Source organism: Adiantum capillus-veneris, chromosome 21, assembly GCF_014529385.1.
Source record: "Adiantum capillus-veneris isolate H3 chromosome 21, ASM1452938v2, whole genome shotgun sequence".
Lineage (NCBI taxonomy): Eukaryota > Viridiplantae > Streptophyta > Polypodiopsida > Polypodiales > Pteridaceae > Adiantum > Adiantum capillus-veneris.
In genome coordinates, this window is record NC_140951.1 from 34,405,784 (window position 1) to 34,477,872 (window position 72,089).

General features: G+C 43.2%; 1 protein-coding gene across 1 annotated transcript; it reads left to right on the top strand.

Annotated features, from left to right (window-relative positions):
* Positions 1 to 24,008: 24,008 nt before the first annotated feature.
* LOC147430762 (inositol oxygenase 1-like) lies at positions 24,009 to 52,942 on the top strand. Its single transcript, XM_086493328.1, has 10 exons — positions 24,009 to 24,620; positions 24,965 to 25,049; positions 43,963 to 44,167; positions 45,142 to 45,201; positions 45,654 to 45,706; positions 45,781 to 45,903; positions 51,994 to 52,063; positions 52,164 to 52,242; positions 52,399 to 52,480; positions 52,636 to 52,942. Exons 1-10 carry the CDS (start codon positions 24,460 to 24,462, stop codon positions 52,660 to 52,662), a joined length of 945 nt encoding a protein of 314 aa, XP_086349454.1. The 5' UTR covers positions 24,009 to 24,459; the 3' UTR covers positions 52,663 to 52,942.
* Positions 52,943 to 72,089: the final 19,147 nt, after the last annotated feature.

Consider the following 72,089-nt stretch of genomic DNA (forward strand, 5'->3'; position numbering starts at 1 on the left):
TCTTCCTCTCTCTCCCCACTAAAACTCTGTAGAACCAATGGAACATCTCGTGTAGGTCATTGCTCTTTTTCAATCCACCTCCATGCCGTGTGTTTTTGAAATACATTGCTTTTGCTTGATACTGTGAGCGCTCCATTCTTTGGCTACTCCAGATGACCAATGAACCGTAGGTATCAAGAAAAAATGCACTATGTGCAAAAAGACTATGTTGAAAGAACATTAAACTTCAGTTCAAACACATATGTTTTTTTTACTACAGAAACAACGTGTTCAACCCACCATGTAATGTGTTATGTGTGTCTCCCCCCAAGCATCAACTATTTGCACTATGAAACTATTGACTACAAACTTTAAGGTGGATATCTCATCATAGGTTAGCTTTGCTTTTTCAAGCAGACAAAGAATATCATCTACGGACTGCCACACACAAGCACGCTTAATTCCTAGGACTGCTTCTTTACCTCTATAGGTGGTAATATCACACACCTTTTTCCACAACTGAAACTCATTGGGACTTTGGGAGTCATAATAGTCTGAAAGCAAATGCTTAGCTTTACTACCACCCATACATATTTTATTAGGATGATCCTGTGTACTTCTAGATGCCTTCTTGTCCTTTGATAGCTCAAGTACATCCCCATGTAGACCAACACTTGATAGAATAGATTTGAGTTCTCTTATACACTCTTCTCTTCTTTCTGCAGGCTCCATATTCCAAGCATAATAAATTTGGAGCATAAGAAGATTGTCAAGAATTCATAGACGGACATGAAGGGTGCACACATATACATTATCAATGTAATCAATAGAATAGGATCGCAATTTGTATCGTCAATGTATCGATTAGGGGGTACACTCTTGTTACATACATTGAGGTCATGCTACATACACTTCCTCATGCAAATCACCATTCTAAAATGCAATATAATGTCAACTTGATGTACATCCCAACCATTTTGGAATAGGTGCTTTACCCATTGTTTTTGTAGTGGGTACACCTTTTGTAGAGTTGACTCCAACTTTGCAACCCTTACCCTTACTGCCCTTTGACTTGTTGGTCTTTGCACCCTTGCCCTCAGTTCTCAATGAGACTTTACTGTGGTAGCAATAAATGCATGGAAAGAGGGTTATTGCACCTTGCTTGCACCCTAACATACACTTGAGAGTTTTCAAGTCTCCTGCCAAATGCCACTCAACTTGGAACATACCTAGACCAGAAACCTACAATCGTTGTCCTTCTTATTGTTGCCAAATGACATCAACAATTGGGGTGTGATTAAAATACCATTTCAGGGACTCATGTGTCTCATGTGGGAGATGAAAATCTCCAATCACCAAATACTCTTCTCTGACTGAACACCTAAACAAGTGTTTCCCTTCTTGTTGGCATTTAGCTCAACATCGACCACCAAGGCCTTGTTCATCAGTGTAACGCGTACCCTTTTGATCCATTGACCTTTGACAACCTGGCACTCATCAAGCTTCATTACAAATATAACTTTGCCGTCACACTCTTCCAATGTCAATTTATAAAATATAATCATTGACTATTGGAGCTTCAACAAGTCAACATACACATTGTTGAACTCGTTGTAGCAAAAGGATTTGTTGGCTTCTAATGGCATGGCATATTCCACATATTGAAATCCACCCAACAAGCTTGAAACATCATTATTGGTGCACTTTTTTGCAATGCTAACATTGTAAGGTGTTGGAAGCAACCTAAACAGACCTTTTGCTCTCTGACCTAGTGTGGTCATTCTGTACAAAGCTTTGTAGGCCTTGAAACTTATTTCTATACTGTCACACACCTCCATTATCTCCTGAGGCAACACAATGCTCTTTAGTTCATTGAAATACTTATGGCGCAAAACATTATCAATGCCATCATTGGATGGATCATCCAATAGCTCCACCAACTCCTTTGGCTTGATGATATGCTACAGCAGAATACGTCCAATCGTTTGAGCATCAAAATCAATTCCCATCATCATCCAAGCCAACTCCATCACCACTCAAAAAGAGTAGACAATCCACCCTACCACTAGAGAGTAGTCGGTTGAAGTCAAAACAACAGCATGAGACCAAGATTTTTTGGAGAGCCTTTGGAGGATGATCTTATTTAATAATCAAGCAATTAAGAATATATTTTGCACTATGTTATCGATGCATATAAAATGTTTGCACATGTCTCCACCTCGAGGAGAAGGTCAAGGAGGAGAGTTTCACGAAATTAAGCCTTGCTTCTAAGTAGCTACAACAAAGCACGGGTCACATACTAGTGTTTTGTATGCATGCACAAAGCACATTTGAGATTTAGTATCATTACGTTAGAGAGCTTATTGAGGATATTGAAGACAATTGTGCACATATCTTCACCAAAGCTCATGGGAAGGACCAGCTACTTTGACATCTTCATCAGCTTAGAGTTGGACCTCGGCCAATCTAGCTCATCTTCAAGTGAACATTGAGGGGGTATTAGTACATAATCAATGTTACCTTATCATATATTTCACTCTATTGTAGGTTGCACATTTGTGAGGTCCAAGGAGAATCCATTAGTTTACACATCTTTGGTGGGATCATAGCTTAAACTTCACAGTAGTTGTTATGATCATGATGCTTGTGAGCTAATTCAAGTGCCCAAATTTGAAGGTACGGGGAGAAAAATACCCTAGAATATTCATTCTGATGCCATATCATGTATATTCTTTTTATTAGCAAGCAACCAATTAGTGTTGGCTGATCGCCAATCAATGATCTTCAAGGGTTGTTGGCCGTGGGTGGTGCTTAGTTATTGCCACCCAAATGGCTCATGCTGTACACATTAACCTACCACCCTCGCTCAATTTCTCACACACTCTCTCTCCCTCCCTCCCCCCTCCCCACCCCAAAAGAAAAGAACTTTTTGTATCACTAAAGGAAATAATGGTGTGTGCGTGGGTTGGTGCAAGTGAGATCATCTTTCTTTGTCTCTTTATTTATTACTTTATCTTTGCAAGGATGAATATGTGTATGTGTATTTTTGGGTTAGAGAGAGAGAGAGAGAGAGCACCACATAGAGCTAAGTTTTTTTTTTTTTTTTTGGGGGGGGGGGGGGGGGGGGGGGTTGGGGGGACCTACAAATGGAGCCCTTATGCGCAAAAAGTTGAAATTTGCCCTTAGGGTCTTTGATCCCTAAATAATGTTAATGTGAGCATCTCACATCCAACAAAAATTGATATTGTCAAGCATATTTATATATTATCAATGCTTATTATGATGCAAATACCAAAACTGCTACCAATATTATTGCTACCTCAGTGAGTGCATGGGAGTTGTGCGATTTGCCAAAAAAAATGCTCCCTAGACAGTGCCAATTTTAGCATCTTACATTTATCTTGCGGAGAATCTTTGAATATTATCTTGCTTATAATGACCTAAATGTCAACACAGCTACCAATTTTGACTAAAGCTCATATTGAATTCGGCAAGGAGTATTATTTAAGGGTTCACCTCAACCTAGTAGTGAGGAGTCACAAAGGCCTCTTGAAGCTAAGAGGGGACGAGAGTTATGGGGAGCAGGAATAAATGAGTGTTTATAATCATATTTTGTTTTTGTTATGTTTAAATATAAATTTGTGTTGTCGATTATACACATAATCACAAATGCTTTATATGCTACAAAGGGCCCCACTTAAACAACAAAGTGAAACGTGCACATTGGCGTTTTGAAACAAAATAAAACGAAAAACAATAAAATAAAAGGATCCATTGGTGAACTAAAATAAAAGAATATTTTAATGCTTTCATAAGAAAAAGTAAGTTTAATAAGCGTACAAAACAATCTATATCTATATTAAAATGACAGGACTTTGATCCACCTGGTTGCAAATGCTTGCAGCCACGGGATCTAAAGTCATGTACTCTTTCTTGAGTGTACCCACGTGGCCCATGCCACTTAGGCATGAATAGCCAGGTCACCACGGATAGCCAGTTCTTGAATTGCGGGCATGTTTGGAGCTTCTTCCTCCTCTCAATTAAGCTCAAGCGCTTCCTTGAATTGCGGGGCACCTTGGGTGCCTTGAGGTGCGAGGCTTCAACTACAACGGCTTTCCCCTCTCAGTTAAGTTCAAGTGCTTGCGGGGCTTAGCATTGCCTTCATGAGCTACGAGCTTCAACTGCCATATGCAAACTTGGGGTTGTACTTGCTATGCGGGCGCCTTGCGCAGTACAGCCTAGAAGGAGAAGGAGGGCCATGACTTCATCATTGCTAGCTGCACTGCGAGGGCTGAGCCGCGACTTCTTCCAGCTCCTCTCGGTTAAGGTCAAGCGCTCCCTTGAACACTCGGGCACCTCGGGTGCGTTGCGGGCTTGGCATTGCCTTCATGAGTTGGAGGCTTCAATTGCACTGGGCCATACTTGCCATAAGGGTGCCTTGCACATTACAGCCAAGGAGGAGGAGGAGGGCCATGACGTCATCACCTCTAGCTGTATAATGCAGTAGAGGATGAGCGAGGAGTGTAGGCTCGAACAATTAGGCGTTAATGAAGAGCCCTTTGCAGGTTGTTTACTTTGACAAACTTTCATGATGGGTGCTCGAGTGTGGGGAGGGCCTGAGAGCCTCAGCCCACACGAGGAGTTTCAACATGTATGATGCCGCTTCTGACGATGCATCCGTGTATGGACGGACAGTAATACTATTATGCTGCTACATGGACGTCCTTGCTTAGCATAACAATGGAGGAGGCTTTTGATTGACCCGAACCAATGCAGAAACGTAGCAATGAGGGGCTGAGCCAAAGAGAAACTGGTGTCGACTATGAATTATGGTCAATCGGCCTTTACTATTGTACTTGGGGTGCCTGTCGAAGCTGTGGGTGATCGATAGGCTTTTGAACGAGGCATTAAAGATCAGGCCAGGTGGTTTCTTGCACACCTGCCATCAACAACAACCAGTAAGGGCCCTCCTGTGTTTCCTTTCTTCTCTAGAGCATGCCTGTAGAGGCTGCTTCTGGGGGTTCTCTTGCTCTTCTCTCTTCATGATCAGGTCTTTGGGGTGGTCCTAATATAGACGTTTGAGCTTCTTCTTCTTCTCTCTCTCTCTCTCTTCTCTCTCTCTCTCTCTCTCTCTCTCTCTCTCTCTCTCTCTCTCTCTCTCTCTCTCTCTCTCTCTCTCTCTCTCTCTCTCTCCCCTCCTCCCTCCCTCCCTTCCTTCTTGCTTCAAAGTAGGTTTCATATTAGGAAAATTTTTTACGCTTGATAACAAGCCCAAGACAACAAGTTGTTTGGGAGATCCACCTTCATATTCTGCTTGGCCAATTTCTCAACAAGTGGAGCACCCTCTTCCCTGTTAACTCCCTCTTGACCCTCTTCAACACTTCCAAACTATCCATAATGGGCAAGAGAAAATGAGGAGCAAGCTTCAGGCATATTAATTGTGTAGTAGCCCGCCTCTCAACATCATCTTCCGCTATATTTGTGGGTGGACTGTGATCCATCTCTAACAAGGTCAAAAAGCCCTTCTCTATCGGAGCTGACTCAATGGGGCCAATGGTTGTCTATCGACCTTGGAGGGGTCAATGATTAGCTTGCATATGATTTGTAACCAGCTTGCTACGCATTCAATGTTGGGGCTACCAAGCTTGATGATCATAGCTTTTGAGATCGAGTAGAAGCTGTCAAAGATGGGTCAAAGTTGTCTCCAAATGAGACACCAATGAGTAGGAATTCCACCTGGCCTGCTACAACCATCTTATATCTTATATCTATATTAAAAAGATAGGGTCAACCTCCACGTGGCTTCGAATACTTGCAGCAGGCGGAGATGGCCCTTTGCATTGCCAACCTACGTGGTGCATATATGGCAGCACTCGCCAGCGTGGATACTCACCTTGGTCTAATTTAACACCCGGCCTCCACCTCGGGATCCCTTGCCTTCATTTTCGTCTAAGCCCTCATTTGCTTGTTGTTTTGCCTATGCTCTCTTACCTGCGTACTGATCCGCTTTCTCCAAGCCTCAAGCTCAACCACCTTAGCATGTGTATGCTCTCAACCTCCCTCATGAGTCACGTGTCGACGATCGAGCCTCCCCTTGACAGCCGGCCACGCTCCACGTCAAATCTCCTCTATTGCAAGTGCCTGCCGCCATCTACATCATGTAAGTCCTGCAAGCATTATCATGAGCGGAGGGGGCATCATCTACATCATGGTTGGCGCATGATCACGTTCAATCATGGCAAAGAGCTGTGTACATTCCCAAGCAGCCCTGATCACCGCATCTCAAAATCCTAAACCATGCTTAATGCCAGAGCTAGCGAGATAGCAAGAAGCCGCCGAAGACAACCGGCCGTACTAGTAAAATGATTTAATGAAAGAGACCTTTACGAAGTCTTTAAATGAAAGGATTCTTTTACAAATCAAAATATTTAGAAAAATCACTAGTCCATACTTCACATCTTTTTTATGAACATGCCAAAAAATTAGCCCAATCAACATAGAGAGTAGAAAATAATTAAACACTATAATGAAGCGTGCCAATATGAGATTTTAAAATGTAAGGATTCAAATGTGCATGTGTTCTGAGTAGCTTGGTTTGATCCAATGCACCAAGATTGCACACTTCCCCCTATGGCCTTATGTATTCCAAAAATGTGACTAACATAATCAAAATCGTAATAGTTGCCTCGTAAACAATAGGTGCATCCTTTCAAATCAAACGCTTCTTTGTTGAGGTTTCAATCATCAAGATTGTGTCAATCTTGAATTGAAATATAAAATTTTGACGTTTGGAGCCAATCAAAGATTCCTTTAATTTCCAAATTTAATATAGTTGTGTGGTCAATATCAAAAGCATTGACTTAGTGAATATAACAAGATATAACTTCTATACCATATATTATGGAGTTTAAAATTTTCAAGAAAAGAGAGGCCTCCATGTGTCACTTGCTGGTTCATTGAAAGAAAATCTTGCAAAACATATAATTTAAGCTGAAAAATAAAGGTTAATAATGCAAACCATACTAGATATAATGGAGCTTAAAATTTTCAAAGAAGGAAAGGACCTTCGTGTGTTACTCGTTGGTTCACTCAAAGAAAACCTTACAAAACAGTAAAGATTTTTAATACAAACTATATTATATAGTACGGAGCTTAAAACTTTTAAGGAAGGAGAGGACCTCCGTGTGTTACTCGTTGGTTCACTTTAAAGAAAACATTACAAAACATCTATACTAATCTATAATGCAGCTTAAAAAAATTTAGGAAGGAATTTATGGCTATGAGTTTTAGGAAGGAATTTATGCTTAACCATTGTGAGTTAAAATAAAAACAAAAAAAAGTAGTAGAAGGCATCCATGTGTCACTCATTGCTTCACTTCACTAGAAAGAAATCTTACAAAATGTCTCATTCTTATGGAATTGGAATCAATGAACCTTTTCAACTTTACTTTTTTTCAACCTTATGAAGAAAAAAAGGTTTGACTCTACTTTTTCAGACTTTACTTTTGTTTTGAAAGCCAATTGAAGGATGGCTCAATTTTGCATAAAAGTTTAGAATTTAAGAAATTGTTCGAGCAAAATTTTGTTAGTTTATTTCAAGACAAACTAAGAATCTAGCTAGGATTTTGTAATTAATACAATAAATCCAAATTTTAATTGAATATAGATCTCTAATAGCTTCAAAATGGAAGGTGTGTGTGTGTGTGTGTGATAGATAGAGAGAGAGAGAGAGGTCTCAAAAAGAGTGTCAAATCTTTTTTTCTTGATTGAAATAATTTTAAAGTAAATCTATCTATTCTATTTCTTTATGGAATTCTCAAGCTCTTAGCCATGCCATGCGTCACAAAGAATAGAGCACCTCTCAAATGTGTGCACGCACGCAACCGATTTATAGTAGCAGGAGCTTGGAGAAGCTGTCACAATTCCGTGGCCGAGAGAGAGAGAGAGAGAGAGAGAGAGAGAGAGAGTTACTCGATGTCAGTTGCAAACATGGCAACACCTGCCAATCAAAGCATATGTGTGTGTGCACGCGCATTGGGAGGGAGGGAGAGAACATAGAGAGAAAGAGACACAAATGGCATTAAGTTGGATTGTAAAGAGCAACAGCTTGGGTAGGAACCATTCAAACACTAGGTGCTCTCTCTCGTGAGCCTGTGCTCACGTGGGCGATCCATCCTGTGTGAGTCGAGCAACAATCCTAGGGGTGGGCAATGGGCATTCACTGGTGCCAAGAGTGGTAGGGATGGTCATCATACTATGGGCTACCTTATTTGCTGGCTTGGCAGCGTGCAGTAGGCTGAGTGGCATGTCATCACGTTGGCTCCCTTTGTTTACCCATGAGATGCAGCTCTTCATTCAGCTAGCTTGAATATATAGCCAAAGTGCATCTCCAATTGAGTAGAGAGAGAGAGAGAGAGAGAGAGAGAGAGAGTTTTATTGATGTGTGTGTGAGTGTGAGGTCGTGCGTGTGTGAGATGAGAGAGAGGGAAATAGAGAGAGAATTTCATTGACGTTTGTGTGGGTGTGAGGGGTCGTGTGTGTATGTGTCACGAGAGAGAGAGAGAGAGAGAGAGAGAGAGAGAGAGGAAGCTAGGTGCATCCATGCTTTGCTCCTCTGTCAATTGTAGAGATGGAGAGGCATGACCTATTATGCAAGAGAGGTTGATTGTGTGTGTGCATTGTCTACCCTTTTTTTCTCAAAAAAATCTTGGCAAGATTCTGAGCTTCCTCCATTGTTCAAGAATCTTAGGCCTTTTGTCTCCTCTTTCTTCTTTTAATCATAGTTCAACATCCTAACTTCTGCACAAGTAGATGCACAGTTCTATTGCGTGGCCAAGCCACAAAAAGAGGGAGAGACAAAGAGAGAAGAGATTTCTTCTCTTTTGTAAAACAATCCAAGAGACCCTATAGGTCTATCTGTTAAAGTTTAGGCATCTCAAGTGAACTACCCAATGTGATCCCATTATTTAGTTTGGCTTTCAGGTATTTATTTTACTTATTTGTCAAAGTCTTGGGTAGGGCAATTTACTAGGATTGCTATATAAGCAACCCCTTGCCTCCATTGTATACACATTCAGTTATTCATTGCCAATTTCTCTCTCTCTCTCTCTCTCTCTCTCTCTCTCTCTCTCTCTCTCTCTCTCTCCTTGGTCTCTACGCTTCCGCATCGTTGACTTTGACATGGTATCAAAGATTAGTCGTCGTTGAAGACCATGGTGAAGGAACTGTCCCAGAGGAGCAAAGAAGAAGAGGAGGCGCCCACTCCTCCCCAACCGGCATTCTAAAACGCATACCCCCGGCACCGGAGAGCACCCGCTGCCTCCCTCTTTTGAGCCCTCCTCTCATGCGGCAACATTTTAAAATGTTGCCTTGCTCGCCACCTATGGAGAACGGCACTTCCATCCCCTAATGTCGGTTAGTGAGTGTGTCGTGCTTGCATTTTAAAATGCTAGCACGTGTGCTATATGCAGACAGTGACATCCTTTCTTCGCTAGTGAGACAACTCCTCCCTTGCCTCATGGCGTTTTGAAACATTGTCTGCCGGCTAGCTACTCCTAACACCTACAACGTGCACTCTTCCCTTTCCTCCCCTGCGTTTTGAAATGCCACTTGATAGTGAACCCCCTCCTCCACTACTGACAATGAGTTGGTCTTCCCTTGTTGTGACTTAGCATTTTTAAAACTCTACGAAGACACTTTGGTGGGCACCTTTGGGAAGTAGAGAGGGAGCCAATCGAGAGAATCTTGGTGGATTTCAAGGAGGGATTTTTTGCACTTTTTGTAGATGTTATTGGAGATCTTTTGACGAGCTGCTTGGGAGGAGAGGAGTTGAGGAGGCGAATGTTCGAAGAAGGCGCCGATGTTTTGCCAAACAAGGATTGGAGTTTGTTTTTGGCTTGGTTCGTGCGGCCACCTTTGGAGTGCGAGAAGGCCTCGCAGATTTCCAGATCTTGCAACTTCATCATGCCCCCCCTCCCCCCTTGCTCGAGGCTCGACGACATTGTTGGGATTCAGGCCAACTGGACGGACATCCCACTTACTACTAACCCATCTACTAACTTAACCATTATACACCTATTCTTTAATACAATAGAATAAGGAGCTGCCAACATGATAACGTTGTTGTGCGTTCCACCCTAAGCAGGTCTCTCTCTCTGCTCTTGCACTTGCACTCGCACACGCTTCCCGCGGCACCTTCAACTGGTATCAGGGCAGGGTTTGTGCTTGCCATTTTTCACGTCCACGCGCGCACTTTCAAAAGTGCAAACAGGTTTCCGATTTCGGCATCGGCGAATTCAACGTTCTGAGAGCGTTTCCAGCAGGTGTCCTGTGGTTTTATCCCCCTTTCGAAGTTGTTCGTGCAGTCGAAAGCTTCATTCGAGCTACGCTTCAGGAGTTGTATTTTTCAACTCCACTTTTGCTACAGCTACAGGTATAGGTACAGGACACAGGTGCAGGCTGTTCAGAGACTATTTTGGGATTGTATATAGCCGTTTTATGGCTATTATGTGTTATTGAGATGGTGTTTATGGATTGATTAGGAGCACTTATCGGCATCGACATTGTCTCTCGTTTTTCAGACATCCATCTCCTCACATGTTCTTGCATACATACAGGACATCCAGGTTTCTTACAAGTTGCAGTGTTTTGCATCAGCACAGATTTCAGTGGGAGTACTTGATGCGCATACGCATTGTTTTGGCACTTTTGATAGTGTTTGAGCTCTTTTGAGAGCGGTTTTACTCCCCGCAGGGATTTGTTTACTGCTTGCACATTTCATTTGGCGTCTGTTTGAGCACGTATACTGCACCTTGCAGTATTGTTGACAGTGGATGTACGTTGAGTTGCGGAAACTGCCATATGTACCTTTTGTGGAGCCGATTTGGCTTGTTTCTGGCAGTCTCGACCGTTTCTGAGACTGGGCTGGTTTCTTGTCTGCATAACCTTTTGTGAGGGCAGATGGCGTGAGGTTTTCTTGAGTTGGGGGATTCTCGAATGTTGAGATCCTTACGGTGATACAGGTTGCTGGAGTACCCCTTTCCTCTCCATAGGACATGTATAGAGAGGGCTAGGTGCATTTGATGCCGTGTTGGCAGTCTTGGGTCAGCTTTTTGACTTTTTATGCACAATTAGTGGTTGATGTGCATGTCTTATGCTCTGAGAGCATTACTTTTGATGTGCTACTGATCTCTTGTGACAGTTTTGGACTGAGATTCAGTCAATTTTTCTGGGGAAACTCTGTCGAATTTTTCTCAGAATTACCAGTGTTTATCGCCATATTATCTTTAACTTGCAGCCATGTCATCTAGTGGTGAAAAGTATATTTACAATATTCGAAAATTTGATAGGACAAATTTTGCTATCTGGAAAGAGCAGATTCAAGATGTTCTTATACAAAAAGGCCAGCTGGATCCTATCATTGAGTGCCCAGAGGGCGAGTATACAGATGTTGAGTGGGAGAAACTTGATGCTAAGGCCAAATCTACCCTTCGTTTGCATTTGGCTGAATCTGTGTACTTTACTGTAGTTGGAGAAAGGACTGCTAGAGATGTATGGGATAAGTTGTGTTCTAGTTATGAGAACAAAAGTGCTACTAATAAGGTTTTCTTTATGAAAAAGCTGTTTGACCTTTGTATGAAGGAAGAGGGCACTATTTCTACTCACATTAATGAGTTTAATATCATTTTCACTCAATTGACCACTCAAAGTTTGGTCTTCGATGAGGAAATCAAATGTATTTTCTTGCTATGCAGTTTATCCTCGTCTTGGGATACGTTGTGTACTACGATTAACAACTCAGCACCTAGTACCGGTCTAGTGTACAATGACGTCCTTGGGAGTCTGTTTACCAAGGAGATTGGCAAGAAATCTCTCGAAGGCAAGAAGGATGGTGATGCGTATGTTTCTAGTGATAGACAAAGGGTTCGCACTCAAAGTCGTGCCAAAAGCAAGGAACGTGGGGGCTCACGCAGTAAGTCTCGGGGTTCTATGCGTAATGGCGAGTGCTATTACTGCCATAAAAAAGAGCATGTGAAGAAGGATTGCAGGAAATGGCAGCAAAGCAAGAAGGATAAACAATCCGGTGAAACTTCTAAGTCTGATGATTCAAACATGGCAAAGCAAAGTTAGAGGAGATCAATGTGTTAGAGTCCTCAAATGCTCCTATTGTAGAGACTCTTCCAACAATTGTTATGCCACTTACCTCTGACGTATTGGTCTTCACAGCAGATCTACCTGTCGAGGCTCTTGTTACAGAAGATGCACAGTATGCACAGAATTGGATAGTAGATTCTGGTGCAAGTTTTCATGTGACACCCCATAGATAGTGGTTCTCTACTTATTCTCACTCTTGTGGCAAAGTGAGACTTGGTGATGCTTATGAACTAGACATTGAGGGTATCGAAAACGTCAAATTGCATCTAAGGAATGGCACGCACTTTACTTTATGTAATGTCAGACATGTGCCCAAGTTAACTAAAAGCTTGATTTTTGTTGGTCAGCTTGATGATTTGGGCTACAACACCACATTTGGCAATGGTTCATGGATAGTAGGCAAAGGTAATCTTGTTGTACTCAGAGGTCAGAAGCATGGTACCTTGTATTCCATGCATGTGTCAGATGTTGGTCATGATTACATATCTATAGCCGAGCTGCCGTCTACTGAGTTGTGACATTGCCGGCTAGGTCATATTAGCCAAAAAGGAACGAGAACTCTGACTCGTTGTGGCTACTTACCTGTCTTGTCTTATGTTGAATTTCTTGTTTGTGAGCACTGTATCTATGGCAAACAGACTAGGTCCGTGCACTTACCATTGGGTCAAAAGCGAGCTAAACCTCTAGATTTAGTACATAGTGATGTTTGTGGTCCTATGTCAACCAAACCTCTAGGGCGAGCCAGCTATTTTGTGACATTCATAGATGACTCTACTCAAAAGGTGTGGGCATATCCATTGAAACATAAGGATCAAGTTCTTCCTGTGTTCCAGAAATTCTTAGCAGTTGTTGAGAATCAGTCTGGCAAGAAACTCAAGAGGTTGCGGACTGACAACGGTGGAGAGTATATCTCCAAGGAGTTTGACAATTTCTGTGCTAGTAGGGGGATTAAAAGGCAGTTTATGCACCATACACACCAGCTCAGAATGGAGTTGCTGAGCGCATGAATCATACGATTCAGGAAAGAGTCACAACCATGCTTTCTAGAGAAAATCTCACACAAGGCTTTTGGGTAGAAGCCGTCTTGACTGCAATGCACATTATAAATCGTTCGCCTAGTACGCCATTGAATTATGAGATTCCAGAAGAGTTATGATCTAAACGTAAGCCCCGCTATGACCATCTACGTGTTTTTGGTTGTGAAGCTTATGCTCATGTGCCTAAACAACTTTGACAGAAGTTAGAGCCAAAGTCACACAAATGTAGTTTTATTGGATATGGTGCAGATGGAGGGATGGGATATCGTCTCTAGCACCCGGAATCTCGTCGAGTCATCTGTAGTTCAGATGTGATCTTCAATGACGCTCCACCCAAAGCAGGTCTCTCTCTCTCTCTCTCTCTCTCTCTCTCTGCTCTCGAACTTGCAATCTCACACGCTTCCCGCGGCACCTTCAAACATCAACCAAAGACAACCAAAAGCTATGGATAACGAATCGTCAGCCATCCATTTAGCGGCCTATACACCAGCACATTTCTCAAGGAACCGGACAAATTGTTTGTCTTGAGTTTGTGAAGTCAAAAGCAAATGGAGGAGTTCGCTAGAGGATAGCGATAAAGGTCAATTGGACAAGGATGGCAGTACCATTACTCAATTAGCTACCTTGGTACCCACGAGGTATGACCATATTTGTCATTATTGTGATTCGACTCTTTGTTTGGCTCGAGAGTTTGAAGCCAAAGGTAGAAGTAGGAACTCACAGATAGACAAGGATCAAGGCAAGCTGGACAGAGATTATGGTAATAAAGATTTGGTAGAGGAGATCGACATGGCACACATGGCGGTGGCCGCAGTGGCCTCGACATCATATTTCTAGTCAAATGACAAGCGTCACCGCTAGCTTCAACCAGAGAGAGGCTTGTGAGTGGCAGAGAGGGGCAAGCACATTCTCCCTATAATTAATTTGGACCCTTGTGTTGGAATCCAAGTTATTGGTTTTTGGACCTGTAGGTCGGAGTTCAATGCACATGCATCTGGCAGGGAACCAATCAGACATCTAAAACACTGTGGATAGGCATGCCAATTCATTATTGTTCGTCAGATCATGGACAAGATGTGTTCCAACAGTTCATTATCTTGGAGTTTTATATTTTGGACGTGATGTATTCACAATTCACGTATGGGGATTATTGGACATAGTATGGTCTACAGTTCAAAGTTTATACAAAGGCAACCGATGCTCAAGATGGCATTACATTCAGGTACAAAGTTGAGGAGAGCAACACCGAGTTGTACCCATTATCCCAGTCGATGTTGGGGTGTCCATGGTAGCTTCTTCATCGACTTGGTCTCACTATTGATGTCCACTATGAGCTGCAAAGAGGGTGTTAAAGTTTAGGCATCTCAAGTGAACTGCCCAATGTGATCCCATTATTTAGTTTGGCTTTTATCTATTTATTTTACTTATTTGTCAAAGTCTTGGGTAGGGCAATTTATTGGGATTGCTATATAAGCAACCCCTTTCCTCCATTGTATACACATTCAATTATTCATTGCCAAGGTTGATTGGTACAGGAGAGACTTCCTCTCTCTCTCTCTCTCTCTCTCTCTCTCTCATGCTCACTCCCCTTGGTCTTTACGCTTCCGCATCGTCGACTTTGACACTGTCAACAACAAGTACTCAAGTCAAAATGTGTAACTCATAAGAAAATTGAGAGAACCAATCTATTGCACTTAGTTTAGAGAGAGAGAGAGAGAGAGAGAGAGAGAGAGAGAGAGAGATAGATAGATAGATGGATTAGATAGATTTTATTATCGTCCTCGAAGGTCAAATATGACCTATGATCAAAGTTACATGTGATGTAGTATATGTATGGCTGATGAGTGACTCTCAATGCTCCAAATTTTTGGTGATGAGAGTCACAATGGAGAGCCCACACTTTGGTTAGGAGAGGAAAGTGTGTAGGTCTAAGTTATGGATGAAAATGTGAGAGAAGCAATTTTGGATGTGACCAAAATCTGAGCACTCTAGTAGTGTGTGGTACTCAGACTCTCGAACTTGCAGTGAGCATAATGTGCACAGTCGATTTGACTCTTCTCCATTGCCTCAACACCCTATCTTGCATCGAAGGAAATGGGAGCTAAGCCGAATGGTTGCAATAGTGCGTATCGGCGACAAGGGGATAGGCTCAAGCATGTAAGTGTGAGTATGGTTTCCTCTTTCAGTGAAGAACATGGTTTTGTAGTTGGGGGCAATATGGGTGGTGTAATGTATGAAGCATGACCCACCGGATTTCTCCCAAGCCGTAATACATTGGCATTGTAGAAAATCTTCATTCACTTGGGAGTCAATTGAAGCATCATGTAGGAAGTGTAATGTACCCCATCTCCCAAACCACTTCTTTATGTCTTGCATCCATCCCATAAGTGCTTGAGCTAGTGGTTTATGAAAATGTACCCGAACCTTGTGTATGATCTATTTAGTTGGTTGACCTATGGTCAAGGTGAACCAAAGTATAGAATAGTCAAACGACAATGGAGATGTTGGAGGTGGGTAAAAATACAACTACACGTGGTTAGGCCATACAAGTTGCCAAGAAGGTTCATGAAATGGACCATGGCAATATACAGGAAGAACATAACTCATAGCATTAAATCTTCATTATCATCATGATGAAACTAAGATTTGGAGAAGAATTGATAGTAGTTGTTGTTGTTGCAAAGCCATCGGGCATGAATCCATGCTTTAGGTGTTACAAATCATCTCAATTAGTCAATGATTTTGTTGCAAGGGTATATTGCCTTGGTAGATGCTTTTATAGTACCAAAAAATATCATAAGCGTTATACACAAGCATGCAAAAACGTCAAGTTTGTCCTTTAAGGTCCTTTTATTTTCTTTTTATAGATTTTTGATCTTTTATGTTCACCACGTATGCAGAGCTCGAGGTTGGAGTCCACATTGGATTTAAGCAGTCTTGGTCGGTCATAGAGGCGTGTAGCTCAACACACTATAGGCTTGCTTCCATCCAAGTGTGAACGATAAAGCCAGGATTGTGATAAGCATGGGACGCCTATGGTTGGGTGGATAGTTGTAAGCAGTGCACTTATTCTAGAGAGCTGTTAGAGAGAAAGATCTTCTTGGAGGTTTTTATGAGAGGTGTACGATGTCTATATAACATTGGTATCAAAGTAGGTGGTGTTCTCGCTTGTGGTTGAGGATCTACATGCACATATCCAAAATTGAGGCCAATTGCTTAAAATTGGCACAAAAGTGGGCCGAGAGGACCTGACACTAATTTCTTGAGGAGGGCAAAGAAATTCTATCTCACACAGATCCTCTAGGAAATATGAGTAGGCATTCGGAGTGCCTACTAGATAGCATGTTAGCCTTAAAGGGATGCTAGCTTACAAAGAACTCAAGTCGGTTGTATCTAACTCACTTGGGCTATGGAAGAAATACAAAGTCTATAAACTTACACCCTCGGTTAAGGCGATAGAGCTAGAACACCTATCGAGACAATTGGAAATAGTCTTGGCAACGAACTCAAAGGTAGTCTATGCATGGTTAATTGGGGTATGGAAACTTTGGTCAAAGGTGGTTTGTACATGGCCACCTAGGTCCTTCGGTAAACCTTCATGCATGAGACAACTCGAAAGTCACCCTTCCGAGTTAGTCCCTTGTTTTTTAATACTCAAATGATAGAGGCATCTTACATTGTTATGCTAATAGAAGTCAATCCCTTTTTTAGTAAAAATGAGCCATCAAAAAAATAATGTAATACACAAATGTTACCAAGCATGCTTTATGTTTTGAATACTAGTCTCAATGCCTAGAATCTTTGATCTGCAAAAGACTTTGTCAACAAAGCAACCTTGTATGAAGCCTTATGGTATGGGATACATGGTTTCATCTGAGAGAAATTTTTTTGCATCTTTTGTGCTCAACTTTGAGCACATACATAAAATGTTAAGTCCAAGAGGTTGTTGCATTTGACAATGAAGGTATATGTGAGGACAAATATAAAGTCCTCAAGGGAGGAATAAAATAAAGAGAACTACAAATTATCTTCAAGAAAACATGAGTGCAGAAACTCACACTTTAAGAAAAGCAACCAAGTAAGATTTCAACGTAAATCTAAAGGGAAAGAGGTCATTCTACTCATCAACACACTGTAAGGTGAGAGATTTACATAAACTATTTACCTATTGGTGATAGGATCATTTCCCATTAGAAATGGTGCCAATATAAACTATGGGAAAGAGCAGTGACGTGGTTTGGGAACAAGTAAGATTGTGGGTATAAGGCCAAGGATGCCAAGTCACAAATAAACAAACGTTTTAAGCAAACATTCTATAATCTTTGGAGGTCTCATCTAGCTAGTGGTTTAAAGATCTCCAAAGGTGGGTAGATGATAATTACTTAAGAGGGGACAAAATATTGTCCAACCAAGTAGTATGGATGCTTGATCTTAAGATCTTCTAGCACAAAAGTGCAAGGTAATTTTAAGTCAAAAAGAACGTAGAAAAGGTTAAGGTTTCTGTCAAGGATATAGAACAAGTTCACAATAGTGGAATCGTCAAACAATTATAAAGTTCTCAAAGAGTGGAACACGCAACTCTAATGTTGAACTATGGAATGAGAGTCTTATACCTTATGGTTTTCTCTCCCTTAGGAGGGGTCCCCAAATATTTATGAGGATGCATTTTCTTCAAAGGGGGGCAACAACGTACGTCATGTCATATATAACATCATGAAGTATGGCATGCACAAATAGGTGCACAGAGCACACCATGCATGCACAGCTTGGGGGTGGAGTCCACACAAAGTTTGAGGAGGCTTAGACAACCATGGAGGTGTGTAGCCTGACACACCATAGGCTTGGGTCATGTTGTCCCAATGCGAATGATCATGCCAAGATTATATAAGCATGGGACTCCTATGGCTGGGTGGGCAATTCTAAGCAGTGCTCATATGCTAGAGAGCTCTTAGGAGGAGATCTTTTCTTTGAGGCTTTTAATAGAGGCATACAATGCTTATGTGACACAATGACAAGAGACCAAGGAGCCATGGATCCTCACAACATGCAAGGGATCTAGCTTGTGCTCGAGGGTGCTTACAAGCGAACAACGTTCAATGCTCACACAAAGCACATTGAGGTAAATTGTCATTATGTCAGGGAGAGACTCTCTACAAGAGAAGCCACCCAGACTAGATGGTTGAGAAGGTCTTCTTTGGGCATACGCCGATGAGGGACAACGTGTTCGAGGATGGGTTTTATCGGATGACTAGGGGTGGACATGACAAGCTAAGGGCTAAATTACCCAAGATCAATAGCTTGGGGGTATTATTCCAAGGGGTGGTCAAGTGTGGTGTGAGAACAAGGTCCAAGAGGGCCATTCAATGGAGTAAATAAGATTGGATGGTGAGTCAATGACATGCCAATGAATCCAAAAGCTAGGTGAGGGCTCAGGAACTCGAGGACAAAAGGAAGTGAGGTGAGGGGGAAGCTCAGAATTCGCAAGTAGGGGGGAAATAGCCAAGGTGTAGTAGAGGCAAGGAACCTCACAAGAGCTAAAATGGTGTTGGGATCTTAGGCACCACATGCAACAGGGTTCAAGTCATGGATACGAAAGCAAGTGAAATAGATGATCATAGTAGACATGATCGACATAATGATTGACTTGACTACTCCACTATGGACACGTTGCCATTGTAGCCAGTGAGCACTGAGGCTCTGCATGCCACCAAATCTTGAGTTGTCTATGCACTCGAGAACACTTGTAGGTGATCATAAAAAAAGAAGCATCACACATTAGCAACTCATACTAACACCCTCACTCCTTGATATCATAGCTAGAGGGATGATGATCAAAGGACTCAAAGAGAGCATGAGGATGATGATGAATGCTTATGGCAGAGCATAATGAATCGAGATGATAGAAACCCTAGCTCTTTGAAAGGGAATCAACCATAAAAACTTGAGTTGTTGAATGGATCATGGCTTCTTTGTGTAGCTTGCGAGCTTCATGATCAAAAGCTGTAGAAAGGAAGCTCTTGACTTTTGACAGTAGAATATGTCATCATCAATCATCGACTCATAATAACAACCTTGCTACTTAATATCATAACGAGAGAGATGGCGATTGAAGGACTCACAAAGAGCACGAGGACAATGATGAATGCAAAGACTGAAGCATGAATGACCGAGATGATAGAAACCCTAGCTCTTCAAAAGGGAATCACCCATAGCAACTTGAGATATTCTGTAATGGAATTAGCCTATTCAACTTGAGAATAGCGGAAATTAATGAGAATACTTTCGAGAAATAACTTTGTGAGCATAGCGGGTAGACATAATTGAAGATAGCAACATAATCATAGCAATTAGTTAACTTGGCATGATCAATACTTTTGCAAGAAAGAGAATTTAGAGAACATGACAACAGTTGAGGACCGGATTTATGTGGAGCCGGTCCCCCCTCCAATAGGCATTTGTATTATGATTTCTCCCATTAAGAGAGACTTGTTACAATACATTCTTTGTGTTCCTTGTGACCTAGGTGATGCAATGAAGATGGAAAGCTTCATGCATCACTATCATAGAATAACATGAACTTGAAGAAAGCTTTAATTGTCCCAAACCTCAGTCCCAAGACCTCAAACACCTTCGAAGGTGGAGAGAGCTAGCAGGGAATGAGGGTAGGGAAGAGGAAGAAGAAACATTTCATAGGAGAAAGAACTAGTTCCTCACTTATCATACTCTAGTTGCTAGCATACATAATAGCATAGTAATGAAGAAGAAGGAGATGACAAGCTCAAGCATTGAAGCATGGCTCTTGGTTGGATTTGCACTCCATAGCCAAGAGTGTTGGTGTAGGCTCTCAACCTCTACTTGCTTGGAGAGGGAGCTCTTGCACTTTGCATAGCACACCATGAGAGTGATTGTGAGTGTGTGTGGGTGAGTATACCCCTCAAGCAAGCCCCTAGCTAGCTTGGGTCGACCCCCCCTTGTAGCTCATGCTTGAAGCTCATTGGACCCTCCCAGGCCTAGCCAATCATGAGCAGGAGGCATTACAAGCAGTAGGGGTAGCCTTGAGACAAGTGTCCCCCTTTCCTTTTTGAGAGAGAGGGCTAGATAAATGCTAAAACAATTAGATAATTCATGTAATTTATCATTGGACCCCTTTGAAGCTTAGCCAATAGGCTTCAAGAAACACATGAAGGTAACATGGGTAGGGGCCTGGCATGTGTCCTTGCTGCCTCTTCAAGTTGGGGCTTCCCTTGTGTGTGTGAGTGGGTGTTCTCTCTCTAGCCCCTAGGAAAAGGGCTCGCCCCCCCTCTTGTAGGAATGCTTTTGACTTTAGGTGATCAAGCACCTTACTCACCAAGCATGACAAAGCACTTGAACTAGGGGGTGTTCCCACAAGCATCTCAGGCAAGCTTCTTAAGGCACCTCAAGTACCTTAATCATGCAGCAAGTCAAGCACCTCAAGCATGGAGCCAGTCAAGCACCTCAAGCATCTTAATCAAGCACCTCAAGCATGACAAACACCTCAAGCACGACAAGCACCTCAAGCAGGAAAAGGACCTCGAGCTTGGGCCAGGTTCCCACCTCAAGCTCAGCCCTAGCTTACCTAAGGTCAAAGGACTTTTACACACATTTATTGGAGGTCTTCAATGAAGCTAACCCTAAGGTCTTATGCTCCATTGGTTAGCCTTGCTCTTTGATAGACCATCTCCCTTTTGGGCCCCTTTATCATTGGCCCCGTGTTGAGATAGATCTATAAGCACATATCTATATCTTAACACTTGTTCCCGTTTATTCTCCCACATTAAGTGATCAATTTAATATGAGAAAATCATTTGGGTTGGTTAGATATTAGATTTTATGACATATTCAATGTTTATTGAGGTAGGGTTTCACGTGTTAGCTTGCGGGCTTCGAGATCAAAAGCTATGGAAAGGAAGCTCTTAGCTAGGTGAGCACAAATATGCCCAACATGCTTGTAGTGAGGAAGCTCTGGGCTGTTTACTTTGCACCAAGGAAGCTATGTGATTGCAAAACTTGCCCAATTGAGGAAGATCTGAGTGTCTTTGGCGGATGCAAAGTGAGGGTTTTTTGTCAAGTGAAGCCTGTTGGAATGCATCTACAAGACAATATTCCTATCAAGGTTTGATTGAGCCATTGCAATTGATGATCACTTAGAATGTAATGATTGCATGATATGCCCAACATGACTGTGAAAAGAGAGATTCTAGGTTGTTTTAACTAGATTTGAAGCGAGGGTTTCTTGCCAAAAAAAGTCCTTGGAGTGCTCTTATGGGAGGATATGCCTAGCAAGGCTGGCACAGGAAGCTCTAGGCACTTTGATAGTAGGATATACCCAACATGGCTATGGAAAGGAAGCTTTTGGCTGTTTTAACAAGATGCGAAGTGAGTGTTCCTTATCAGATTGTGGAAAGGAAGCTCTTCATTGTTTTAACTAGATGCCACGTGATGAATTACGATTTCTTGCCAAACAAAGTCCTTGGAGTGATCTTCCTTGGCAGACCTTTGGCCAACATGTATGTATGTAGTGTCCTTTTGAAAGCAAGAAAATATCTTGATCAATTTTATGTCCAAAATGTGGCAGTCTTGAAGGTATGTGTCAAATGCAAGACATTTATTTCTCTGGGTTGTTGTCGTTGGATGCAACAAGTGGGTGCCACTTGTAATGCAATTACTTTTGCTAGTGTTCTCTATGCTTGTAGTCACTCAGTTTTAGTGGATGAGAGACAAATCCTTTTTGAGAGCATGAGGGGAAAACGTAGCCCTCCACAAGAGCTCCCAGAGTCCCAACAAATACTTCAATAGATACAACAACTTGAAACGAGTTGGCACCATTGAGTGAAAACGATGGCTTCAAATAGTGCATGCATAAAGTTGCAGAGCGAAGATTGGTTGCACAAATAGCTTGGTTGTGTGGGCCCATTGCAAGAACATCCATAACTCGAACTGATTGTCAATGAGTCTGCTTGATTACCTAGTCACAAATGCATGATAAAGCTAAGACTCTTGTAGGATATGCATATTAAAATATATGGAGGAAATATAGTGAACTATAGATGAATAAGTGCGCAAATTTGCATTGGAAAATAGGGAGCCTAGTGTGCACTAACATAGGAAGCATTGTAGGTGTCTCGCGACACTTCAGGGTGCTCGTGGGACGTACCATTTTGCAACAGGATCTTCACGACACCGCTATTTTGGAAAACTTGAAGGTAATTCCTCTTGATGCATTACGAACTCAAAAAAAGGTGACTCTCTTATATTGGAGGAGAAGCAAACACGACCCTTCAACACTTGAGGAGAAGCATATCGTATCCCTTCAATATTGGAGGAGGAAACAAGTATACAAGGGAAGGGCACTTTCCCTACGGTTTATAATAATAGGGTGAGGACGGTCCCACCTCTTTGCTATACCTACTTATGATTTTTTATTTTTTTGGGGCACTACCAGGAGAGCATATAATGCATTGATCATGATCTGTGAGCCCATTTCTAATTTCTTTTTATTGTTACGGACATACATCAGTTGACTTCTAATTTTTTCATTCTTGCCAGGTCTGGGTGATTGATAACTTATATACACACGCTTTGGGATCAATTTTCAACACAAAATACAAGAAAATACCTATCCTTCATTAAAACATATTTAATGGTGATTTACTTCATGAGTGTGTGACTTGAATCGTATAATTTCCTACGAAGTAATCACGGCACATTAGTTTGTTATCGCATGGCACATACTCAGTGGGACTCGGCTCTTAGATGTTGAAGTTAGCTCAAAAATGAAGAAAATTTCACCTTTTGAACTACCTAAAACCCGGGCGCAAGAAAGGGGACAAGTTACTGTGTGTGTGTGTGTGTGTGTGTGTGTGTGTGTGTGTGTGTGTGTGTGTGTGTGTGTGTAGCTGTACCAGCTTCAGCCAAGCGCCTCCATTCACGGAGCAGACGAGTTCTCTGCCAGTGTGCCACCCTTGTATGATAAAGCTAAGACTCTTGTAGGATATGCATATTAAAAATATGGAGGAAATATAGTGAACTATAGATGAATAAGTGCGCAGGTTTGCATTGGAAAATAGGGAGCTTAGTGTGCAGTGACAGAGGAAGCATTGTAAGTGTCTCGCCACACTTAAGGGTGCTCGTGGGACGTACCATTTTGCAACACGATCTTTACGACACCACTATTTGAAAAACTTGAAGGTAATTCCTCTTGATGCATTACAAACTCAAAAAAAGGTGACTCTCTTATACTCGAGGAGAAGCAAACACGACCCTTCAACACTTGAGGAGAAGCATATCGTAGCCCTTCAATATTGGAGGAGGAAACAAGTATACAAGGGAATCGCACGTTCCCTAAGGTTTATAATAATAGGGTGAGGACGGTCCCACCTCTTTGCTATACCCACTTATGATTTTTATATTTTTGGGGCACTATTAGAAGAGCACATAATGCATTGATCATGATCTGTGAGCCCGTTTCTAATTTCTTTTTATTGTTACGAACATACATCAGTTGACTTCTAATTTTTCATTCTTGCCAAGTCTGGGCGACTGATAGCGTGTATACACACGCTTTAGGATCAATTTTCAACACAAAATACAAGAAAATACCTATCCTTCATTAAAACATATTTAATGGTGATTTACTTCATGAGTGTGTGACTTGAATCGTATAATGTCCCATGAAGTAATCATGGCACATTAGTTTGTTATTGCATGGCACATACTCAGTGGGACTCTGCTCTTAGATGTTGAAGTTAGCTCAAAAATGAAGAAAGTTCGCCTTTTGAACTACCTAAAACGCGGGCGCAAGAAAGGGGACAACAGAAGCGCAACAGCCTTGATGGGACGCAAGCAGCATGGAAAAAAGATCGAAGGAAAGTCTGCGTGCTAACCTCAGCAGCAGCAAAGCGCCTTCCATTAGGCCAGCTAAAAATAGGGTTTTCACGGAGGCCCACATTTCTCTATATATTCGTAGCGGTGCGCGTTTATGTGTGTGTGTAATAGCTGTACCAGCTTCAGCCAAGCGCCTCCATTCACGGAGCAGACGAGTGCTCTGCCAGTGTGCCACCCTTGCTACAGACGAGTGCTCTGCCACCCTTTTTACGGATGAGAATACCTCCAGCTGTATACAGAATAGAGTACCCCTGCTTTACTCCCTCACGGACGCAGAGTACGCCTACTGCCCCTGTTATATACCGTCATTGCGCTCTCCTCCCTCAACCGAGTCCTCTCTCCTGCCCATAACAGAGTACTCTGTTTCTTCCTTCGTTCTTTGACAATGGTGGTCGATCCTCTTGCTCTTAACAACGAGGAGAGCCACGGCCATGCTCTTAGCGATAAACAGGAGCCGACCAACAAGCTTGAAGATGAGCTTTTGCTGAGTGCTTGTACCGGAGCTTTCATCACTCCTCTCAACAATGCATTTGGGCAGGCCTTCAGGTAGCTCAAAACACACCAGTGCTGTTCTTTCTTTCTGGGCTGATGTTAGCAGGTCCTTGGTGGGATTGAGCATCCTTATCCTGTATGAACAATCCAAGTTATGTCTTCAGATGCTTTAATACTCCCATGCTCAATATTTGACCTTACTCTCAAGGTAGGAAATGTGGTCCTCGTAGTATGGATTTTTATTTTTTTGGAAATCCCGCTTGCTTCTTCAAAAAATAAAAGAGGACTGGAAGAAACAGTTTTCGGAGCAGTGCTATTTAAGGAGACAATCTGCAGCACAGCCCCTTATTTTCTGGTTCCCATTCAACCTGACCTTTCTGTTTTGTAAAAACATGCAGAGTTTACAATGAGGGGGAAGGTGCCAGGCGGCAAACCGTGGAGGACTTCTACCGAATTAACCACATAAATCAAAATTTGGACTTTGTAAGTTGTTTGTTCCCATTTTGCAATATACTTGGAACATGAAAAATCTTCATTTAGCCAGAAAGAAGCCCAGTGATAGTCTTTGACTTCAGATTGGCACAGATTGCTTTGAAACAGGCTGTGCATGTCTATTTGCATTAAGCATGCTTGGCCACTACCATAACTATCCCTCTCTATGAATCACTGTAGACCTTTGTCTAGGGAGTGCAATTTGTGCGCAAGATTTGGTTTTTATATGCCTGTTTTGTGTGACATGTGCATATGACATTTTATTTGTGACTAGTCATGCACGTGCACTTTTTACTTTATGATTCTGGCTCTAGATTCACTTGGGAATGTGCAGACATCACCAAAGGCAGCAGTACGTGCTTGGTCATAAATGAAATGAAATGTTATATTAATGTCTTCAAAAGGCCAAAGTGAATTATGAGATCAGAAAGTTACAATGTGGTGGATCAGATACAAAGTCTGAGTAACAAAAAAAAAAAAAACTATAGAATCCTAAGCCGCTAGATGTGAGCTAAGTAGCTAGCTTGGCTTGTGTAAAATATGAGCAGGGGTTAGGGGGTAAAGTGAATGGGGGGACTAAGACAACACAGTGTGGGTGTATCCCCAGAAAGAGCTAAATCATAGGAGATCCAACATCGGTCACTGTCGGATCTCATCAATCTCCTTCATGGTTAGTAGTCTGACTGGGCGTCCAACTCTGTTTGGATAATGTCATGTGGTACTGAATCCTTGGCCCTAATAAGCTGCACGATCATAGAGATTAGAGGTTTCTCCATGTCCCCCCATCCATCAGTGCGACCCGACCTCCCATGATGGTCCAATGAAGGTCCCCATATCTCAGCTCCATAGAGCAATGCGGAAGCCACCAAAGTGTCAAAGAGCCAGAGCCTCGTCCGAGGCTCCTGAAACTGAACCCGTGAACACATCCTCTCCAATCTACCCAATGCTACATAGGCTCTGGTCAATCTAGTCTTTGCTGCTCTCCTCAATGGAATGCTGGTCCACTAGAGACCACCCCAAGGTAAGTGTAAGAATCTGTATACTCCACTGTCTCCTGGCCGTATGTGAATGCGGGTGCTGACCTCCGATCCACTGTGGGGTGGTATTAAACACCATAACCATGGTTTTACCAAGGTTGACGGACAAACCACTTTCATGGGCAAACCTATGCAAAGCATCCAAGTGATGTTGCATCCCCTCTGGAGAGTCGGAGATCAACACAATATCATCAGCATATAACAATAGTGGAATCCATGTCGCTGCCAGCTGTGCACCTCTATCACCATCTCTCTCAATATACTCAGAAACCTCATCCACATACATATCAAATAGAGTAGGAGAGAGCGGGCATCCCTGCTTCACTCTGATAGTGAAGTGAACTAATGTAGATAGCCCCTCTGAAGTGCATACATGCCCCACTACTGACATGTATAATGCCATGATCCCATAAATCAGCTCTGTGGGATCTCTTATCTCCTGTAGTCTGCGCATCAATCTAGCTCTGGGTACTGTGTCAAAAGCTTTGCGGAAGTCCACAAAGCTACAATAGATCCGTCTCCCATGTGATTTGCCCTCCTCAATAATGGCTTGAGTGTCAAGATGTGGTCAAGAGTAGAAAACCTCTCCTGAAACCTGCCTGCCTAGTTGCGCGTATGCCCTCCCTCTCTACCCATCTACTTAGCTGCTGCTCAAGAACGGACGCGTACAACCATGCCAACGTGTGTCCAATCATGATAGTGCGATAATTCCCAAGCTCCATAGGGTCTTCTGATTTGAAGATAGGTACAATAGTAGGTATGTTCCAAGTATAAGGCAAGCGCTCACACATGGCACGGTTCTAGAAGCTTTGCAAGCAGATCCCTGGCATGTATAAAATGCTTAGCCACTAAGCCATCATGGTCCCAATCCTCATCCTATCGATTACCTTCTTCACCATCTCGGCGGTGAAAGAAGTACATGTGTGTGGCATGGACTCGGGGGGCCGAGAAGGGGTGGCTGTCCCGGAACTGTGTACAAAGATGGTGTACTGGCCCCAGGCCTCTGTAGAGGTAATGGCAGGAAGTGGAGAGTGCTCATGAAAGAGTCGCCATGTCTCACGTGAGTCTCGACTCAAGAATAGTTGGTATAGATCCTGCTCTAGTCGAGCCAAAAATGCCGTGTTCTTCCGCTGCATTAGGCATTGGAAGGCACTCTGTGACTGTCTATGAGTGATGTCCGCCAAAGGCCCCCCTCTGAAGCTTGGCTCTCCTCTCGCGGCACTCCTTATCATACCAACCATTTTGGGGCATGCTCCCAGAAAGTCGTCTCTGCTCAGGTTGGTTGTGTGGGTATGCCTCTGCTGTTGCATCATGCAATGTTTGTGTCGGTATAGTAGTAAGCTCCTTCAGAGGTCGCCCTGGCTCCTCAGTGCAGGCGTCTGTAGGTCCCATCTATGTAGACAGTCTCCCGTGTAAAGGTGTAGCGAGTAGGCGCTGCTATCCGTGGTATGTGTGCTACACTAAACTGGAAAGAGATGGTCATCGACACAAGGGCATGATCTACTACCACACCAACAGGTCTGGGTCCAACCGTGAGATCATGGATACTAGAGATGAAGCTCTGTTGTGTCATGACATAATCCACTATGCTAGCTCCGTGTTTGTGTGGAAAGCATGTAAAACCTCCCGCAGTGGGAAACCTATGTAGGCCATTCAAGATGGCCAATCCATGTGCAGTCCCCATGTCTATCAAGTGTCGTCCATACTCAGTATGCTCCACATCCCGTGTTAGTCTAGACAGGCCCGTCTCTGCAACATCCAACTCCCTCAGCATCTCCTCTGAAGTATCATAAAATATTGTCTGGTGATGAGCAGTCCTAGCATTGAAGTCCCCTGGGATGTTAATGTCACCATCTCTAGAGAACTCCAATATGTCATCATTCAAAATAGAAAAGAGGGATTGTCCTCTTGGTGGTGCATATACTGACGTACTTGGGGGAAAGTAACAAATAGCAATGTAAAGATATCTGCTTGACTGTGCTCTTAATCTTACCCGCATGTACCTAGCATGCTCATCCCCGCGGGCTATATGTATCAATGGCTGCAACTCCTCCCTGAATAACACCGCCACTCCCCCTGAGCCCCGCTCTTTGTGCTCATTAACCCCATCATAGTCATGAGTTCTTTTACCTCTTCGTCCACATCATCTTTGTCTTTAACGCCACAAATTCTCGTATGTAAAGTGCTCGTATGTCTTCTTTGCTCCTCTTCTAGTGTCAGGTCAATAATGATGGGTGTGGACGTTGTTTCCTTGCCTTTGCCTTTCTTGGCAACCTCGATCCATTTCTCGGCCTCATCCGCTTGCTGTGGAGTCTTTGGGTAATAACGTCCACCCAAGAAGTTGTCATTTCTTTGTGCTGCTCTTCCCCCTCTTTGATGGCCCGCACTTGCTCTTTAATCGTGTTGAGTTCTTCTATTACTGAGGGTTGCACTTGAAACTGGCCCGTAGGGCGGTAGACTTTGGCTTTCACCCGAAACTTTAAGCTGTAACACACAGAGAAACCTTGTAGAATGAACCTGTAGCGGGAATTAACACTTCAAAGCACACACGGCTCGGAAGCTAGAATGCTCTGAGCAGACATGTAGGCCCCAAAAATTGGCGCCCCTTTTGGTATTTCTTTATTCCTTTAGAGGGTAAAGTTACAAAACTAGAGTTCTGGGGATCTTCATCTGTATCTAACTAGATCACACATATTTAGGCAAAATTTCGGCAGCATAACCGTCCCAAAAATCGCCCTGAACAGATACCCCTGCTGAAACTTGCTTCCAGAGACATAAAACCTCTGTTTTCAGCCCAAAAACAGCAATTACATCTCGCTGTATTCCTTGGTTTTGACCTTGTTTTCAGCCCTAAATAGTTCCGGAACTGTCCTAACAGTGGGGCATCGTTCCCAATGCTTCTGGCATCCATACGGCTGCAAAACAGTCCAAAAACAGCGCATAACCAGCACGGAAAATGCACCTGTAAGGTGAGGTTATCACCCTCACCGGTGCCTGCTTTTGGAGTAGCTGTTAGCTACTCCTGTTCCTGCTCAAAGAGGCTCTTGCCTTGGCACAAAAGCATAGGACCACACAATTGTACATAGGTCAAATGAAGAGCCCTCTTGTGAAGCATCACGTTACTGCACGTAGGGGAGAGAGAGAGAGAGAGAGAGAGAGAGAGAGAGAGAGAGAGGTGGAGTGTGTAGGATATCACTTCTTGCATTACATTGTACATGAGAGGGAAAGCTTGCCCACAATAGATTTTGTACCTGCAACAATCCACCATACGGCTGAAAAACGCAGCCCTCTCTTAAGTTGGAAAATGCCAAAAATGTGCCAAGTGGCACTCATGCATTAATTCCCCGCTTTGGATCTTCATGTCTAAAAATATCTCAACTGATTGCTCAGTTTACTTAGCAGCAGAGTAATGAAATCTTCCTCTTGTCATTCTGGAGCTAATGACGCGAACATGTTTAATGCCCAAAATAGCAATTTCCTAAATTTTAGGAGATGCTTTCATTGGACTCTCACTAGTCATCTGACCATCTTTCACCACTTGGACCACGTTCAGAAATGAAATGTAGCCCAGTTCTTTGGTGATTTTCTCTAGGTGACCCCAACTTGTCACTCTGCCTCTATGTAGTTAATTTTCTAGTATCCACTAACTTGTTAAGTGCGGCGAGGGGACCTAGATGACTTTGAACTAAGCCTAGACACCCTTTTACTAGTGGGATTCGAATGCCGTCCAACTTCCCGTGTCGCAACCCAGTGATGTGGCGTGCCGAGTACACACACATCAGTCCTAATGGCTGACGGAAATGATGATGCGTGGCTACACCGTACGAACAACCCCCGGAATTTGCGGCGAGTTTCACGGAACATTGACGTGGCAGCAGAGTACGGTAAAAAGCATAAGCGTGTGCTGTTTTTGGCTACGCAGATGGGTTTCTTTTTTCTATGCAAATTCAGCCAGCTTTTTGCTATGCAAGAGAGAGAAAGAGAGACTTGCTTTAATTGCTTTAGATTTACAAGCAGAGAGAGAGAGACTTGCTTTATTTTACAAGGCTTTTGATTTTCAGCTCTGCTTTTGGCATCCCTTGTAAACCTTCAAATAAGTGGGCAGGCCTCCCACATCTGGACGCAGAGTCTGAGAGTGAGAGCCTCCCACTTGTACTTTTGCAACAGATTAATACAAAAAGAAATACCGAAAGGGGCGCCAGTCTTTGGGGCCAACATCTCTAGGCACGGAACTCCGTTGGGCCAGTGTCGAATCAATTGTGAACTGTGTGAAGTAAATTCTTGTGGTGTCGTGGTAGTCTCGACTTGGAGTGTCCAAGTCTGTTACAGTGGTATCAGAGCGCGGTCGGTTTCTCTTCTACCGGGAAATCCGATCCTTTTTTTTTTCGCGGCACTTATGGCTTCAGGCAGAGATCAATCGACTCCCTCTGCATCTGGAGATGCGGGAGGAGACCACGAAGAGATTCACGCAAGGAGTGTGGCCCGCCTCGACCTACTCCTGTGGAGCTTGAAGAGATGGAGCGTCGACGATTGATCGACGGCGCAGGAAAGATGATGCTAAATTTTGTGAAGGACTCGAAATTCGCAAAATGAGTCCTTCGCAAAATTTATGACTTAGACCTCCTTCGACGAGGTGTATGCACAGTGGCAGCAGACCACAGAACCACCTCCCAAACTAGTACTCAAGAAACCTCCTCCTGTTTGAGCAGGAATTAGAAGAGGTGGTTGATGCATGGATTTCTGAGCTTTTTGACGCGCAGAACAATGCAGAAAAGCATGACAAAAAGCAGAAGAAAGGAACTGACTTCCCGGGTTATTTGGGTCGTCAGTCTACTTTTGCCTCGGCCAAAAAGGAGAAGAAGCATGTGCGGTTTGAAGGATTACCTAGTTCCTCTTCTTCTGAGAGTTCTTCTAGCTCTTCCGATTCGAGCGAAGAAGACAGAAAAGGCAAAAAGCGAAGCAAAAAGCAAAAGGGCAAGAAAAAGGCAAAGAAGTCTTAATCTTGCCCAATTTCGGACAGTTCTACGAGGACTTGTCTTCAGATAGTTCGGACTCCGACGATCGCAGATTCTATGCAAAAAAGAAGAATTTTTACAAAGCCAACCAGTATGACTTTCTGGAAGATAAAAGCAAGAAAGTCCGAGAGTTCAAAGAAGGTGGACAATTAGTTAAATTTAATACGTCTTCTGGTTTTCGAGATGCTTCGAAGGATTTAGCCTTCATATAGCAGTTTGACATAGCTTTCTCTGGAGGGCGTTACTCAGAGCACTCCAAGATTCGGAGGGCTACTTCCTACTTCAGGGGAAATGCTCAAACTTGGTGGTCCACGCTTCTGTTGAACAGGAAAGCGCCAGTTAAATAGCTGAAATTTAGAAGGCTTTTTATTTCTTCTCGGTTGACTCGAGAGTACGAACGCGACATACAAACTGCTTGGAACTATCTTCGGATGACCAAGAAGGATACTTTGGACGCATATTGCGAGAGATTCTGGAGTTCTTTTCTACTAGCCTCTTTATTTAAGAAGATCTCGTTCATGGATTAGATTGAGCGGTTTACCTTGGGTCTTCCTACAGAGATCCGAGATCACTGCTTAGAGCAAACGTCAGATTCCATTCAGGAATTGATGAGTCATGCGAAACGGGATTTTGCCATTCATTTAGGCATTTTTACCTACCCCATAGATGAAATCATGACACAAAGGAATCAACAGACTTCGAACAATGAAAGTAGAAAGAACAAGAGTAACCCAAAAAGAAAGAAAAGGATGCACGACCCAAGCTTACTCTTTCACAGAGAGCTCTTTATATCAAAGAGGGGAAGTGATTCGGATGCGGGGAAACTGGGCATATCTTAGCGAAGTGCCCTAAAAAGTCACTAAAGGAACAAAATGACAAGGATGAAGACATGCCAGAGAGTTCGAAAGCAGCTGAGGAACGTGGACGAAAAGGCAAGATGAAAGCAAGACTGGTTGTAGATTGCATGGGTATTGACCCAAGCATGATTGCTGAGAGTACAGAACTTTACCGAGCTTGGGACAAAGTGAAAGACCAAGAAGCCCTGATTTTCTTTGATGGAGGAGCCAAGGCCAACTTCATTTCTCGTGAATTGGCGGCGCGGCTCGAGATCACACTCGATTGGATGGGACCACTAGTAGAGGTAGTTCTAGCGGCACCCGGCAGGGATGTAGCCATTACAGCTGTCATTGGCAAACTTCAGTTGCATTGTCAGGGGTATTTGGGGCATGAGGACTTTTACATAATGCCTTTGGAAGGTTCTGATGTCCTCTTGGGAATTCCCTGGTACCACAAGAAAAATGCCGTGGTGGACTATCGGCGAGAAAAGCGACTTTGACCACAGAGAAGGGTAGAATTATTGTACTCGATGTAAAACTTAAGGGCAAGTCTGTCCCTATTGTATCGGCTTCGGCCATTTCAAAATTAATGAAATCCAGTCTGTTTGTTTACTCGATCTTCTTGAGAGAGATGAACGATGAGAACATGACAAATATGTCTGAACTTGATAAAGAACGCCAAGATTTTTTCCACACTCATGCCGATTTCTTCTCAGAGGGCCTGCCAGGCAAGTTACCACCCGCTCGTCCTGAGGATCATACCATAGATCTGATACCTACCTTACCGTGTGAGCCGAGTCCAGAACGAAGAAATTATGAACCAAGTGAAAGACCTCTTGGAAAAGGGTCTTGTCCAGCCTAGTACTTCACCATATTGCTCTCCAGTGTTGTTGGTTTTGAAGAAAGACGGATCTTGGAGAATGTGCATCGATTATAGAGCTCTCAACAAAATCACCATCAAGAACAGATTTTCGATCCTAGGATCGATGATATACTTGCAGACTACAAGGATCCTCGTGCTTTAGCAGGATCGATTTGAAGAGCGGATATCATTAGATCCGAATCGCGCAAGCAGACGTCTACAAGACAGCCTTTCGAACGACTTTTGGGTTATTTGAGTTTTTGGTGATGCCTTTTGGCTTAACCAATGCTCCTGCGACATTTAACCGGATGATGGACATGATTTTTTTAAGAGTACAAGCTATTTCTTGACACTTTCTTTGACGACATCATTGTTTTCTCTGAGGGTGAGGCAGAACATAGAGAACATCTGCTTCAGATCTTTCAGGTATTACGAGATCACAAGTTAGTGATTAATGCGAAGAAAAGTGAATTTTTCCTACCAGAGATACACTTTTTGGGACACATTGTGTCAGCAACTAGAGTGCAGATGGACCTGGCCAAGATAGAGACTATCCGTGATTGGCCCGATTTGAAGAACGTCCATGAAGTTAGAAGCTTCTTGGGTTTGTGTTCGTATTACAAGCGGTTCATTTGAAAGTTTGCAGAGGTTGCTTCCCCTTTGCATATCTTGACACAGAAAGGAGTACCTTTCTCGTGGGGACCCACAAAGGTAAACTGCCTGTCAGACACTGAAAGAGAAATTGACTACATGACCAGTTTTGACTTTGTTGGACTTGCGGAAGTTATTTGAAGTATATTGTGATACTTGTGGTCGTAGTCTGGGTGCGGTCTTAATGCAAGAAGGCCATGTCATTGCTTACGAGAGCCGATTGTTCTCAAGGCCGAAATTGACAGCACAGCTTTATGAGAAAGAGCTTTTGGCGGTCATCCATGCTCTGACTCAGTGGCGGCACTACCTACTCGGAGCGGATTTTATTGTCTTTACAAACCATCAAAGTTTACGCTACTTCTTGTCACACAAGCAACTATCGGAAAAGCAGATGCAGAGGGCGGACATCTCGTCACAGTTTCACTTCCAGATTGTCCATGTTCAGGGACAGGAGAATTTGGTGGCAGATGCTTTGTCTCGGAAGCCGTTGGTTTTGGCTATTTCCGCTATACATTATAGGAGCTTCGAGGATATGGTCGATCAGTATGCCACGGATATTGATTTTGCATACATTTTCACACGGATACGGGATGGGGAGACAGTAGCGGGATATTCCATTCGGGATGGCTACTTGATGAGGAAAACCATGTGTGTTACATAGTTGTTGAGGGAAAAGGTTCTGACCGAATGCCATTGTCCACCTTTTACGGTCATCGCGGCATTGCTACCACCTTGAAAGGGGTAGAGAGATACTTCTTTTGGCCGACACTCAAGAAGGATGTGGACGAGTTTGTGTGTAGTTGCTTGGTATGCCAGAAGGTCAAGTTTGACAGGCATAAAGCACAGGGATTGTTACAACCTTTGCCCATACCCCCCGGGAAAGTGTAAGGTGCAGCGGAATGAGTGTTGTATTTTCTCAAGATTAGTGATCTTTATTGCTCGAGGTTCCTTTTAGTTCTTAGGGAAGGAGAGAGTCTTCCGTCTATGGAGAGTGCTATGATCACGAACAAAGTGAGTGGATATTGTGCGTGCAAGTGAATGAGACCGAGAGAAAAGAGAGAAAAGAGATACGACACCCGAGAGGTTGTAAAACCCTCCTCCGAAGGCCCCACTCTCGTCGTCGGCGAGAGTGGTCTACTTTGATTGTACAAAGGTGTACAATGCGTATGCAATGGACTGATGCAACTTGGACTATGCCGATAACGATCACGACTTGATGGCTGAAATCTGTGGTCTTTTAACTGCTGATTTTTCGGACTGTTTTGGTGGCTGAAAATGACTGTTTTGGCTGCGTTTTCTTGGGCTAAAGATGGGGGAACTTCTGCAACCAATATGGGGCTGATTTGCTACTGTTCATCTGCTGAAAACCTGCGTTTGTCAATGCTGAAAATCTGCGTTTTTTATGATGATATGGCTGGCTGAAAAACGCTGAGATCTGCAGGTATGGCTGGCGTTTTTGCAAGGAAAACGCTGGCTGAGATCTGTAGCGTTTTTGCAAGAAAAACGCTGGGGTTATCTATTGTTGGCGAGGGAAGAATCTGCAACTGCTGGGGTGTGATGGCGATGGCCTGCTGTGGAAGAAAACGCTAAGTCTGGAAACTTGTCCGGCGAGGATGGGGATCCATAACGTTGGGGGTGCTGGGGGATACTGCTGAGAAGTTGCCTGTTGAGCGGGAAGCTATTGCTACCTCTTCTGCCAAATAGTGCTAACTTGGGTTTGCTTATATACAAACTTAGCAAAATTGCCCTAGCTACTTTTGTTGGAAACTTACTTAAAAATAATAGGTGAAAATAACCAAAAATAGGAAAAATAGGCAAAATGCACTGGAAAATTCCCCCAACAGAATTCCGATGATCATGCTATGTGCAACCGGAGGATATGTATCTATGCTAAGTGACTGGGCATGCACGGTCTACGAATAGACTCACAAAAGTGCCAGATCACTGCTAATCTAAACTGACTGGACTGATTGAACCCTGCTGTGATGTAGCTTGTCCACGGACACATAGGGTTGTGATGTGTCACGTGACATCCCCTCCGTTTCAAAGTGAGGTACTGGTACCGAACTGTATGGCGTCGAGGGAGATCGCCAATAGCATCCAGAATCCTGGAAGGGACTCTTCGCCGGCCCACTCTGATGTGTGGGTCGTGCGGTACTTGAACTTCATATAGGTCTGCAACGCTTGCTTCTTTGGGCCGCGCCGAAAGCGACTCAAAGTCTTCTGTGGCTCCTTTGATGCTTCAACTTCGTCTAGAGTCCTGCTTCTTTCGTCTTCAAGAATCTCCATGTGTGAAAATTCCTGAAACAATCTCCAACACAAAACCATGAACATACCCATTCCATGTAAAGTGAAGGAAAAAAATCTCGTCTTCTCTAAAGACTGTGTATGCAAGGTAGATGAACATAGAGACGGAATGACAACCCGTTCATCAAACACATGCAAACAATGAGATCGAATCTTTTCTGTTTGATCGAAATCAATCAGTTGTGGCAAATCACAATGGAAATGACCATGCTTGGTGCTCATACTTTCATGTGCTCGTTCAGAAACTGTGTCATGCCAAGGAAGAGACATGGAATGTGACTTCCTTACATACATACTTTTCAGCTTTTCATGAAAAATCCGCATACATTCGTGCTCATTCATGAGAGAAACGTGCTCAACATACAATATGTCATGCCTAGGAAAAGGGATCAATGATGCTGACTAAAATACAGGAAACCTTCACGAATGAAACATTGGAACAATGCGTGCGTATCAATCGTGCGAACACATAATACTTCCTGTGAGGGTTCTTTGGACCAAGGCTCAAGAGCCAAGATCGCTTCTTCGGGATCTATCGAATCGTCTTGTGGGGGATCTGTGGACCTTGACTCGAAGCCAAGATCGATTCTTGGTGATTGATTGAATCTACAACGAGGTTAGCTTCGCTAGAAAAAGCATCCACTAACACATCATCCTGGTGAACAATCACATCATCTTCATGCAATTCATTATTCATCATGCTTGTGAGAAATCACATCTTGATCATGCAAATCATCATGCTTGTGAGAAATCACATCTTGATCATGCAAATCATTATGCTTGTTAGTGTCATCCAAATCATCATGCAAATCATTGTCATTCAAATCATCATGCTTATCATGGTCAATCAAATCATCATCATGCTTCACACAATCATGCAAATCTTGTGTATCCTACTTTGGAGAAGTAGAGACTGAGAGAGTCTCCGTCTCTTGAATCTCTTGCATCTGTGTCGGCACGGGATACAAGAGTCGCAAGCACTCTTGCATGTGTCGGTCGCGCCGTTCTTGTCTTGCCTTTCTTTCGGCTTCTCTTTCTGCGTGTGTGCGTTTCATTTTTGCCATTCTTTCTGCATCTCTTGCTTCGCGTTCTGAATTCTATTTCAAAAACAATTGCTCCAAAGCCTCCATAGGAGTTAGTGCAATCCTTGACGTAGACAGGGAAGGGTCAGAAAAACCTCCTGGTGGGGAAAATGTTTCTTCGCCTCTCTCATGCTCATCACTTCGAAGCGAAGTATCCATTCTGCTTCGAGTGATGACCATTCTGAAGTCGTGGGTTCTTGTGGGTTTTTGGGTTCTTATGTTGACGAGGAACTTTGGTTCTTGGAAGTCGTGGTTCTTAAGTTCACGAGGAACTTGGGTTCTTGCGGGTCTTGGTTCTTGGGTTCTTGGGTTCTTGAGGGTCTTGGGTTCTTGAAGTTCTTGAGGTTTTCTTGCGCTTGCAAATCGCGTTGGAGAAGGATCTTCTCTTCACCCGAGTTCTACTCCTTTTTGCGGGCGCATCCCTTGGCGGCCTTGCGCTCACGCCAAGGTTGCTTTTTCCCACCTCACGTCGATTGGCCGGCCGCTAAGTGCACGGTCCGCTCTCAATGAGTGAAAAGAGACAAGGGGAGGTTGCTCGGCTGAATTTCCACTGTTCCAGCCCGATTTCGGCAGCATAACTGTACTAGAACCCTTCACAGTCAGTATTCCCACGCATTGGCCGACTTTCCCGACGCACACGGGCACTTTGCAAAACCTGGCGAGAATCTGCAGCACGCTGAATTCTCTGTTTTCAGCCCTGAAATTGCACCAGATCACCTGTACAGCGGTCCCCTTGCGTCCCCGAACCTCCTGGGGGTATTAGGGTCCGTTTAGGGCCAAAACCCTAAACCTGCAAAAATACACAGCAGGCTGTAATTTACTGTTTCGGGCTCCGTTTCGCGTGCCGGTCGCATCCGTAGCAAGTCCTCGAGCTTCCGCACCTGTAGGGCTACTTGCCCTTTGAATCGGACGAGATTTCTGGCGTAAAACCTCTCCGAATTCACCTGTACCTGCGGGGGGATTAGCCGCTAGCTAATCCAGTACTTGTGCAAGAGGCTCTTGCCTCGGCAATCGCGCATGAACCCACACAACTGTACATTGGTCAAATGAAGAGCCCACTAGAGGGGCATAACATACTGCCAAAGGGGAGAGAGAGGGCAGTGCGTAGCGTGCAGGGCATCACTCCTGGCACCGCACTGTACATAGGAGGGAAAGCAAGCACTCCATAGCTCTTAACCTGTGACAAATCTGAAAATGAGGCTCTCTCCTCTTCAAATTCAGCGCCACTTCTTGTTGCATGAGGCAAGTGCACCAGAATGTGCCACTTGGCACATTTACAAGCATTTTTCCGTTTCGGGGTTGCCGCCTAAAAATATCCCAACCGGTTGCCCAGTTGACTTCACGGCAGAGTAAGAAAATGTTCCCTTTGTCATTCCGGAGGTAATGACGCCAACACATTTTCAGGTCCCAAAATAGCAGTTCCCTAAATTTTAGGAGATGCTGCCATTGTATCTTTCTAGGTCATCCGACCCTCTTTGTACACTGCGGCCACATCCAGAACTGAAATGTAGCCTCTGTAGCAAAGGATTCCACTTTGGCTAGTCAATGACCCCACTTGGCTAACCATAGTCCTTGTCCAACCTTAGTGCTCTCTTGCCCTCAGGCCTGGACTCCCTCTGGACAGTTCCACACTAGGTATGCAATGCAGGGCAGTTAGATTTCCCGAGGGGTGTTTCCAAAAAGTGAAAGTAAATAGATAATAAGAAAGAAATCAACAAAAAGGATAGATAGTAGTCACACGCTGGTGATAGGTTGGACAAGCCCTTCTTCTTGGGATTCCTGTCACTCTTCAACAAAACACGATTAGGAATCGCCACGCCCAAGTAAACTTGGGTTCGTGCGATCGCAACAAGCAAAAAAATTCTTGTGGTTCTTGTGGTTCTTTCCTTGAGTAATGTAGAACACTTCCAAAGCTCTGATACCAATGTTAGGTGCAGCGGAATGAATGTTGTATTTTCTCAAGATTAGTGATCTTTATTGCTCAAGGTTCCTTTTAGTTCTTAGGGAAGGAGAGTGTCTTCCGTCTATAGAGAGTGCTATGATCACGAACAAAGTGAGTGGATATTGTGCATGCAAGTGAATGAGACCGAGAGAAAAGAGATACGACACCCGAGAGGTTGTAAAACCCTCCTCCGAAGGCCCCACTCTCGTCGGCGAGAGTGGTCTACTTTGATTGTACAAAGGTGTACAATGCGTATGCAATGGACTGATGCAACTTGGACTATGCCGATAACGATGACTACTTGATGGCTGAAATCTATGGTCTTTTAACTGCTGATTTTTCGGACTGTTTTGGTGGCTGAAAATGACTGTTTTGGCTACGTTTTCTTGGGCTAAAGATGGGGGAACTTCTGCAACCAATCTGGGGCTGATCTGCTACTGTTCATCTGTTGAAAACCTGCGTTTGTCAAGGCTGTAAATCTGCGTTTTTTATGATGATATCGCTGGCTGAAAAACGCTGAGATCTGTAGGTATGGCTGGCGTTTTTGCAAGGAAAACGCTGGCTGAGATCTGTAGCGTTTTTGCAAGAAAAACGTTGGGGTTATCTAGTGCTGGCGAGGAAAGAATCTGCAACTGCTGGGGTGTGATGGCGATGGCCTGCTGTGGAAGAAAACGCCAAGTCTGGAAACTTGCCCGGCGAGGATGGGGATCCAAAACGCTAGGGGTGCTGGGGGGTACTGCTGAAAAGTTGTCTGTTGAGCGGAAAGCTCCTGCTGCCTCTTCTGCCAAATAGTGCTAACTTGGATTTGCTTATATACAAACTTAGCAAAATTGCCCTAGCTACTTTTGTTGGAAAGTCACTTAAAAATAATAGGTGAAAATAACCAAAAATAGGTAAAATAGGCTAAATGCACTGGAAAATTTCCCTAACTGATGCTAATGGATTTTGATGGCAATTCCGATGATCATGTTGTGTGCAACCGGAGGATATGCATCTATGCTAAGTGACTGGGCATGCATGGTCTACGAATAGACTCACAAAAGTGCCAGATCACTGCTAATCTAAACTGACTGGAATGACTGAACCCTGCTGTGGTGTAGCTTGTTGTCCACGGACATATAGGGTTGTGATGTGTCACGTGAAAGTATTGCAATGGATTTCTTTTTTGATCTCCCGAGAACACAGAGTGGTCACGATGGTATCTGGACTATTATTGACAGGTTTAGCAAGCAAGCTCATTTCATTCCAGTGAAGAAAACAGTCAAGCCGGATCACTTAGCGAGATTGTTTGTGGCCCAGATCTTTAGATTACATGGCATGCCCAAGACTATTGTCTTCGACAGTGACCCCAGATTTACGAGTTTATTTTGGAAGGCAATTTGGGAGAACATTGGCTCACGGTTGTAATTCTCGTCATCTTTCCACCCGTAGAGACTGACGGGCAGTGGTCCTAGATTTATTGAAGTCTTACATTTCGGATAAGAAGACTCAATGAGAAAAGTATTTACCTTTGGTGGAATTTGCCTACAATAACACAATACACTCTTCGACGGGAAAGGCGCCATTTGAGATTATTGAAGGTGCTACGAAGGTTCCACCCTTCCTAAGCACGAAAGATAAGATTTTTGAAGCCGATGAGTACACGCGCGACTTGTACACGGCTTTTGCCAAGGTCCGCGAGGCTTTGCAAAAATCTTAAGAAAGACAAAAAAGGTAGCAGATCGCCATCGTCGCGATTTAAAATTGAAGGAGAATTATTGGATGCTCTTACGTTTTGAGAAGGCACGTTTGAGAAAGAAAAAAGAAAAGGAGAGGCTTTTTCCAAAGCTTAGTATGCGATACTACGGACCTTTCTAGATCTCCGAAAAGATAAATGATGTCTCCTTCTGACCGAAGCTACTCGAAACTTGAGAGGATTCACAATGCTTTCCATGTGAGTCTCTTGAGGCCTTTTAAAGGCGATGTGCCCGAAGATGGGGAGCCTGATCAGCAACTCAAAGTGGAAGAAAACGAGGAGATCCTTGTTCCAGAACAAATATTAGCACATAAAGACAGAAAGATTAAGGGTAAAGTGATAAGGTGGTTCTTGGCTAAATTCAAGAACTATCCAGCATTGGATGCGAAGTGGATGGAGGAGGAGGACCTAGCAGATACTCCTCACATGGTGAAACTTTACCTTGAAGCTTTTGGTTTAGTATAGTCTATCCCAATTGGAACCCCGAATTCAGCTTGGCCGGAAATCTGGTGTAGTGGGTATGCACAAGAGGGGAGTTGCTCCGCTCCTTTGTCAACAAATGCCTCAATTTTCGATACTAGAGTCACTAATGTCTCTTTGAGCTTCAGGATACTGAGAGTTGACAGTATTCTGTTGTAATGACTTTATGAAATGGAATTTCTGATAATATGATACTGATTTGTTATTGACTTGTTTAAGTGCAGGAACTGATAGACGAAATGACTTGAGCATTTAGGTCTGAATGATCTTTATAGACATGGTTGCAATGCGGATTGGTCAATCGGGCATCTATGAGGTCCTGAGTGGATCTAGACGTGATTGCTAATTGCATTGCCGATAAATCATGGTCTAAGATCCGAATGAATGTTAAATGTGATTTGTCATGTGATGTCCTGTGATGTCTTGCGATGTTGTGTGATGTGACTGTTGATTGGTACATGTGCTAGATGTGTGTTCCTAGTGCGTCGGTACTGATAGTCAGTGTCTGCTAAGACAGTTTATGGCTTCTGTTCGTTTTGCAGGCGTAATCGAAGGCGATTACAATGCTTTCAAGAGGGGGGTGTGTCACAACCCAGTGACGTGGTGTGCCCAGTACACACACAATAGTCCCAGTGGCTGGCGGAAATGATGACGCGTGGCTGCACCATACGGACAGCCCCCGGAATTTGTGGCGAGTTTCACGAAACGTTGACGTGGCAGCAGAGTACGACAAAAAGCATAAGCATGGGCTGTTTTTGGCTACGTAGATGGGCTACTTTTTGTTGCGAAAATTCAGCCAGCTTTTTGCTATGCAAGAGAGAGAAAGAGAGACTTGGTTTAATTGCTTTAAATTTACAAGCAAGCTTGGGAGAGAGAGAGACTTGCTTTATATTACAAGGCTTTTGATTTTCAGCTTTTGGGGCTCTGCTTTTGGCATCCCTTGTAAACCTTTAAATAAGTGGGCATGCCTCCCACTTCTCAGAGCATCTGGACAAAGAGTCTGAGAGTGAGAGCCTCCCACTCACTTGTACTTTTGCAAGAGATTAATACAAAAAGAAATACCGAAAGGGGTGCCAGTCTTTGGGGCCAACATCTCTAGGTACGGAACTCCGCCGGGCCAGTGTCGAATCAATTGTGAACTGTGAATTGTTTGAAGTAAATTCTTGTGGTGTCGCGGTAGATTCTAGACTTGGAGTGTCCAAGTCTGTTACATCCTGTTTGCGGGGGAAACTATTGTTTCACACTGGCCATACAATGTCCGGCCATTTACAACTTCAAAAAGAGGGTCTCAAAAATTAAATGAAAATCATTGGAAACAAACCAACAACTAAGGTTAGCAGTTGCCATGTCCTCGTGACAACACTTCTCCCTCTTCAAGTGCGTTTCGGAATTGCACCTCGGCAAGCTTTTCCTTGAGTAGAGCAGTCTCTTCATCTTGGGCCGTCACCCGATCTTCTTGTGTGGTTATCTTACCTTCTTGGACCCGCACGCGTTCTTCGAGCATCTTTATTGTGCCTAAGAGGTTGCGTTGATCTTGTCAATGGTCTCGGTCATTTCTTCTTTGCACTTTTGAATGGCATCCTCTAAAGGGTTAGCTTTGTCATTCTCTGTCTCGGTGTCATCCATGTCTCTCTGATATACAACTGTCAGAGATCCTGTCTGAGGACCCGATTCCTCTCCGCATGAGAGAGGCGAATGAATGGTGAGTCGGGGTCGTACTGAAATGGTGGTAGCTGCTCGATATCCAAGCCATGTGTGCTAAACCACTGTGTCATTTGTGCATACCATGATCCACTCTCTCCAGTCGCAGCTAGCTGACGGGATGCCTCAAGTGCTCTGTATGATAATCTGTCCGATGGAAGCTGCAAACCCTGGATGAAGCATACTATCTGGAAAAGGGCCTCTACCAGCATAGGCGGTGCAGCTAGCTCTGCCTTGATGATGTCGTGGGGCACTGAGAATTTCCTGCGTATCAGACGGGATAGCATGATAATTTGTGGCCTCTCGACTTGTGTCCACCAAGAAACTGTAAGGCTCGGCGCCCAAACTGGTGCTGCATACATGAGTGCTGGGGTGACTAATGTGTCGAAAAGCCACCCCTTGGTGCGGGGCTCTTGGAAAAAAGCCTGGTGGCATTGGCGCTCAAGCATCGCTAATGCCACATATCCTCGTGTGATCCTATCTCTGGCTGCACTCGCCATGGAGAACTGTCCTGTGATCCCAAGTATACATATGTATGAGAGAGAGAGAGAGAGAGAGAGAGAGAGAGAGAGAGAGAGAGAGAGAGAGAGAGAGAGAGAGAGAGAGAGTGGAGCGTTTTGGCATACCTTGACCATTTCTTTGTTATTACTGGAATTAATCTTTGAATGGACCTCCTGTAAGGATTTGTTCATAGTTTTGATGCAAACAACTGAGATCAATCTGTTTGAGGATTTTTTGTAGCTCTTCACTTCCCATATTTGTGCTAGGATACAAGAGTACCTTGACCATTTCTTTGTTATTACTGGAATCAATCTTTGAATGGACCTCCTGAAAGGATTTGCTCATGGTTTAGATGCAAACAACTGAGATCAATTTGTCTGAGGATTTTTTGTAGCTCTTCACTTCCCATATTCGTGCTAGGATACAAGAGTACATCTAGAAACGAGAGTTTCCATGTCCCCAATGTCTGCTTGAAAAGGATATTCTCCTTTCATTGTGCAAAAGATAGACAAAAGATGCTACCTCTTTTGTAACTGCCGCGAGTATTCACATGCTATCTTTTTGTGTTAATCGCAGGACAAGGTGGAGAAAAGGTACAGATACCCCCACTTTTAGGTGTACGTGATGAAAGAGGGAGATATGGCGATGAAATATGATGATGATGCAAAACTTGTTTATGAATAAGGCTGTTAAAATGGCCTTGGACAAATAATGTAAGGAGCTTGTGGTGGTGTCTTTCTATTTTGTGCTTGCAGGCTTTGGCGATGAGAGAGAAACATTGCAAATTGGACAAGGCAGTTATGGGTGTCTGGGAATGCTGCGAGCTGCTCAATGAATTTGTGGATGAGAGTGACCCCGACCTGGATGAGCCGCAGATAGAGCACCTTCTACAGACGGCAGAGGCCATACGTAGAGATTATCCCAATGAAGATTGGTTTCATCTCACGGGCCTGATTCATGGTATGCTTGTGACAATGATAAGTTTTTGGACATTTAAGCTTTTTCCTAGATTCATCTGGGTAAAAACATACCGGATTTTTGGGCTGCATGTAGAGTTGGCCTTAATAGGATTATCAGGATTTTGTGAGTATGACTGGGGATTTATATTTTTTCTGTGGTGCCATCATACTCACCTTAATGATCATTGCAACAGAAGTCATGGAACTTGCATTTTGCTGCCACATTTGGTCTTGATGAGTATATCATGATTCATTAATCAAACAATTTAAGGACTGCAAGAAATATGTGAAACAGATTTGTGTCTACCATATGATTTTTGCAAGTGTGCTTGCATATTGCTAGGTATTACAAATTTCTGTAAGAGCCACAGCCAGGGTTGTCCATGTCCAACGGTCGGATCCCTGCGTCTGACCCGCCTAGTCCTTTTGCATTTGGTGAGTATGCTGCATGTTGGGATGTGCGCATGATATGTGCTCTACCTTCTTGCATACATGTCCTTGTGAACCCAAGATAATGGCGGTGCTATAAGTATGGAGACTGGAGGTGGTCCCTTGATTATGATGCTTTGAAGATTATTCTGGTAGGGTCTTAGAAGGTTCATTTGTATATCAACACGGAATGAGGATTTTTAGTGCACAAAATTGCTTGCTTAACAATGAGTCAAACTGCATCTAGTTATCTATGCCAACAGGTTGTGAAAATTCACGCACATTGAGCAATTAATATCTGTCATGGGGAGCAATATGAAGGAATTTTAGTAAAGCTTTTGAGGATAGGAGTTTTTTCCTGCTTATAGGAAACAGGAGGGACTCTTTGCAATTTAATACTGGGGCCGGCTGTGTTGTGCTCTCAAAAATTGTTTGGAAACACTCCTGTTTTAAATGGCATCAGTGGCATGTTCTTGCATTTTTTGTCGGATAGATTTCATGCCACCAAGTATCTATTTTGCTTATTGGAGGTTTTATGTCTTGCAGATTTGGGAAAAGTACTCCTCCATCCTAACTTCGGAGGGGAGCCTCAATGGGCTGTAGTAGGTGAGCCTATCTCTGTACTGAGTTTACTGTGCCTAGATTGCTGGCTGTTGTTTGAGGATAAGAAATGCTGTTTATACATGGTAGTATATTATACGGACTGTAGTCTATCCTCACAATTGTTCTGTTTCCCTTGTGTAACTCTTGTGTTGTCGCATCATGGTGATTTTGATTGTTCAACTCTTTTGTTGTAAGATTCATCGTTGGGGGAATGTTTTGGAGCAAATGGTGTGCTTGTTTTGCTAACCCTTTCAAGCAATGTTGCGACTTTGCTCTGTATGATATCATGTGCTTGAGCGTGTGCATGCATCTTTGTGCACTTGCATGCATGCATGCAATCTTTGGACAATTGAACATACATTTGTTCTCAAGTAGGTGAAGAGTGCCAAGATTACCTTGTTGTGGGCGTGCAAGTTTCATTGTTCCAAATTAGAAGTTTGCTCTGTACATAACAGGAGATACGTTCCCGTTGGGTTGTCCATTTGACTCTGCCATTGTGCACTCTGAGGTACAAAATCTTTTTGGTTATGATGCATGAAGTCCATGTAATGCTGCTGTACATGACAGTCTTTTGAGCTGCAGTTTTTCAAGGAGAATCTGGACTTCAACAATTCCAAATACAATGTAAAGAATGGGATGTATGAGGAAGGATGTGGTTTGGACAAAGTGATGATGTCGTGGGGTCATGATGAGTATATGTATCAGGTTTGGGTGCTAGCAAGACCTTTTTCTTTATTTAAGATAGAGGTTCTATTATGTCTCAAAATAAAAATCCTTTCAAAGCATTTCAAATGCATAAGTGAAGGGTGGGTCTAGCAAATGAAATATGTCTGTATATAGAGGTGGTCGAGTGTGCATGCAGTGTGTGCCATTTTACATTTGTTTCTTGAGCACTTTCTTCTCTTTAGAGTTTCCTTGTGCTATGTATGCACTGATTTTTGATTTTTTTTTTTTTTTTTCCGAGAAAAAGATCCTTCTATTAGTTAATGAAAGCTGCCCATAGGGCTACATCCACCTCTGCAAGAGAGGGCTACAACAAACATGATGGGGAGACTCTCCCAATGAAAAAACAGCATATATACAATGGGGCTAAATCAAGAGATGGGAGGAGGGAAAAGCCACACAGGTGGACAGTAGTGCCATCTGAGCACCCCCTGGACCATGGAGTAAAACGGCCCAGGGCGCCAGAGACGAAGGAAAGCCTCGCGGCGCTCCCGCATGCGGTCGGAGCTGCCCTGTAGTCCCTCAAGCTGTCCTCTGAGAGTATGGATCAGCTCTAGCCAAAAGTCACGAACAGTCTCTGCTGGTGGTACAAGGCGAGCCTCAAAGATGCGGCAACAACGGGCCCGCCAGATGAACCAGAGAGCTAGGCCGCTGATGAGCTCCCAACACTCCGCTCTCTCACTGCTCCACTCCTGTGGAGTAAGGTCTGTAGCAGGCTGGAGTGTAGGTCGAGGGGCTGCCGTAGGCGCTCCTCCGTGCACGTCGGCTGTCGTTGCTCTAGGCCACGCCGCAATAGCTCCCAAGACCGAAGCAAACTCACAGCGAATCGGTCCTCCAGTCTCCTGCTCAAACCAACTCGGCGCAACTCTGTAAAGATCCATCTGGTCGAAGGTTGCCAAGGGCCTCCTGCCTGAGGCACCCTGGCACGAAGCCTCTGCAACAAGAACTCCTTCCAGGGCTCCTCGCCTGGAAGAAGTCCTCTGACGACGAACTTCCCAAGAAGGGCTCTGCTCTGCTGTGCTGGATCAATGATCCCAAGCCCTCCCTGAGAACAAGGAAGTGTGATGACCGACCAAGCCACCTTGGCTCGGGCTATCTGAGTGTCGCGACCAGACCAAAGGAAGTTCTTGATCAGCCTCTCTACCTGGCTGATGCAAGAACTCGAGAAGATCCAGCAAGAAGTGATGTACCACATAGTCGCCAACAACACCTGGTTGGCAACTACTACTCTACCAGCCAGCGAAAGTCGTGCTGAGCTCCAATGTAACAGCTTTCTCGTGATGGACAGGAGAAGAGGAGCAATCTGCTGCTCGGGGGACAAATCCAAACCAACCTGACAACCCAAGTACCGAACTGCAGTCCCTGGAGGAATCCACCTGAAACCCTCTCCTGGCATCCAATCTGGCACAGGAGCACTACCAACTGAGAAAGCCACTGTCTTTCTCCAGTTGATCAGTGCGCCCGATGCACAGCAGAAGGTCTCCAAAGCTAGCCCACATCTGTGTAAATTGGCCTCCTGGCCCTTCAAGTACAAGGCTGAGTCGTCGGCAAACTCAGCGTCCAGAAGCTCATCTCCCCGTATAGGGAGTGCTAAGCCCCTCAAACCAACCTGCTCTGACACCAAAAATCTGCTCATCGCCTTCGCATAGAACAGAAAGAGAAAGGGGGCAAGAGGACAACCCTGTCTGACCGATCGTGTGAGCATGAAGCGCTCACCTCTACCTCTTGCCATAAGCACCTGATTGTGGGCCTGTCTGTACAAAGTTGACACCCCTCTGATCCAAGCCTCTGAGAAGCCCATCCTGCGTAGCGTGCCCTCTAGAAAGTCCCAGTCAACTCTGTTGTATGCCTTCTCAAAATCGAGAAGAAGAATCACAAGGTCCTCCCCACGGAGCCGTGCAAGGGCAGAAGCCTCCCAAAAAGTGAAGATGTTGTCAAGGATACTGCGTTCCTTGACAAAACCTGTCTGAGTCCCATGTATAAGGCTCTCCAAAAGTGGTTGAATCCTCAAACTCAGAGCCTTGGCAAGAATTTTGTAGGCTGAGTTGAGAATGGTGATGGGACGCCACTGTCGAATCTCATCCAAGGAGCCACCCTCCTTTGGAATGAGGTAAATCAGGCCCTCACTCATGCTATCCGGCATCACTCCTGTGTGCAGAATGTACTGAAAGGCACTACAAATATCTGGGCCAAGCAGGTCCCAGTACTCCAAGAAGAAGCTGAAAGGCAGCCCATCCTCACCTGGACAGCTACCACGAGGGAGGGCCCTAAGAGCCGTGTGCAGCTCCTCAAGCTGAAGAGGTAACTCAAGCCTCTGCTGCATCTCCTCAGTCACAAGACAAGGCATCTGTGCCCAAACCTGCTCCCTGCATGCATCCTGTCTCTCTGACTCGGGCTCAGCCGACAGTAGCTCACGGTAAAAGTCAGTAGCAACTGCACGCATATCCTCTGGCTCGCAAACAACTGACCCATCGGGTCTCCTCAACTGATTGACCTTGGCATGCGAGTGCCGAGGTCCCACTGTCTCAAAAAAAACACCTGTCACTCTGTCACCCACCTGAGTCCACTGAGATGCCTGTCGGTGGAAGGCAAACTCATGGCGCCTCTCCTCTGTGCAAGCAAGCTCCTGTCGAGCCTGCTGTAGCTGCTCCTCCAACCATGGACTGTCTGGATGCTGCTCCTGCATCCTCTGTAGTGAAGCAATGCCTCGTCTGAGACGCTGCTCCTGCTCTCTCGCTGCAGCCCGTCGAGCCAAAGACTCCTGGAGAAAGAAGTGGCTGAGCTGAGCTAGGCCTGAGGCCACTCTGTCTGCAGGTGGAGCCTGGCTGTCCATGCCCTCTGTCCATAGAGCCTCGACCCTCTCTCTGAGTGCTGAGTCCAACAAGACCCGCTCTGGGATGCGAAGCATCGTGCTCCCACTCCTCTGCCTGTCTGCCACTGTGAGGATCACTGGTGCATGGTCCGAGAAGGATGTCCCTGCCAAGATGCCCACTGATCCCCCCAAGTCACTGAAGTGGTCACTAGTGTAGAAGCGATCTATGCGCGATAGATTCACTCCTCCCACTCTGCGGTCCATCTAGAGAAGGCAAGACTCTCTGGAGGCCTCACAAAGCCAGAATGCTGCCATGTATCCGAGACCCTCAACGTCATACAAAACCTCTCCCAAGCTGCTAACTCGACTCCATGCAAAGTAGCATGGCTGCCTCCGATTCTGTCAGAAGGGTCCTCCAACATGTTGAAGTCCCCTCCTACACACCACTGGTCAACCTGTGGCAAAGACTCAACAATCTGTGACCAAAACTCTGCACGAGCACTCGCCACATTGGGCGCATAGATGTTGAGGAAACCCACAAGGCTACCCTGAATCTGCATAGTAATCCACTGAGCCCTGCCTGGTACAATAATCCCTCTGCCCACAATGGCCTGCTGTAATGAGTCCGCAATAGTCATACATACCCCACCCTGGATGCCTCCAGGTCCAAAAGCAGCTGACCAAAAGGTATCATAGCGTCCACGCAAAACCTGATCACATCGCCGAATGCGGCTCTCAGACAAATGGTGCTCCTGAAGCATAAGGAGATCAATCTCTCCTCCCACAAGGCATCGCTGAAGCTCCTGACGCAATCAGCCCCGCTGTCGCTGAAATTGGGGCCCACCGAGTCCCTGCACGTTCCACGAGACGATCCTCATGGGGAGCGAGAGAGAACAGATGCTGCCGCAGCAGCAAGACGAGCTATCTTCGAAGCAGGCTTGGATGGGGAGTAATCCGCATCCGAGCGTCCTCTAGATAGGCGAGACTGCAGTGAGTGCCTGGTCCAAGCCCAAGTAGAGCGAGCCGTGCGTAAAGCAACCTCCTTTGTCCAGGAGTCCTCATGAATGAATACATAGCAAGGCAAACACTGCGTATCAGCAAAAAAGTACACCACAATGTGTCTACATCCTGCTGAATCTGGGGGTGTCACCGCAAACTTGGCCAGTGGCCACAAAGTCTGCAGCAAATCTGTAACGCCAAGTTCTCCCATGTGGTGAGAGAACTCGAGAACCTGTGTATGCAACCATCCCACCACTGAGTCGAGGGACCACTCTGTCTCAGTCCTGCCACAGAGGGGGAAGGAGAAACCAACTGCCGAGTCCAAGGCCTCTGTCCCCCTAGCGGCGAGGAACAAAGCGTGGACTCTGAAGCAGGCTGCCTCGTGGTCTGCTGCGGATCGCCAAGAAAACGAGTAAACCCGTAATCGAAGAAATCCCAGTGGCGTCGGAGGTCAAAGCTCGTCAAACCACGAGGGATAGCTGCAAGAGGAGATGTCTGAATCTGCAGTGGGGGCCGCATGAAGGGCTGACCCTCTCTCGCTAGGCGACTCGTGGCGAAGGCGCTGCCAAGAGATCTCCTGGCCGCCGGCAAGGGTCCAGTCTCTTGAGCCGACTGTGGTACTGAAGCAGGAGGAGGGGGAGAAGGGGCTGGGGGGGGGGGCGGGGGAGAGGAGAAGCGGGGTGGGGCGGCAGAGACATGGGGGGGCGAGGTGGGGAGTGAGCGGTAGCAGAGGGCGGGGGAGGGCATGAGGAGGAGGAGGGGAGATCGGAAGGCGGAGCGGCTGGCGAGGGTGAAGCGGAGGTGGAGGCTGGCGTAGGGGGCTCCTCCTGCTCAAGAGGACCAAAGCGGTTCCCCGTGGGAACCCACTGCTGTTGAGTAGGCACCTGGGGGCCACTCTGAGTGCCAGGCTGTCGCTGTGGCCCCTGGCGTCGACGGCCACGGGCCTGCTGCCACCCCTCCTCCGTCGGAGCCCCAGGCTCGGAGGGTGGCGTTGAATCTGTGCTCTGTGTCGCTGGCTGTGGCTGCGGCCCAGCCTTGGCAGGCTGGGGCTGAGGCTGGGGTGCGGGTCGTGGTCTCCTCCGTGGACAGGCCTTCGCTAGGTGGCCCATCTGTCTGCAAATGAAACACTGGTTCGGGAGACCCGAGTACTCCACACTCTGTCTAAACCAACCCCCACTCACCCGAGGCAGAAGGATGACCTTCGGAAGCGTGTGGGTATCTCTGACCAAAACTCGAACTGAAGGGATGCCAGCTGCCTTGGCAGCTACTGATGCTGCCGTACGAGGTGTCTCCAGGACAGTTCCGATGGCGGAGCCAATCCTGGAGAGAAGTGGAAGGTACTCCCTCCGTAAACCCGGAAAGCAGACTGAGATGGGGATGTCCGCCTCCTCTACTAGCACATCCGAAGCCGGGTCAAAACCATGTCGCCACTGTCGAAAGTGGGCGCGTGCTGCTCGGATGGCCAATGGACTCATAGCTATGACCTTGGAGGCCATCTCGGAAGTCTCGAACTCAATCTGGTAGTACCCCCGTCCGAGAATCTGGACATCCAAGATCTTGCCCACCTCTGCGAGGAGGCGGGCCTGGAGAAGGTCTCGCAGCTCTCCTCTGCTGGGACGAGTGCCGAGAACCTTGCAGATGACAGAAGTCGCCTGCAAGCGTTCTACCTCTGTGGCAAGGCTCGCTTGCTCTGCCGGCGTAAGAGCAAGTCGAATGGTGGGCTCAGCGGGGTCGGGCGAGGGGGCTTCAGGCGAGTCCCTCTGAGGTGGAGCTGGAGCCTCCACCTGTGTCTACTGCTGAGTCGAAGAAGCGGGCGGTGAAGAAAATCTGCGAACGAGTACGCCAAGCACTTGTCCGAAGAGAAAGCGCTGCCGAGCCAGGTGCAGAAGACCTTCGGGAGCAAAGAGGACGGGAGGGATGGGGGGACGGCGAGGGCGAAGTGGGCAGCTGGGTAATGTGCGGGTGCACAAGCGGCAACGAGCGGGGGGATGGGGTGGGGATGGCAACGCGAGAGGAGGGCAGCGGGCAGCCTTTGGGGCAGCGCGAAAACAGGGGGGGGCAGCGGGCGGGCGGCAGCGCGCGCAGGGGGGGCGGGGGGGGGGGGGGGGGGGGGGGGAGAGGGTAGCGATGGCGCAGCAAGGGGGGGGAGAGCAGCAGTAGCGAGCTCTCAAGCTATTTGACTTGACTATGATTTTTGAATTTTTTAATTTACCCATTAGGAGATCGATATATATTCCCTTGGTTCTCATTGATATTGTCAGGTTATGAAACTGAACAAATGCACATTGCCGCCGCAAGCACTATTTATCATCAGATATCATTCCTTTTATGGTAGAAAACTTTACCCTCTTTTTGGTTTTTGGATGTTGCTCTTTGGTTGATCTTAATAATTGGTTTTGTGGTTGAATTTTGAATCTTAATGCGATGGCAGCTTTACACCGTGCTGATGCTTACACTCAATTGCTTGATGACTTCGATCGAGGCATGCTTCCTTGGCTTAAAAGATTTAAGTAAGTGAACGCATTGCATATCTTTTCCACTCTTGGAGAATGTACGATTTCTCTCTGAGTTTTCACGTCAAATTTGAGAAAAAGTTTGACATAGCGAGTATGTAATATGATTTGCGCTTGTGCTTACACGGTGGGGTTTCTTTAATGCTTATGCAGTCAATATGATCTTTACAGCAAGAGCAAGACACGCATCAATGTGGAAGAAGTGAAGCCTTATTATTTGTCTCTGATAGACAAGGTAAATTTGACTTGCTAAGCTGAATGCGGATTGCTTGGTTTGTAAGTACAAGTTTTATTGGAGAATATAGGGCTAAATATGTACACAACAGGCCAGCAAAGACAATTCATTGGCTTTTGTACTTATATGAGGTTTCTGTTGTTTTGTGCATGCAGTATTTTCCAAAGACTTTGTGTTGGTAGGAGGGCAATCGAATCAGATAGTCTTACCATGTCATTCTCTTCCATAATTGTTAAGACATTGCAAGTCTGACTAGTGTGGGTCTTATGAGTAGCTCCATGTCGAGGGTCTCGCTTTACTGAATTGATATATGTTGTGAGACCATCAATATTGCTATTGGCACATACAAAAGCCATCTATAGTGATGTTGCATATGATGCCAAAATAAGTAATTGGGCAGATGCTTGTATGTATGTGGTGGACTTGTAACAATAATGACAGCATGAAGTTATTTTTTTCTTCTGAATTTGTAAAAAATGCGCATTGATTTTAGTTATGAGCATCGAACTTCTCAAGGCTACTCAACTGTGAAACATTGGAATTGAAGTAGACCTCAAGCACACAAACTAAAATTTTGAAAAGGGTTGTTTTTAAACCATATCTCTAAAGATTAATTTTTGCTTTTGTAGCCTTCCATACAATACTTTTTTTAACACTCAACTGTAATTAGTACTCAAAGATAAGCCCTTTTGTGGTATAAACAACTTAGATGATTTACATTTGCTATTGGCTATATGTATAGAAGTTTATAGCTCAAAGTATGTGTCTAATTAAGCACTCTTCTCAATTGAAGTAAGGCTTCTCTAATAGGTGAGATCAGGACACACCTGGCCTTGTAAGTGTAAAATTACTTCGAGATTCTTATGTTTATGTGACCTCTTAACATGTCTACATAATATGTATCCTGCTTTAACAACCAAATGTTCATCATTCTTATTGCAAAGAAGTCTGTAGTTTGTCATGTCAGTGAACCTTGAGTAGCTTCTTAATATTCCTAGGCTCCTCTGTTGATCCCATTGTTGTCTTGGCTATTTCTATTTACAGAGTGCTTTCCTGGACTTATGTTTCAGGGTGTGGGGGTTGGATGTGCAAAATCCTTAGGCAACCCCATCTACGCCACCTTTTGAAACTCATTATCTAGGAAATCATTCCTACTTCCATTTGGTACAAATGCATACATTTTGTTTAGTATGTTCATGGAGACTCATAAAGACCATTTAGGATGTAAGCTCTTTGAACCTAGTTGCTAGGACATACACAAAGAGGAAAGAGAAGAGATGATAATTGATATGGGGTTGGTGGAGTTCTTGCTCAAAACCCTTAGGCAACCCCATCTACACCACCGTTTGGAATTCATTATCTAGGAAATCATTCTTACTTCCATTTGGTACAAATGCACACATTTTGTTTGGAGTGTTCATTTAGAGCTACTCATAAAGATCATTTAGGATGTAAGCTCTTTGAACCTAGTTGCTAGGGCATACACAAAGAGGAAAGAGAGGAGAAGATAATTGATATGTGGTAGGTGGAGTTCTTGCTCAAATTGTGTGTCTTCTTTGACAATTAGATGTGCATCAATGAGTTGGTTGACATTGAGTTGTGTGATTTTTGTAGGCCATGTATTTTTCCTCCTACCTATTCCTCCTTAATTTATCCACGTTAAGTTGATTCTACAGCCACTTCTAAAAGAGGATAACATTGCTAGTGGGCATGATCATGTGCTAAGATCCCTCTTCTATAATATCCAAGGCTAATCAACTCCATCAAAATCTCTTGTAAATGACTATTCAAAGGCATCTATTGCTTCATAAAATGTGTTGATGGAGTTATCAAGTTTTGAAACTTTGCTCGGGAATTCTTATTCAATCTTCTGACTGCCCATAGTAACTTGGTCAATCAAGAACTTGACCCCATTTGCTTGCAGTCCACATTTTGGACCAAATCTTGTTGAGGTGATCAATCGACTCCTTTGCAAAGCATAGCTTTTCGTAGATAATCTTAGTCTTGGGTGAGCTAAACTGTCTCTCTCCAGTCCACTTCCAAGCTTTCTAATCAAGCGGTGTGGAGCAAGGAGGAAGGGCTAGGAATGAAACCTTTTCTAGTAGCCTCATGACAAGGACTTCCTCTTGGAGCAAGAGGTTACAATAATCCTTCATATACGCCAAAGTTTGCCAATCCCCTTTTTTTATCATTCCACATAACATCCAAGGTGTGAAAGCCCTTGTTGTTCAGGTTCATGGAAAATTCAAGCCGATGGTTATCAAGGCACAATCTTCCACAATGGGGCCCCACGGAGACCAGTGCCTAGCTGCTCCTTTCCAGTATCTAATCTCCTCTTTCCACTTGAGTGCCACGGTTGCTTTACAACATTTTTCAATAAACTTTCTGATAAAACCACCTACTTGAGCCTTCACATTGGAGGGGGGAAGAAGTATGTTTTGTAGGTTGAGATTGGACCCTAAACCACCTTTAGATTTCATGCGGGCTTCTATTACCATTTCCCTTGCCATGATAGCCCAACTCTCATCACAATTGGCGAGGGTGCAATTTTTTAAGCACATAATGCTAGGTCATGAGTAACTGGGTCAAGTATACCCAGTCCACCTTGAGCCTTTGGTTTGGCAATCGCCACCCATTTATCCCATTGCCAAGGTCTACCAGCAGTCAGCCTATTTCTCGATAGGAATTCCTTAATTGGTTTCAAAAAGGAGTTCCAATTTTTTTTTGGGATATTGGTGATGTGAAGGTTATGTATGGGATGAAGAACGTATTAATTATCGTAGCTCTGCAATGGAAGGAGATCAGGATGAATTCCTAGCGCTTCATTTTCTTTTTTATTTTCTCACATATCCAGTCAAAGACAATCTTGTGAGTAATTCCTTCCCCTACGGGCACCCCAAGGTGGCAGAAGTTGTTGCCTCTCTTCACAACTTCTCCAACCCAACCTACACCACCAAAGTTGTCACCTTCCGTCAAAGAAATTAAGCTTTGATTTCTCTATGCAGCATTGAGACTCTGACGTTGTGGAAAACACTTGGACAATCTCCAAAGCTTGCCTAACATTTTTTTCATATGCTTGGAGGAACAATAGCCAGTCATTTGCGAACATTTTCACAATCAATTGTTTGCCATCCTGAACTTGCAACCCTTTAATTTGCTATTCAAGAGATGCTAGAAGAAACAAATCGTTTTAAAAGTGTTTATGTAGTGCTGCTCATAGAAAGTTCATTTGATTTCCCTTGCCCCAATTTCTTTTTGGTAGCAATACCCACAAATACTGTTTTAACCAAGGTCCTCATTTATGGATCTCTTTCTCCTTCTCTTTTCTAGATTCTCTCTCGTTTAACATTATCAAGTGCGACGTTGGGGCTACGTGGTCCTATTTAATCTATATCTATAATATTATAAAAGGGGGAGGGATTCCGGCCCCCTCTCTCGGACACTTGGGCAGCTTTTGCTTCATCCAACCAGATTCGGTAGTGTGCCCTGCAACTGGTTTGCAAGATAGAAGTTTTCTTTTATTTAGACTATGGAACTACGTTTAAATTGGACGTTGTGTTCTTCGACTCATGATGCACATACACATAGATGCCTCACATCTCTTCGCATAAAGCTACTGCACCTTGCACTTCATGTTTGACCTTAGTGCACATACCTAGCATGCCCAAACCCTCTCCTAAGCTCATACACACAAGATTCACTCGAAGCTTGCTAACAAACTCAGCCCCACAACACTACGTTACCAAGATTAATTCTACATTTTATAATGTCTTTTTTTAGATCCTTGTCTTATTCAATGGTACAAATGAAATTCGATTGTCCTAAAGATTAATAACAATATTTCTAAAAAATGACTTTGCAATGTGTCGTTTAGGATCTAAAACCTTTTCATGGGGGGAAGCTATGGAGAACATCTGGAAGCCAAAGGGGCCACATTTTATGAAGATATTTTGTGGAAGGTGATGTGGGGTGCTCTACTGACGGCTAAAGATTCACAAAAGAGGAATCGAATCCGATCGTTGCTTGGGGTGCATGATAGCTAGTGAAGATCTGGCCCACCTGTTCATAGAATGCAAGGCGATCAGAGGCCTTGCAGGGAAAATATGCAAGTGGATCCAAAGGACATGGAAGACCAAGTTCTTCAAGACTGATCTGTTCCTTGGTGGCAAGAAGATGGGAAACTTTTCTTTGATTATGTGCACTCAAATTGTCAGGTGCTTCTTCTTCCACCATATATGGCAAGCGAGGAACTGCCGTGTATTTGAGGAGACCTACATGTAGCAAGCTTCTCATAGATTATACAAGAAATCAGAGTGATGATATGTACGCTTGGAAGCAAGCAAGATTCAGGAGAGTGGCCTAGGGCTACCCATGCCATGTCAACCGGCGAGAAGTATTAGCCTAGGTGAGAGGCGGTAGACATCATTTTGTAGTCTCCAGCAACTCAAGGCTCGGCTTGAGCTTGAGGCTGTTTTGTAAATTCTACGTTGTGCTCAGTACAATCCACTCACAAATTGTGAGTTCTAAAAAAAAAAAGGATCTAAAACCTTTACATTTAAACCATCTAGTTCTACTTTTACCCCTTTAGATACTACTATTGGTAACTTTCCAACATGTGGCATATTCCTAAGTTAAAATATGTTGCAAATTCCTTCACCTCCAACACCATTCTTAAAAGGTATTCCTAATGGCTTCAAAAAAATTAAGAGGTATTTCTAATTCAAAGATTCCCTCAACAACAACAAAAACAATGCGCTAATCTATAGCACACAAAAATGAACAATAGTGAAGCACATAGATTTGCAACAATATCAGCTGAACGTAAGGGCGGATACAACATTGAGAGAGAGAGAGAGAGAGAGAGAGAGAGAGAGAGAGAGAGAGAGAGAGAGAGAGCGCAATGACACTGTAAAGAGAAGAAAAAGCTAAAGGAAAAATAAAGGAGAAGAGAAACACAAATATACCAATGTGAACTAGACCACCTCTTTATATGGACCAAAAAGGTCTTTTGACCACCTTCATATGTCTTTTGACTTTCCATCTTCATGTGTCTTTTCATTTCCTAAATTCACCCTTCACTTATGCACTTAATATGTTTTGAAAGACTTTTTAATTTTCTGAGATTGGGGAGACCTAATCATGCACTTGTCTATTTGATATTACACATGTACATGTAGATAGAATATAAGTATACATACTATTGTAATATGTTTTAAAGCTCGTCAATAGAATACTATTTTCTTTACTTGGCTTTGAAACTCGATGAATCTCATTATAAGAATATATTAATTCCACTTCAATCTTATCAATATTGTTCTCATGAGTAACATTATATTATTTAATATAAATTTGTTTTTTTATAACATGTAAAGTAGCACATTTTAACCTAGAATATACTGATAAGATTATTTTTTGACCATTTTTTATTTTAATTAACATATCTGCTATGGTGTGTGTCGTTGACATACTTAAGTCTCTTTAATTCAGTACCAACTTTCTTTTACTAAACCTGGCACTTGGTCCCTACCTTTAAGGTCTCTTAGCATATTTCTTGATAAGCCAAAATTTCCATCGTATCCACTTGATCTACCGAGTCACATCTATTTCTAATTCTTATTTTAGTAGAATTTCTAATTCACCACCATAGTCTCCCTCTCTTTATATCACTATATAAATATATAAATATAAATAAACATATAAATATATTTCTTTCTTGGCTTACATTGACTCCTTGGCACGACAAATGATACCCACACATAAAATCAATTCCACTAAGTTTGTTTAAATATACCTCAAGAAACACAAGTCCTAAATGACTACCCAAGGTAACACAATGGGAAATCCGATAGCAGTATGAGAGACCGATTTCAAGTTACAATGGAAAATTGCTTCAAGTACTTGCCCTTCGATAAACTCCAGCCTTCAACTGTACGCAATTTCCCAGAAGGATGCCAGCTTGCACACTTATATAAGCCCACAAAAACCATCCCTAAAATAGTGTTACCCCATCTCAAATCCAAAAGTAGAAGACTGTGCATCTCATAGGAGACATAGAGAGAGAGAGAGAGAGAGAGAGAGAGAGAGAGAGAGAGAGAGAGAGAGAGAGAGAGAGAGAGAGAGAGAGAGAGAGAGAGAGAGAGAGAGAGAGAATTGCATGGCTCATTTAGAACATGAGAGGAAAAGAGTGAGTGTGAGCTAGAGTCAGAGACAAAAGAGGTGTTTGGGTAGCAAACCCCCCCCCCCCCCCCCCCCCCCCCAACACACACACACACACACACACACACACACACACACACACACACACACACACACACACACACACACACACACACACACACACACACACACAGGACGTTCACATCAACCCAATGCTTTTGGGCATCGAGAGCTTTCACATTGGCATAGTGATGGAGGGAGAGAGAGCACTTTGGCTCTCCTCCTACGTGTCTTTGATTTGACACTATAGTAGCATAGAGGGAGCATCTGTCGCTCCTCACGCTTGTCCCCTTTGCATCTTCTTGTGGCAGTAGCCTTCTACACTTTCAATGTGTGTGTGTGTGTGTGTGTCAGAGAGAGAGAGAGAGAGAGAGAGAGAGAGAGAGAGAGAGAGAGAGAGAGAGAGAGAGAGAGAGAGAGAGAGAGAGAGAGAGAGAGAGAGAGAGAGAGAGAGAGAGAGAGATTACACATGTACATATAGATAGAATATAAGTATCCATACTATTATAATATGTTTTAAAGATGGTCAATAGAATACTATTTTCTTTACTTGGCTTGGAAACTCGATGAATCTCATTATAAGAATATATTAATTCCACTTCAATCTTGCCAATATTGTTCTCATGAGTAATATTATATTATTTAATATAAATTTCTTTTTCTAACATCTAAAGTAGCACATTTTAACTTAGAATATGCTAATAAGATTATTTTTTGACCATTTTTTATTTTAATTAACATATCTACTATGGTGTGTGTCATTGACATACTTACAACAGAAGCCAATTGCAACCCAAGCTGCTAAAATCTCTAGATGGATACCTCGTCATCAACTCCAAAATCAAGGCTTGTACAAAGGAAATAATCAATTATGGATATCGAAGCCTAGTGTCCATCAAGTTATTGAGAAAAAGAAGAAAATGCCAAAGACGGTCACACAAGGACCAAACACAAGGTGGGTTCCAAAATTGCCAGTAGAAACTCAATCACAAAAAACCCACACACTTGACAATCGCTTCTCTTGCAAGATAAAGAAAAGGCTACATCAGTCTCTACAACAGCTGAGAACCTATTTCACAAACCAGTGTGAACATACGACAAGCAAGTCAAGAGGAGCCAAAGTATGCCAACCTACTCGACAAAATGGTGGCATCCAAAGACCAACACAATGGAAGAGGCCTAAATTTCCAAAACTTATGGAATTGGGTTTCTGAACTTGAACAAGTAAGTCCAAGTCGCCATTAAAAATATATGGCATAAAAGTCAGAGTCGGGCAGCTAAGCGACTAAATGAGCGAGGCGTTAGTCCCAAACCTTTATGAAATATTCTCTGTGGTCTAAGCGTCTTAGTTATTCTAGGTGCTGCTCAAGTTGGAAAAGTTGAGTATAATTACGTTGTGTCGCTCATGCTGGTATAGGTGAGCACAAGAGTCGAAGTCATTGTAGCAGAGTGGTAAGTGAAGGAGGAAGTCCAAAAGACACTCACGCGCTCATCATAGTGAGGAATGAGTGGAGAAGCTTCTACATTGAAAACCCTTCTTGGAAACGTGGAAGCTATTGATACGTCTTTTGATGTCAAATGTGCTACATTTGTTCCTTGAAGCACCCATCAACTCCATCTTTTACACTGCATGCTTTTGTTTGATAAATTTTCATATGCATATAGAGTATCCCATAATTGACATTTGCATTAGGCACTCTTCCTTTGTTTCTCCCAAGCACTCACCTTGCATGACAGGTACTTCAAGTGGATTTGCTCAACTCCAATAAGAGCGTATACCAAAGGCACTTTTTTCCCACCGTGTTTTTCCCTTTGGTCATCTAGGTTTTAGACCCTAATCTAGAATCACATCATCTTCTTATATATATTCCTTGTACATCAGCAATAAGGAAATGTCTATCCAAATCAATCGACAACGACTTGGAGCAAAAATTGCAGGTCTCCGTATGATTATTAGGAGCATCTTTTATCTTCAAGGGCGACAATTAAAAAGCTCCATCAAACAATGGCAAGTCAAAGAACGACCTACAACACCAAGCAATGAAAAATTCAGCAAGCGAGCTATCCACAACAATCAAAAGTAGCTCACACAGTGCTTAAACATTGGTGACCTATTGCAGACAACTCAAATTGCAGTGGACATGGAAAGCAAACCCAACATAAAGCCCACGCCACAAAGAGGATCAGTTCTATAAACTCAAAAACATGAAAATCCCTCTTCACTACGGCCAAGACTGGCAACAAGAAGAAAATTTGCCTCATGGCAGATATGAATCACTCAAGGAAGGGGGGAGCGTCATCAACGACAAAGCACTTCCCAACCAACCTTGAAGACAAAGGTGAAGACAACCCTATGACAAGACTACACAAGTTCGTGTCACGGGATGACACGAATTAGGAAGGGGGAAATGTTTGAGGACAGATCAAATGGACACCCAATTGGTCGGACACGTAGCCGGACACCACATTTGTACTCTATTAGTTTTCAGAGCTAGTGTAGTGATACTCTATGTAAATCCTAATTCTAGAGTAGCAGGTCAATTCCCCGAGTTGTAATGATGTCATGATAATTGTAAAGGTCTGTGTGAGCCGGCCACTGGCCATTTAGAAATCCCTAGGTATAAAGGTCAATGACCTTAATGTGAAAGAAGGCTTATTTTTAGAAGAACATAGAGCTCTGCTGTACGTACGCTCAAGCTATGAGCTGCTCCAACTTGTAATCGACTTTTCTAATGATTGGGTAATCCATTTTCAAATCTGAAACTTGCATTGTGTTCCTCTCTCTTTGCTCTTTCAATTAAGTGTAAGAATTGTCAGTTTTGCTGTGGTTCGCGACTACCTGTTAGTGAGTCTTAATTGCAGATTTGAGTGCTTAAATCACTGTTTTTAGTCGTTTTGACCATAGGAGAGTGTTCTTAGACCATATGACGACATTTTTGGCATGTTTTGTTACAGTTGTCAGGACCTTTTCATGATGGATCGTGCTTTTGGTACCTTGTCGGATTGCGACCAGACTTGCTAGGATAGTGCCCTTAGGTGTCCTACCCTCCTCCTAAAGCTTCGTTGCATTTTGAGTCTGTTCGAGTGTCGAAATGGTGTGATAACCTAGAGCTGTGAGAAAGGACATAGACAGATTTCCCTGATCACTGAGTGTTGGTTTGCTTGTTGAGCTAGTGTGTTTGCTTGTTAAGGTTCACTTCATGAGATTGAAGATCTCATAGAGTCTCCGTGCCCCATCCGAGTCACTCTCCCTGAGTATTGACATTATGTTAGTGCCAGAAAGGTACGCTGCAGACGTCCGTCGCGACGACCCGCTAACAGATGTTGTGCTCATGTATGATAGTGTGGGTTACTTTAGAGAGTACTTCCAACAAGTTTTTTTGCTATGTATTCATATGTAGATACCAAGTGAGCTAGTTACGGTTTGCGGGTGGCAAATTCACAGGTTCACAAGGATTTATGAGGTATAGTTTTTCATAGAGTCGCTTGTTTAAGAGTGAGCTAGATTGCTAGGATTTTGGTAGTTTATGTATACCATATGGGGATTTGCTACTGAGACACTGAGTGTTTGTTTATGGTCTATGCGGTTCTGGTCAGATTTTTTTTGAGATTTTGCTTAAATTTCAAAAAAATCTCTATCCATTGTCCCTAAATTTTTACCATGCTTTCTACATATATATGTACCTTACTCTTTGATGATTTTGTGGTCAAGATTTACTCCCACTTTGACAGCGATCGACTTTTTCCTCTCACTTTGATAGGTTTGGTCAATTTTGGATACATATTGGTGTTCTTGTATCCGCTATTATAGGACTTAGATTTGTGTATGCTCATCATGGCTACATGTTACATGTTATGCATTATTTTTGATCGATGGGGATATTTTGGTTGTGAGTCTATTGCTTACAGGTTACTGGTAGTTGGAATTGAGCTTTGGTAGTGGTTGAGTCGTTCTCCCCCTTGCTCTATAGGTTCCATGTACATTTGGCAGTTGGGACTTGCATCAAGGTGATGATTATAGAGACAATGTGGTTACTCTAATGCGAGAGTTTTATGCGTTGATGTGCTTGAGCACTATGAGTGTTGGTGAGATTTTTTAAGAGTGTTTTCTTCTCATATGTCCTTTTTCTCTAGGTTTGTGCACCTCTCTTTGGCATTGGTTTATGTACATCTCCCTTATACATAACAAGTATTGTTTATGATTTGATAACATTGTATATGTTAAGATTTTGCTCCAGATATAGGGTCCCCAAGATTTGCCATTGTTTTGGTGATTGTGGTTGAGTTAATCTCCCACTTTTACATTCACTTATGGCAATTGTTATGTGTGATAGTTCTAAGTCCACAACGATTCATGTGAGACATCAGTCTCATTTGTATCCACACTAAGATGATGGAATTGTAGTGACACATGGCACATTAGACGATATTGCTTCAAACATATGATCCATTAGAGGAGATGTATACAAGATGTAGATGCAACTTTGACACATGTTAGAGAGATAGTTTTGCAGTGGTGGTGTATGCTAATGATCGTGATGTCATGCTTACCTCGAGTATACCTCTTGGACATCCGTCTATGGATACCACACTTTCTCCATAATGATTACTAGATGGCAATGCTTCTTTCCACATCACACCATGTCATGGGTGGTCTAGTAGTTTCTCTAGTGGGAGACGTGGTTGTGTGTGACTCACTAATGGTTCAATGTGTGAGATATAGTGCACAAGAGACATATGTTTGTCATTGCCCACTTGAGAGATACACCTTCCCAGGGGTGTATGCAAAAAATATACAATTTACACTTTTATACAGGTTCAATATACATTAGCAACGCAGAAGAATTTGCATAGGGGAGGAGTTCTCAACCCTCGATGTAGCATGGAGTTTAGGCCATGAGCTGGACTGCATCTAGAGGCATCTAGCAACTAGTGCTACCTTTGAATGACTGATATGAATGGAAGCATATCAAGAAAATAACAATGTGGAGGGTGAATATATGTGTACACCACACTGTGGGAAGAGAGAGAGAGAGAGAGAGAGAGAGAGAGAGAGAGAGAGAGAGAGAGAGAGAGAGAGAGAGAGAGAGAGAGAGAGAGAGAGACAGTAGTGGGGAGGGTGAAACAAAGTGCACAAAGACATAGGAGAATGACAAAAGAGAATCTTCAAATGCCCCATCTAAATGAAATATAAAACCATGAATCAATGCAATAACAAAATCTAGGTCTACCTTAACATCAAAATTATAAAATGACTAGCAGAGCATTGGACCCTATGTAGGGATCGATTGATCCACCCATCCAATTCCGCTCTACTACAAATAGAGAGAATTTCACTTTATAGGGAGCGAGTTAGAACACCTCCAACCTACCTGAGCTAGACCTAGGATGAGGCCGCTTTGCCTCCCCTTATGAACCTCAGCTGAGCTATGAAAGGATCCCAAATACCAGCAGGTGGTAGGGTATCAATACCAACCATACCGGTTTAAGTGCCACACCTTTTCGATGACCAACATCAAGTGTGTAGGAAAATCCAAGGCAAGATTCCCAACGTGTTAGCCATGTAGGTCATTCAAGCCCCGAGGCACTAATTGTGTAGATGAATCTAACAAAAAAACAAGACCTAGGTAACACCCTCGATCCAACAAAGCCCCCGGTCAACGACCCTTTTGTCTAAGGCTAAGCAATGTAGATGATCCTAGTCTTGTAGTGACACTATCATGAGAAACATAACACATGAATCCAATCACAATAGCATCTTCCATATGCACAAAAAATCTTTTTCAAGTAGTCAAATTGTGCACGGTCTCTACCCTTACACATCCAATGTAAACCATCAAAACCACTTCATGATCCAATCCAAAACCATAATCCATAATTCAATCTCATCACATAGGTGAACACTCCACCCAACTGAGGATGATGCACATCCAATCTTGCCAAACCACTTTAGCACATAAGATGGCTGCAAAACTTTTGGCAACACAACCATATCCAAAAAAAAAGATCCATAAGTCACACCGGCTTCTATAATCAAAATTACAACCATAATCCATGAGGGATCTCATCCCTTTTGACCATAAACTATATTCCATAATGAACCGACTCCCACACTTGGAGTTTGACATATCCACTGCAATCAAATTGAGCCCACACACATGGTTCTTAAGACATGAACTTTTCATGAATAAAAGAAGTCCAACCAGCGACCACCAACCAGCGAACAAACATGACTTCAAAATCCAATTTTGACAATGCTTAACCATGCATAAGTGATACACTATGACCGCACCTCACCCCCCGAGCACATAGAGCTAGTTTTGACCATGGGGGGCGGAAAGGAATATACACATGCACATGAGGTGTCCACATCCATCCATGAAGCTCCATATATCACATGAAATCATCCCATCAACATAATCATGATGCAAAACAGCCTCGTCACTTTGATCAACCGTATACCATAACTTCACATATATGCAAAAAATAACTTTTTGCCTTTTTTGGGTGCATGTATAAGATGAAAATGAAAGTATTTGACCTAACCAATGCATAAATCTCAGCTTCATAATATGGAATAACACCTTATTACATCACTTTTCCCATATGAGACTCATGCAACAAATGATAACACAAAAAGAAAGCCACCATAATCATATTTGCCCGTATGGCTCAGGATGACTAACCATATATCCCCATATAATTTTATGGACATCAAACACTTTAAATCAAATCACCAAAACAATCCATACAGCATATGTGAACCACTCATCCAAATCATGATGTCATATGTACTCCCCCTCGATAGCGCCCCTACATGCATACACAATCTCTTACAAGGAACGATTAATAACTTGCACTCATGAAATGATATCAAAGATCTAAATACATGTATTAGTAAGTTTAATCAAGGTTTTGATTTGATTATGTGGGTTTATTCATCCAATTAATCTATATAGTGGTTCTCCAAGGAGCTTGGGATCCAAAATTTTGACTAGTGTAGTGGGCAGCAAGCTGTATTATAACTCTTTGCTCGTGCGGAATTTTTTCATGACACCTAGATAGAAAATGTTCTAAATGATGTGTTTAATCTCGGTTTTCAAGGATTTGACCTAATTCATAGTGGTTGAGAGATATGACCAAAACAGTGTTCCTACCACCTAGATGACGTGAAACGAAAAGCGCTTTTTATGTGTATACGTGACCATAAACACATCATGTGCATAAATAATCATGCTAAACATGATGAAATAAAGAACATCCTCATACATATCCAAAAAGTCCATATATGCCCTCATACACGAAAAAATAACCACCAAGAGGATAGTTACTCAAAAAACGGAGTAGAGAGAGAAAGAGATGATGACTATGGATTTTAGAGCTTCTTATCGTGCTTAATGAGTGATAATCAAATGTCGAAAAGCTTCTTGATTTTTTGCGAGAGAGCAGTGATGGGATCTACGTGGAGATTTTTGCCACGAAGTCGAGAGCGTACACACTGTGAAAAGAGAAGAGAAGATAGTAAGCAAGTAGAGAGAGAGTGTGTTCTTCTTCTTCTTCTTCTCGAGAATGAGAGAGGAGATCTTATAGAGATGGTGATGGAGAGCTTGTACCACTCCATATAATAAGTACATACTGCCGTGCGATAGTAGTAGTAACTGTCAGCACTAAAAACTGAGTGCTCTATGCCAATTTAATAGCCACACTGGATGAGATTGGGGTGTGCCCCAAGGGGTAGCATCCCCTCGCAGCCTGGATTAGCTCCTTCTTTTTGAAAAAAGACTCTAGTCTTTTCTAAAAACATGGTACAGCTTTTGGTGGTCAACTTTGGCCTTTATTCTTTAATTTTTGTAATAAACTTTGATAAATCAACTAGTATCCCGACAACTAATGTGACCATGACTAAACTATGCTGCACCGTGATGTCCAGACATGATTATGACCTTTTCGTATTGTCCCGACGTATTTATGATGTTGCTTTTTAAAAAAACAACTCCCGTAAAAATCTCGTTTCTTCATCGGTTGGTCATTTTTATACCCGACAATGATTAGAAAATAATATTTTTATATTTAGGTCATCCTAATAAGCATGGTGCTTTTAAAAAACATTGGAAAGCACAAAAATCTTGGTTTTCACTAAAAGCACTGAAAATCATGAAAAGCTAAAAATAGTGTGAAAAGTGCGCAAAAAGTAGATTTTGACAAAATTGAACCATAGCTTCCCTGGGACTCGTAGATTAAGGATTTGGCTTTGCGTTTTGCAAAAAAGCATCGAAAAGCAAAAAAAAAAAGAAAAAGATAAAAAATGTGATTTTTTTTCAAAATTGAACCAAACATCCATCTGACCTACCAAAACATGAAAATGACCTTGCTTTTCACTTTAGAACCTTACAACACTTCCAAACAAGCATTTCAAACCAAAATTTGACAAAATGGATATTGAAATCTATTATTTTTATTTTTAAAAGAGATCCAAAAATTGAGGATCTTACAGAAGTGGCTCATTATACATACTTCATCATATGCCCTATGTTCCTTAGTTGAGATGGAGACTGATCTTGGTGAGGCAATTGAGAGATGGAGACTGATCTTGGTGAGGCAATTGAGAGATGGTGGATCTCAGATGCATTATGGATTGCCAATGACACGGGAAGAAGGGAGCCCAAAGTGGCTTGGTCTACCCCACCCTATGAGGTATCTAAGGTATGAGACAATATAGTCTCAATTGTGTTGCAAACATGTCAATGAGAGACGAGACGAGTCTCTTTTGCATATTTCCAAATTGTTGTGCATAACGTGTCTGCTACTACGAAGTTACAATGGCCATGCTATATAGCGAGACATAACAAATTGATCATTTTAGGAGAGAGATGCCTCCTACCATGGAGATGGGATATATGGAGTTCTTTGACATGCTCATGCTAGATGCTTATATGGTGATGCTAGAACATGTGGATAACAGTCCTTTGGATGATGATGGAGTGAAGAATACCGTAGAGTCAGGATTGACGTGTCCATATGTGACTAGTCATGGTGATGATACATGGAGCATTGAGATACCTATTGTGGATAGATTGGTAAAGGTCACTGCATATGACATTGATGCGATTGCCATGGATATGCTTGCCAAGATTACATATTTATCATTAGCGTTTGGAACTCTCATGTATGACCTCTTAGTGTCGAGACTCGATATAGTAGCTACAATGGGAGCATTTGCAGTTGAGCTTGTTTTAGTTAAGCGATGATTGACACTAGCATGATGCATGATGGAGCAATGAATGTCATATTACATGATACATGCAGGATATGCATATTGATTATAGCAGAGATATATACTTTTTCACACCGCTGAGCCTATATGGTGGCATGCATCGACTTTGAGAGAGCCAGTGGGCATGGATTGAGACAAGATTCCTCCCAATACTGCATGTTTATACTACTATGTTCCATAGTAGTACCACTTATTAGCACATTCGCCTTTAATTGGGAGATTGTTACGGTAAAGGCTGTGTGTCTCTTACCCAGACTGGATGAATCAAGAGGCATCTAACTGCCCATCATTTGTAAACACACCTTATTATTTTCTAGATAGAAGATTATGGGCTCTCTCACATTGTGGTGAGCAGCTCCAACTACATCATGTGCACTCGTGCTTCTCATACCTCGCACTCTGTATGCACAGTGCATCACTTCTGCACTTAGTGTGCTCACAGATATGTTGGTTCTACTGATAATAATTGTAAGATGATGACCCCTCTGTTGTATGCATAATTGAGGAATCTAAGATTCTTACCTAGATGATTTTTTTTCCTCCACTCTATTGATTGTTTGTTGCTCCTAGCATGGGGTGCCTTTTGCTTTAACCAACTATGAGCATTGCATGTGACAAGTGGTATATTCTTCCTTTTGCTCATCATTTGATGCTCTACCATGGCAGTCAACACCCTATTGTGATCATATTACTTGCTTATATTGAATTATGTTCCTACTACTAGGGATTTTGAAAATACACATGATGGGTGTTTTGAGCCTAATTGGGCTCATTTTAATGATTACCTAAAGTCACATTTTAATCCTAATAATTTATGATGATTTTGACTTTTTAATGGTTCTCTGCTTCTTTTTTGACTTCCATCTTTTGCTTTGATTTTTTCTTAAACACACATGAAGTAGTAAGTTTATGCTTGTGCACCTAGGAAGATATCATTTACTTGATCTGAAGCTCATTTTAAATGTGATTTCATCTTATGGAATGCTTAGTGATCTTAACTTGTAGATAGGGTAGGGTGGTGAAGATCTAGAAGTTGATTGACTTATTGAACTTTGGTCATTTCTAGTAAAGAATAAGGTGTGTATACAAATGAAGGGTAGTCAAACGCCTTTGGAGCATCTATCCAAGGTAGGAGGCACACCTCCTTTACCCCAACAATCTCCCATTTAAAGAAAAATGTGCAAGAAAAATGTGCTGATAAGTGGTACTACTTTAGGACCTAGTAGTATGTACAAGAGGTATAGGGAGGGATCTTGTCTCAACCTATACCCAACGGTTCCCACTTAAAGGTGAGTGTGCCAATAAGTGGCTTCAACTAGTTAACTACTAGTATATACAAGTATTATAGGCAAGCTACTTTCTTAGCCTATGCACACTGGCTCTTTCAAAGTCAATGCATGCCATTGTATAGGCTCCAACGACAAACAAAATCATATATCGCCACTAGAATCAACATGCATACCCTGCATGTATCATGACCTGTGCTATCCATGATGCATCATACTAGCATCAGTGATTGTAAAACTGACAATCCCAACCACAACCACTTCCACTATAGCTACTATGTTGGATCTCAACACTAAGAGGTCATACATGAGACTCACAAAGGCTAATGACAAAGGTGTAAACTTTGCTAGCATATTTGTGGCAATTGCATCAATGCCATGTGTAGTGACCTCTATTTGATCCATGAAAAACACATAATCTTTGCCACCATTTCTATGCAATTTCATCAATGCCATGTGTAGTGACCTCTACCTATCGATCTATGGCAGGTATCTCAAAGATCATTGCATCACCATGAAAACTAGTAATGTATGGACACATCAATCCTAACTCCAAGGTAGTCATCACTTCCTCCTCATCCATAGAGACAATATCCACATGTCCCATCATCACAATATCAACCTCTAGCATGAGCATGTCAAAATTCTTCTTATCGGTCATCTCTATGGTAGGAGGATTATCTGTACTAAAAGGATCAAGCTATTGTGTCTTGCTAGAGCACGACCACTCTAGCTCTATAACAAGAGACATATCATGCATAGCAATCTAGAGATCTATGAAAGAGACTTGTCTCGTCTCTCTGTGACATGTCTGCAACACAATCAAGACTATGCCTTATTGTACTTTAAATACATGCATAGGATAGACCAAGCCACTCCGGGCTCCTCTCACAACAATGAATAACAAATTACAATGTATCTAGAAAAACTGCTCTCTAAGCAATGCCTGACATCCACTATTCCTCAATTGGCTCACTGAGATAAAACTATATCTCACTTCAAGAACATATCTCATATGATGGAATGTGTATGATGTGCTGTTGGGAAACATTGACAAAGATACTTCTCTTGCGGCCTCTATGTCACATGTTGAATCATCAATGAGTCTCTCACTAGAAAAACTATTAAACCACTCATGAAATCCCCTAAAATATGTGCAAAAGGTTTACTCAAGGCAAGTGTGACATCACCATCATTGGCATATACAACTACTGCAACTGCCTCTCTAACAAGTCAAAGCCATATCTGCATCTTGCATACATCTTCTTTGCTACCTTATGCATATGAAGCAACATCATCTAATGTGCCCTATGTGACCACAATGCAAACATCTCAAGTGTGGTAACAAAGGAGAGTGCTATCTCATGTGAGTCATTATTGTGGACTCAAAACTATCACACATATCAACTACCATAAGTGAATGTCAAAGTGGAAGATCAACTCAACCACTATCACCAAAACAATGGAAAATCTTGGGGAAAAACCGAGAGTGCCTCCCCTATATCTAGAGAAATATCTCAATAGATACAATGCTATTAAAGCATAAAGAGTAGCTATGGCTCTACACCCAAGGTTAATGTGCATAAATCAATGCCACAGAGAAATGCACTAAAGTTGGACCAAAAGGAGCTCCTCCTGTGGGGAGAAAATGATCTCAAAAGAGTTGACTAGGATTCATAGTGCTCAAGTACATCTACAAATAAAATCCCCCATATTAGCGTAACCACATTGTGCTTTGCAATCATCACATTGATGCAATTCTCAATTGCTAAATGTACTTGGAACCTATAGAGCGAGTGGGAGAGCGACTCAACCACTGCCAAAAGCTCAAGTCTTAGCTACTTGTAATTTGTAGCCACATGAGCACACATCAAATCTAACTCTTGCAAGAGTGAATATGTGAACAACTATCCCTATTCAAAACAAGTGTATGCCCATCAATGTGGGACTAAGTTGACCACTATGTGAGAGAGGTAAGAAACCAAGGGAAATTTTGGCAGAATTTCCCCTGTCCAAGGAGCATAAACTCAACTCAAATTGCAACCATAGAACCACATCCAAGATACGAAAGTGGGAGATGATCTTAACCACTACAAAAAGACCAAAAATTTGTCAACCAAATGTATGGCAAAGTGGGACTAAACTTCAACCACAAATCCAAAGAGGACTTAACATTAGTCCTGTGAAAAATCAACCACTTTTGTGGCTTTTTGAGACTTTTGTAAAATATTTCTCAACGCTATGTTAGTTATCTAAATAGAAAATAATTTCAGGGAATTATGACCAACACTCAATATGAGTTGATAAAAAAATAGTACAAAGCTAGTTGAAGGTCTAAAGGTGTCTTTTCGTTGCCATCTTCTACAATTAATTTGTCTGGGTGGACAAAAATTTTCTATTTTCTTTTGAAAGTAAATCAAATCATTGTTAAGCAGGCCCAAACTTCTTTGAGAAATCCCTCAATAGGTATGTGATAGATGTACCCAGCTTTCTTAACCCATAGAGAAAGTCTGTCGACATTTTTTACTTCTCCAAGTTAAGTGCTGAAGTGCAGTTTTACGTAGAATCTACTAAGTTTAGAAAAGGTTTTTTTAAATTTTTGAGTTTTTCATGTCAATTTGTGTATTTAGAAACCTTTTTCATATCTTGAACCTATAATTAAGAAGTTTCATGAAATTTTGATGTCATATACAAAAGTTATGTTTCATTTACTAGAATCCTGATGTGAGCCATTTTTGTGGCTTCAACCAGTTTTTGGCTCATTACAAGTCTAGTGTTAAAACCATAAACTGGTAAAAATACTCAATGCCAATGAGTAGAAATGTCAAAAATG

What these genes read in the sequence shown, in the direction of transcription:
- LOC147430762 (XM_086493328.1), top strand. Translation starts at nt 24,460, where the DNA reads ATGGTGGTCGATCCTCTTGCTCTTAACAACGAGGAGAGCCACGGCCAT. An exon ending in GCCTCAATGGGCTGTAGTAG is followed by an intron (nt 45,202 to 45,653) that starts GTGAGCCTATCT and finishes TGTACATAACAG; the next exon opens with GAGATACGTTCCCGTTGGGT. An exon ending in CCTTGGCTTAAAAGATTTAA is followed by an intron (nt 52,243 to 52,398) that starts GTAAGTGAACGC and finishes ATGCTTATGCAG; the next exon opens with TCAATATGATCTTTACAGCA.